The sequence below is a fragment of the Cucumis melo genome, chromosome 8 (genome assembly GCF_025177605.1).
Source record: "Cucumis melo cultivar AY chromosome 8, USDA_Cmelo_AY_1.0, whole genome shotgun sequence".
In the NCBI taxonomy this organism is placed as follows: Eukaryota; Viridiplantae; Streptophyta; class Magnoliopsida; order Cucurbitales; family Cucurbitaceae; genus Cucumis; species Cucumis melo.
The window spans coordinates 25,654,342-25,726,430 of NC_066864.1; the positions used below are offsets into that span (position 1 = coordinate 25,654,342).

A 72,089-nucleotide genomic window follows, 5' to 3' on the forward strand; every position below is an offset into this window, starting at 1 on the left:
CTACAAATCACAATCACAATATAGATACATTTTTTTACAAATAAAAAAAGAACAAATACAACATTTTTATCGGTAGAGACGACGAACTAACTGGACAACCATAGGAGAATAGTGGGCGACAAACGACAATGACGACGGACAGAGGCGACGGTCGATGGTGGGCAACTCTCTCTTTTTTTCTGTCTTTCTCTTTTATCTTTTCTTCTTCCTTTGGTTTTGTGTTTTGTGAACCATAGAACTAAAATGATAGAGGTTCTCTCGACGCATCCCAAAAACATCAGAGAACCCCTCAAATGGTGACGCCGTCACTTATGGCGTCATTGTTTCTCCATGTAATATCGATGCAGTCACTTATGGCATCGTGAAAACTCTTTTAAAATCAGCCTAACGTCATCATCTTGCAATGCTACCTACCTTCATGTTGACAAAGGTCGACCTATCACGATGCCATGCATTTTGGCATCGCGGAAAGGTTGTCATAATTATTTAAAGGTGCAACCTTTGACGACGCGGTCAACGCAATGTCGCCATAGACAAACCATGTGCCGACGCCAACCATGCAGACATTGCAATTTCTATCAGTTTTAATAATATTTTCAACTTTAATTAACCAACGTCGTGCTCTTCCACATCGACAGTTGTTGGGACAACGACGATGTGTACATGCATGGCATCATAAAAAAAAAATATTATTATTAAAATTTAATGTTTCTACAACATCTTCGTGCATGGTGTCATGGAAGGCGAATGAACACTCTATCAACATTATCTGTTCGACTTCGGTAAAGCTCCCCACTACCAACACATCCTACACTACATCGTGAAAAGGTTCTTCTTACGACGTCTTTTATCCCAATGCCTATTTCGGCTCAGGATAGCTTCAATTTTTTATAGTGTCATATCAGAACACACAGCAAGAGTGAGGCATCTCATCACGTACGGTACAAAAGATCATTTCACCACAACCATTCAAATTCATTTGTAAACAAGATCCATTTTAAGAGATTGAGAAACATAATAGCAAACATTGAGCTCCAGAAATTAAATAAGAAATATTCAAGGATTCAAATACAATATACATTCATTTAGTTTGAAAACGTTTTAAAGAAGAAATCACTCACAACAAGTTGACCTCTTTATTTACAAATTCTTGCGGAATTTTGACTTGTAATAACTTACTGAAAATCTTGGCAATTCATCCAACTCTTTCTTAAGAAAACACAAGGTAATTAAGCTCTCAAATTAGTCAAAATTCCCTTATTTATAAGCTTTTTCAATGAGATTATTCAAGATAAAATGATTACTTATGTTCGACGGTGAGCTTCACCCAATGCCAACTCGCCACGTAGCTTCTACCACCTTCTTTTTCTAAATTCAGTTTAGCGAAAAAGTCAAATCAACTCACTGACCTTATGATGCCAGCTACTTCTTGGTAAAGAAAGCTCACAATGCTTCTATCTCATCACATAACACTTTCTTTACGCGCAGCTAGAACGCCTTAAACAGCTTATATCGCAATCCTTCCAATCGTCAGTTCTTATCGCGTAGTTTAGAATGTGACCAAGGTTTCACAATTAAACCTCTATAACCACCTAAACAAGAAACAAAGAAAAGTAATCGATAATCGGTCAAACGATATCTTTCAGCATAACAATGCAATACTCTAATTTCAGCTCTGTGGGTATTGACAGGGATACTTCTATGTCTTCCACATTGCGAAAAATGATTTGCATAAGCTGCACCCTTTCTCGGCTACTTAGTTCAAGAATATCCTACAACTGTTTGATGACTTCTCCACAATGTTCATCCTCCATTGCAGGTTTCTCTTTTGGCCATCTGCAATCGCCTTCAATTGGTCATTCACAAATTCCATTGCGTTCCTAGTGGCCTCGAGCGTGTCAGATAATTGGTCACCGTGTTTCCTTTTTCTTCCACTCAAAGCATTTTTGGCTTTACTAGATCGATTGCCTGTGTGCCTATCAGCTCATCAAGTGACATATCCTGTAACACTCCAAATTAAGGTAATCTTGTTCTTAATTATCTTAAGTTTAATTTTTGACAATTGTTGAAATTATTTTGGGTGTTAGTTGTTTTAATTTATGAAATCTTTGATTTGTAGAAATTAGAATTTATTAGCTAACTTGGAAAAATATCTAATTATTTGAAAATTGGAATTTATGATTGAAATTGATTGTTTCAAGTGAATTGTATTTGAAGGAATTATGATTAACTATATATGTGATTATATAATTAATTGAATTTGTATTTGAAAGAAAAGATGATGATGATGATGATGATGATGATGATGATGATGATGATGATGATGATGATGATGATGATGATGATGATGATGTTGCTGTTGCTGTTGTTGTTGTTGTTGTTGTTGTTGTTGTTGTTGTTGTTGTTGTTGTTGTTGTTGTTGTTGCTGTTGCTGTTGCTGTTGCTGTTGCTGTTGCTGTTGCTGTTGCTGTTGCTGTTGCTGTTGCTGTTGCTGTTGCTGTTGCTGTTGCTGTTGCTGTTGCTGTTGCTGTTGCTGTTGCTGTTGCTGTTGCTGTTGCTGTTGCTGTTGCTGTTGCTGTTGCTGTTGCTGTTGCTGTTGCTGTTGCTGTTGCTGTTGCTGTTGCTGTTGCTGTTGCTGTTGCTGTTGCTGTTGCTGTTGCTGTTGCTGTTGCTGTTGCTGTTGCTGTTGCTGTTGCTGTTGCTGTTGCTGTTGCTGTTGCTGTTGCTGTTGCTGTTACTGTTGTTACTGTTACTACTGTTACTGTTACTACTGTTACTGTTACTACTGTTACTGTTACTACTGTTATTACTATTATTACTATTATTACTATTATTACTATTACTATTACTACTATTACTATTACTATTCTTAGTCTTAGTAGTCTTGTTATTATTCTTATTGTTGTTATTATTATTCTTATTATTGTTATTATTATTGTTATTCTTATTATTGTTATTGTTATTCTTATTATTGTTATTATTATTATTATTATTATTATTATTATTATTATTATTATTATTATTATTATTATTATTATTATTATTATTATTATTATTCTTATTATTATTATTATTCTTATTATTATTATTATAATAAATTGTTATTATTATTGTTATTATTATTATTATTATTGTTATTCTTATTATTGTTATTATTATTATTATTATTATTATTATTATTATTATTATTATTATTATTATTATTATTATTATTATTATTATTATTATTTTCTTTATTTAAAGAAGTCCTCGTAAAGCGTGAAAGGAAAAAAAATTTACTCATCTCCTTCCTCACAACCCTAGCCGCCATCAACGCTCACCTCCGCCACGCACCGTCCGTTTTCATCGTTTCTTCATGAGTCATCATTTCTGTCGACGAGTCGTTCGTTTAGTCGTTTCTCTATCGTTCGCAAACCACCACGAGCGTCGTCGCACGTCACTTACGTCGTCGGTCGTGCTACCTATTCTCCACTTCCTTCTGCCGTGCTGATCACCGCCAAGGAGCCGTCATCCATCACCGATCGGTGCATCTCATCCAATCCAACTGTCGTTGAAGAGTCATCGTCTACCCGAGTTGTCATCGAGGCTTGCAGCGTCTGAGCTGTCTTTCGCGTCAAGCCACCCGCCAATCGTATGTAAGTCGCGAGCTAATCCTTCCTTTAATCAAGTCTAGCCGTGAGCGCAGCCGTCGAGCCACATGCGCAAACTCCAACTTGCACAAGCCGCATCTGAGCCATTTCCAGCCTCAACCCCGAGCTACGTCCGAGTCGACCCCTGTTTTCCAAGCTGAGCCGCCTAGCCGGTTCCCCTCTAACCAAGCCATTTTGAGCCGTCAAGCTTATTTTTTTACCCTTTTTCATCTATTTTTGGTAAGTTTGATTGGGTTTTGGTTAATGCCCAACAAATATTAATTTTAGACCATAAATAATTTAATTTTGGATTATTTTGGTTAGATTTTAACTGGAAGATTGAGTCGTGGAATTTTTCCCAACCAAGAATAAGTTGGATTCAACCTCAACTTTGAGTAAGTTGAATTAAATGGATTTTGGGTCTTTAAGCAACCATTAAATTTATTATCTTAGTATTTTATCCTTACTGTTTAGAATTTTCTTGGGAAGTTTGACCTTGCTATTAGGATTGTATTTTTTGATTAAGCTAATCTTCAGGTAAAAGATTCTTCTACTAGACCTTCGAACTAAAGTAAGAGCTTGCTTGTAATTTTCTATTATGCATTGATGCAGCTAAGATGCATAATGAGTTTATGTTTATGATGACTGATAGTCATGACAGAGTTATGTTGATGATGATTGATGATCTTGATGTTAATGCATGAAATGTTAATCTTGATTAAGATGCTATGATTAACTTTCATGTCATGCTTATAATGTTATGTTATGCTACATGCTATGGATAGGGTGCACTGTTAGCTTTATATCTATTAGAGTCGTACTCATATGGGTGTCCCTCAAGATCACCACCTTTTTATGACTACGTAGTCCGACGAGATCACCAGTCCAGTATGAGTGGTCCGACGGCATCACTTACAGCCCGATTGTCTTAGTGTTTCTTTCGATTTCATTAAAGACCATTTTTGTCCTAGGTGTTCCTTGTGTTCACCAAAGAACAATTTTGTCCTAGGTGTTCCTTTGGGTTCATCGAAGACCAGAGATATTCCTACGGGATCACAAATTGTGCATGTTTGAGAATGTGCCAGTTTAGAGGTGCCAGTTTAGAGGTACCACTTTACAGGACTCTAATAGGAAGCTAACAGACACCTAGCGGGACAAGTAGTAGGTCCCTTACTGAGTATATTTTTAAACTCACTCTTTTATGTTTAATTTTTCAGGCAAAGGTAAAGGTAAGGACAGAGAAAAGCTGGCGAATGACAAGAAGTGACCATGGCGTGCCATAGGGAAACACTTTTGCAACTGCCTTATGTTATTAGTTTTTTTTATTTCAGTATTTATGTATTTTTATTTTTACTCTTTTAAAACTAGATAGCACCCGAGCTAGAATTTTATTTTGAGATTTATTTCTACTTACCTTTGTTTATTTATGATTTTAGTGAGTATTTGAGGTTTTTGATTATGAGCATTTATTAGTTTCCATTTTGATTTAAGAAGTTTTATTTTCCTTTTAAGTAGTAATGATCTCAGCTTAATATAAAGAGTTGGGTCATTACATATGTAGTCTCTGACTATACATTGGCGAAATCTCTTAATCATGAGAATCGGGAAAACCATCGAAGTCTCTTGGCACATTAGACCCTACATCAGTGAAGGTCTTTGATCGTGCTCCCGTAGCCCGATCTTTGCAAAAAAAACATAAAATTGGTCATCATAATAAGGAAACATTATGTTTCTGAGGTCCTTAATTGCAAGATGATTCTGTATAGACATTTGAATAAATTAATTGTTGATTAGGATTATAAACGTAAAACATTCTATATGAGATATATACCTTCACCCAATTGTCGAACACCTCCCTTTCTGCAATATTGCATTGGTATTCTTCGTTTCAACCAAATCCACTGCAGGATGCCCCTCACATTTCTATGATCACTTGGTAGGTTCTTTTTAGGGCTTTAATTCAACAGTCTATGGTCGACGATCCCTGGATGTTAGTCCTTAGCAACTTTTATACTATCATCTGCTACAGTTGTGCCAATACCTAGGTCTGAAAGTTTCGTGATTAGATCTTCACCCATTGGATGAGACCAACTCCATTAAGCACTCCACGGGTTTGGCTTCTTCCTCTTTAGTCTAAATGTGTTTGGGTGCATGTGAAGAACTTGTCATGCTAGTGTATATACCTACACAAGTTAAACAAGTGAGTAACATAAGGGTGACATATGTAACATAATAAACTGTATGCAATCAACTTTATCATTCAGTGTTCATCATAACATGCCAATGCATAATAAATCAAAACCAATGCATTTACAAGTAAATTGTATATCATTAACTACCATTTCAATCACATTCAAAAAATACCCTATGCATTTACAATAGTTAAATAACAGTAAGGGCATTACAGATTACGTAACTCCCATTCACTTAAACATTTCTTGCACTAATTCGTCCCTCCGTTGACTCCATTCTTTGGAGGTCTCAATGTAGTGAATGTCATCACCTCCAATTGTGGCATAGGTTAAATAACTTTCATCAAATTCCTCGAGGATTTCAGCGTTATTCATCTCTCTATTTATAAGGTTGTGCAAGAGACAAAAGCCATTATCGTTCGATATCAGACTTGGAGTCGGTAGTATAACTTTCCTCGTAAGATTGTCCATCGACCCTTCAATAGCTCGAAAGATCTTTCAATCACATTCCATGTAGAGGAATGTTCATGTTGAAGAACTCTCGTGTTGTTGTAGGTGCATTACCTCCACCACGCCACTCTGAAAGGTGGTATCTTTCTCATTTATATAGAGCCGGAAACTCTCAACATTTAGGTAACCAACATCACATAGGTAGTAATACCCTATTAAGAACTTGACTATTTCAAAGCTCATCCTACGAATATAAAACAAATATTTGAAGAGAAGATGTCTAGCTATTTACCCTTGGGAACCTTTAGTCCGTTAGGTCTTGAAATTGCATCACTAAGATTCGCAAACTAGTTGCCGATTCTTCTCAGCCAACTAAAACAAACACAAAATTTTCTTTTGCATCACAAACACCTAGGACGTTCGTCGCAACTTTGCCCTTCCGTGTCCTATACCTCGGATGATCGGTTGTGCTAACATTGACCTTTATGTATGTGTCATCTAACGCATCTGTGTAGTATAGTGAAATTGTAAATATTCATACGCTAACTGGGACACCTACAACTAACATCCAAATAATTGGTACTTACGTCAAACTACTTCTATCGGGGATTGTACATGTGTTTGGTACCGACTGTGGTTTTTTCAACAACTCATCATGCAAGCATAAAACCGCCAACAAGACTATATTGAAATGCCTAGAAGATGTCTCACCATATCGTACGAACTCTCTTTGAATCATTTGATTCTTGATGTTGTCCGCTTATATGTGGAGAAACATGACAACCCATCTCCTTGACATCGATAACTTTCATTCCCGCTAATCCACAAGTCGTCCTAAGTAGATGGCATAGAATGACAAAACATGCATCTTCTATCCATTCTAGTACTTCGACGACAAACTAGGTCGAACTCATGGATTAGGCGGAAGTACGCCAACTGCCTAATTCGATGTCTACTGTCAAAGGATGTATGCTCTAACCTCTTGTGGTCATTGAATAATAACTCCAACGTCATTAGTAATTGGTGTTGTGATGCTATAAATACAGTTAGTATTGTAGAAAGTTCTTGTAGATCCATTACAAGATCAGTACTAATAACCTGTTCAATTACATTTTTCGTAAGTGATTACATATTATAAAAATAATTTTAGAAGAAAGTTTAATTACTACTTTTTGTTTTAATTATTTAATTTCTATTCTTTTTCATTACTTTGTTTTTGTTTATTTTGTCGATATGATTTTTTTAAAAAAAAAAGTTATAAGTTTATTAATTTTGTAAAATAAAATTATAAAAAAAATTATACAAGTTTTTGCATAATTTTAACCACGACATAGTATCATTCTTTTGTAAATGCATTTGTCATACTACCATTGATTATTTATATTTATCTAAGTATGATACAAATTTCTTCTTTTTCTTCTATTTTATCATACTATTATTCTTTTTATGATACAAATTGTCTTCTTTAAAAATATGCATAATGAAAAATCTTTTCTTCTTCAAAATTATGATACAAATTTTTATATACAAGTTTTGTTTTATGCTAAATATTTTCGTAAAAAAAAATTTCAATGAAAAAGTTGAATTAGAATTTTTTTTAATAATTATTCCTTTGATTTATTTATTAATAAAAGCTAAAAGGAAGTTGATTGAATGAAAACACAAGTATAGTTTGATTTTATCAACCGCCAACCTAATTACCAATATTCATTTTTATTATATTTATTTATTTTTGTATCAAACATTGTCAAAAGTTGTTAATTGTCCTTTTTTTTTTCTTTTGAAAGCTTGAAATAATTTGATAAAAGTGTGAATTATCATTTTTCCTAAGTTTAACACAATTGGTTTTTTCTATTATGTTTAAGCAATAATCGTTTAACACAACTTTCCTAAGTTATTTTTGCAAAGAAATTTTCTTAAGATATTTTTGCAAATTAATTTTTCCTAATTTTGTTTTTCGTATGCTATTTTTGCAAAGTTATTGGTCCTAAGTTATTTTCCCTACTCTTTCTTTTACTAAGTTATTTTTGCAAAGTTATTTTTCCTAACATATTTTATCAAACACATTTTTGAAACTATGGCACATTTGACATTCAGTGGCACAAAAATAATGTTCACAGTTAGAATCGTCCATGAAAATTAGAGTAATATATTCAATGAAAAAATAATATAGTTGCACAAAAAAAATGTTCAAATAAATAGTTCAAGCACAAAGTTTGTTAAATCCATAAGTACTGCCTAATTCTTACAATATAGTAAAATTACAAAACATTGAAATGTAGCAAAGAAATATACTTCGCAGCCATATTACCTTGAAAAAAGAGTTATGAAATGAAGAATTCTGAAAAGATCAAAGAAAATTAAATTAGGACAAAATTGAAAGATATAAACAGGGACTAAATACAACATATGAATTCAACATAAAGTAAACGAATTTTGTAGCAATCATCATATATGAAGTTGAACCTAAACCTAAAGTTGAAAACATTTTTCTACCACTAAACAAAGAATTTAAGTAAAGGATGAAATTCATGGGCATCAGAACAGAGAAGATAAACCAAGAAAAGTGAAAAAAAATTATAAGACAAGACATCACAAAAAATTAAAGAAGATAAACCAAGAAAAGAGAAAAAGAAACCTATTAGAAGCTGGCCAAAGATGCTAAGGCTAATGAAAAAATGATTCAATCAATATCAATAATGTCACTAAGGCTCCCAAAATATCATGGACTACACAGAAGAGTTCCATAAACTAGGCGCTCACAACAACCTCCTTAAAAATGAACACCAATAAATTTCGAGACTTATTCACGGTTTGCGTGATGAAATTAAAGACATTGCCCACTTACATTCAATCACTTTTCTTTCAGATGCTATTTCTTTGGTGTCTAAGATTGAAGAGAGTGACGAGATCAAGAAAACCAAGACTTATCAACGAAAGAGCAATTGGGATAAACAGCAACAAAGGACGAATCCCACTGACTCATTTAGAAATTTTCAACAAGGGAGCTCATCTACATCTCCACGGTCCATCAAGAAGGATGACATTCCACCCAAAAATCTAACCACAAAATCAGATGAAAGCTCTAGTAAAAAGAAAATTAACAACATCTATACCCGTCCTACTTTAGGTAAATGTTTCAGGTGTGGTCAACAAGAACATCTCTCCAATGAGTGCCCTCAAAGAAGAGCTTTGACAATTGAAGAAAGGCAAGAAGATGATAATTCATATGATAATAACTATGCAGTTTCAACCTCGGATGAGGGAGATCAACTGTCTTGTGTTGTTCAAAGAGTCCTCACTCCAACAGCTAATCGCATACCTCATAGAAACTCACTTTTCAAAACAAGATGCACAATTAATGGTAAAGCATGTCAAGTTATTATTGCTAGTGGTAGTAGTGAAAATATATAGTGTCTAAAAAGCTTGTTACTACCCTAAATTTAAAAATTGAACCCCACCCAAACCCCTATAAAGTTAGTTGGATCAAAAAGGGGGAAGAAGCTATTGTTAGTGAGGTCTGCATTGTATCTTTATCCATAAGACAACACTATCAAGATCAAATTATATTTGATGTTCTAGAAATGGATGCTTGCCATATTCTTTTAGGACGTCCTTGGCAGTATGACACTGATTATGTACATAGGGGTAGAGCTAACACCATTAAGTTTGATTGGATGAGTTGACAAGTGGTTCTTTTACCTATAGGCAACTCAGCTAAAATAAAACTTAGCTTTAGTAAAGACAAGCAACTCTTCACAATTCTCGATGGTAAAGATTTCATACCAACGAATACCACACCTCTTTTAGCCTTGTCATTAAAGCAACCAACATTACATCCACATAAACCAACTTACCTATTTAGATTGCTCACCTTTTAGCGAAATTTCCAAAAATCACATAATCAAAAGAACATACAACACATAATAGACTTAATGCCCGAAATCACATTACCTAATCTACCAAACTACAAAATGAACCCTACGAAGTATCAAATTCTTCTCGAACAAATAGAAGAACTCCTTAGCAAATGCCATATTCAACCAAGCTTAAGTTCTTGTGCTGTCCCTGTAACGCCCCGAAAATTCGAGGTAAGATTTTCTCGTTTTATGTAAATGATTCGGAAATCTAAATGTGGGTGTAAGTTGATATAATGATAATATAATATTAATTATATTATTATTATTATTATTATTTATTTTATTTATTATAATATTAATATTATAATTATTATTATTATTAATATTTATTTTATTTATTATAATATTAATATTATAATAATTATTATTATTTAATATTATAGTAATATTACTATTTTAAAACAATAACATGTTTATTACATAATATTAATTTATTTTTTTTAATATTAATATTATTATATATTATTATTACTTTATAATATTATTATTAATATTATATAATTATTAAGGGTTATATATATATATATATATATAAAATAAAAATTATTATTATTTTTTTTAACCCTAAGTCGCGCGCCGCCCCCCCCCCCCCATCGAAATTTTTTTTCTTCATTTCCGCTTTCTTCTTCCTCACGCCGCGCCACAGCCACCCGAGCCCCATCCATCTTCTCTTCTTCCTCCATCTCTTTCTTCCTCGTTTCTGCATCGCCGCCGGCTCCTCCGTCTCCGTCCGTGTGGTAGTCGTCTGCCACGGCCACCGTCGTCCGCCGCGGCTCCCCATCCATTCGGATCTCCTCTCGACTTCAAATCGCCCGACGCCGCCGCACCTCTCCGGTTTTTTTTTCTCTTCCGCCTTCGTCTCCGCCACCATATCTCTCTTCCTCTCCGTCTCCGTCTCCTGTAACGCCTCCCAGCTGTCGTTCGCCACGGTCGTCGGACGCCGGAGAGCCACCGTTCGTGATTGCCCGTTTCGCGCTGCAAAAACCCGACCCGGTTCCAAGCTGACCCGACCCAAAACCGCTTCCAGTCCGAGCCGAGTGAGCCGCGCGAGCCGAGCCGAGCGAGCCGCGTGAGCCGAGTGAGCCGAGTGAGCCGAGCCGCGAGTCGAGTGAGCCGAGCCGCGAGCCGAGTGAGCCGAGCCGCGAGCCAAGTGAGCTGAGCCGCGAGCCGAGTTGAGCCGAGCCGAGCCGAGTTGAGCCGAGCCACAAGCCGAGCTGCGAGCCGAGAACCAAGCCGAGCCGAGCCGAGCCGAGAACCAAGCCGAGCCGAGCCGAGAACCAAGTCGAGTTAAGCCGAGCCGAGGCCAAGCCGAGCCGAGCCGAGCCACCTAAGCCTTCCTACCTCCACTTCGGTTCACGGTGAGTCTTCGGTAAGGATTGTTTTGATGAATTCCCTAATGTTACCACGTCCGATTCGAGTTTGAATGTTGGAATAAGATATGACCCTACTTTTCTTCCTTGAAGGTAGTACAGAGTTGACGCTTGGGTTCCCGGGTCTCGCGGTAGGCTTGTTTTGGAGGTAGTTCTCCTTTCCTTGGGTAAGTCAACGGATGACCTTTTAAAACAACTGCTACTAAAGTCATCAACTAAAACCCTTGTGTTATCGTTCAGGTTGATCCGTTGAGCGTGAATTCGATCGAGGGGCATAACCGAGTATCAGGTAAGGGTTTTCCTACTACTGGACCCAGAATCCAGGCTAAAAACGTAGAAGTCCACAGGGGATTACACGTTAGTGACTGTACTAAATAACTGCATGCGTGTTGACTGTTAAGTACTGTTATTGTATTTTGTCTGATGTAAATATATTGTGACTGCTAATTGTGGATTGAGATTTTATGTTGATGGACCTTGAAGTTACGGTTCAGTATGTAGTAAAACACTGGTCTGGATGTGGTTCATGGAGTTCGGACGGGGAAGGACAGTGAGTCCGGTTTTTGGTTGGTTAGTCGATTGGATCTAGGGTTTTCCCTAATGGTGTGCGAATTGGTAATGCATATAGCAACTGAGGGTGTAGATGTTTAAACCTATACTATCTGACTGACAAAGCTTATGGCGGAACTGTAATATGAATGCCGTTGGGATGTGACTGATGTAGACAGTTTAGTATGGACTGAGGGGTAACGGTTAGCTTCATCTATGGGGTAGTGTGCCTTACGGATATGTGCATCCTTCGGGAGCACTAGACTGATATGTGCATCCTTCGGGAGCACTAGACTGATATGTGCATCCTTCGGGAGCACTAGACTGATATGTGCATTCCTTCGGGAGCACTAGACTGATATGTGCATCCTTCGGGAGCACTAGACTGATATGTGCATCCTTCGGGAGCACTAGACTGATATGTGCGTTCTACGGAACCACTAGACTGTTATGTAGGGTACCCCCGAATAGGAAGTTAATTGTTGTCCCCTAACGGGCCCAGTAGTGGGTCCCTTACTGGGTATGTTTATACTCACCCTTTCTCTTCTTTAACTTTTCAGGTAGGGGCACAGTGAGGGGCAGGTTTTCTTATCGCTTCCGCTATGTATTTTGTCAGAATATTTTGACTTGTGATTTTGAACTGGTGACTTGATATTTTTATTTTGTGACTTTTTGAATTATTTAAAATAGGGCCCGAAACTGTCTTTTGTAAGGTTTCTAATGTTTTAATGAATCGTAACTGGTCCGTTTTAAATTTTATGTTGAATGGTCGAGTTTTGGTATTTGGTAGTGACCTCAGCTTAGTCCGGAAAGTTGGGTCGTTACAGTCCCAGTCTTACTTGCACCGAAAAAAGATGGCAGTTGGAGACTTTGTGTTGACAGTAGAGCCATAAAAAAAATCACAGTCAAATATAGGCTCTCGATTGATCTCTTGTTTATCCAATCTCCTCAACCAATTAGGTAATGCATCTACCACCACATTCAAATTAAACCAGATGATGAGTGGAAAACAACATTCAAGACCTCTTATCCATAGGTTCATACAAGTATCAGTTAAGTTAAGCTCATGTTGGCAGAAATTTATTAGGTTTTCCTTTCATAACTCTTTCTCCATATTGCTATTTTTAAACGTTGAATTTACTTAGTTACAACTTTGGTTTTATTATAATTGTCATTTTCATTTCATTTTATTATATTTATAATTAATTAATGCTTTTAACTGAAGAATTGAAAATTAAATATTACCTCCACATTTACTTTCTTTATACCCAACAAATAATTAATAGTTAATTGCTTTTATCTTTTTTCAAATATTTATTTTAAATAATTAATAGTTAATTGTTTTTTCATAAACTAAGCACAATTTTTCTTCTATTATTTAAGACTATTAACTACTAATTATTTACAATTTATTTTACTATTTCTATGAAAATGACAATGAAAATAACCGCATCCTAATGACTTTCTAAGTTGTTATTGTTTATTTATTATGGATTTACATAAATGGTGTAACGACCCGAAGTTTTAAATTAAGTTAAGGTCATTACTCAAAGGATAAACATCAAAAGACATTTTTTTTTTAAAAAAAAAGATGTTAACTAAAATCTTTATAAAATTAATATCAAAATGTTCACAAAAGTATAAGGTTATCAAAATTAACAAAAAAAATAATTTGAAAACATGACCCGCGGGTTCTAACAATTTTAAAGAACTAAAAACAAATAAATAGGACAAAATCTTAAGTAAAATGGCTAAAATTTAAAAAACTGAAAGACATATAAATAAGTGCAGAAGCTGAACTGTGTCCTCATATGGCATACCACGGATCCCTTGCTGTCCTCGCCAGCTTCTTAGGTTATTTACCTTAGCCTGAAATATTAAACATAAAAAAGAGTGAGTATATAAATATACTCAGTAAGGGACCCATTACTAGTCCCACTGGGTGATCTCTGTTAACTTTTCATTAGAAACATAAACGTAGCATCGTGTGTCCAACGGAGCACACCTAAGTGAGTGAGACCGTACGAACATCCCTAAATCGTGCGAGCAATCCTATGGGGACACCCTTAGCCGTGCGAGTGATCGCAGGTACACACTCCATAATATGTATTTAATACGTAGGTACACTCCTAATCGTGCTAGTGATCCCGTCGGAACACCCCTAGTTGTGCAAGCGACCCTGTATACATAATATAATTGTCCCCTAACCGTGCACGTGACCCGTAGGTACACCCCTATTCGTGCGAGTGATCCCGTAGAAACACCCCTAGTTGTGTGAGTGACCCCATAGATAGGATCATGATACAGGTGGGGTAAGAAACTTATCATTTAAAGTTAACAGACACACCATAAACCAAAAACATTTGACATCATCATAAGCATCATAACATAACATGAATATTAGTCGTAGCGTCCTTAAGCATGTGATTAACATATCATGTATCATAATAAGCATAAACATAACAAACATCATTAATAACATATCATCAGTCATCGCCATCAACTTAGCCTCAATCATAATCTATGGCATCGCATTATGCCTCTTAGCTACCATCAATTGCATAATCGTAAGTACATGCAGTCTATTAAATTTAGTTAGAAAGTCCAGTAGTAGAATCTCTTACCTCGAGATTTGTTAAACGTTTAATCCCTATCTAGCATCGTCGAAACTTTCCAATAGATAAAACCCAAGGTTGAGGTTGAAACCTTATTGGCAAAATTTCACATATTATTTTTTCAAAGTGTTATCCAACTGAACCTTAAGGGAAAAATATAAATTAAATCCAAATTAAATTAATTAGAGTCCAAAATTTCCATTTAATGGGTATTACCCACCCATTAAAACTTACCAAAATAGGTCCAAATAGGTGGAAAAAGGACAAAATTCTAGTCTGGCGGCTCAACAAGGGGAAGGTAGCTCACGTGTGCAGGTGAATTTGGCTCTGGTGGAAAACTCGACTCGAACAGACGGCTGAGGAAGATGCGGCTCACACACACGACTCGGCTCAGACAACTCGGCTGGAAGCGGCTCAGGTATACGACGGCGGAACACGACTGAACAAACGACTCATCGACGGCTCGACGTCACTTATGACGGTGAGACAGAATCGGTCAGCTGACGAAGAAGCGATGACGTCAAGGCACGAAACCAAACCGTGACGGATGGAGAAACCCGCTAGAAACGACGTGACGAAAGACGGCTCGCGTGAAGGGAACTTGGGCATTCGTCGGCCAAAAACTCGCAGAGGTGATCGGAGAGGGTGGTGGCGCGGCGTGAGTAAGGGGCTAGGATTTTTCCTTTAGGGTTTGTGAAGAGGATGAAGGCACGCAGAACGAATGGTTTATTTATAATAACAATAATAATAATATCATTATTATTATTCTTTCTCTTTCCTTTTCCAAATACAAACAAATCTTATCTCCATTTATTTAAAACTCCCATCTAATCAAACTTTTCTATCTCCTCCTAATTATCTCTTATTAAATAATAAATTTATTTTCCATTATATAAGTATTACTTTAAATTTCTTTTTCTTTCTCCCCAATATCTTTCTCCAAAATATCACTCTTCAAATAAATCTCTTTATCTTCTTTCAACAATACAATATATTTTCTAAAGTAATTATATTTCATCAAATATAATTGTCTTAATCTTTTGTTTTTCCAAATCTATAAAGAAACCACTTCTCCAATTTAATTAAATAAGCACCCAAAATTATTTAATTAAACTCCAATTTCTGTGACAGAACAAATAAATCTTTAAAATAACGTCCATTCTTTGGAACCTCATTAAACAAAACTAAGGTAAATATCTTCCAAAAATTATCTTAATTTTCGAGGCGTTACAAATAGATTCTTAAAAGTAAAAAAAAAAAAATCGTGCAAATGTATGCCTTAAAATTTTTATTTTAAGAAAATGATAATATTTATTTGTTTAATAAGTAAATTATATGTAATGAAATTTTCAAATAATACAACGTTTTCATGAATGATTAATATCTAAATTAATAAAAATAATATTTAAAATAAGTGGTATAAGGTTAATAGAAAAAAAAAGATAGAAAAAAGTGAAAGGATAGAAGATGAAATACTATAATTTAAAAAGTTTTGTTGGTTTGAATTTCCAAATATTAATTATATAATTAATAATTTTACATTTAATTATATTAATAATTGAATTTCAAGAGCCCGCTCCTAGCTATATAAAGAGCTATCCTCTACTATTTTTTTTTCAAAAATCTTAATTCATTTTTCTTAATTTGTTTGTTGCGTATTTTTTTCTCCATTCATTCTCTCAAATTTTTTCTCAATTCATTCTCTCAATTTTTTTCAAGAATGCATAGCAATCACTAGAAGAAATCTAGTCTTTAATGTCGGGTGAAAAAAGTGAAAAATGGGCTTTAATGTCGTTTTTCAAAAGGCAGATGTTTAATGTCGGTTTTAAACCGACATTAAAGATCTATCTTTAATGTCGGTTTAAAACCGACATTAAACACCCTGCTTTTTTTGAACTGACATTAAAGTCCATTTTTATTTTATTTTTATTTTTTAATTTTGTAAAAATTCAACTTTCTCTCTCTTACTTTACTCTTTTCTCAAACCCTCCTACACACTATTTTTCATCTTTCTCAAATTTCTTTCACCCTTCTCAATCATCTTTCTCAAATTTCTTTCACCCTTCTCAATCTCATCACTTTCTTCCCTCTCTCCTTCGACAGCTGCCGCCACTACCACCAGCATACATCAGATTCTTCCATCCCTTTTTAAATATGTAATGTGTTTGTTTGTGTTTCTTTTGCTTTGGATCTATTTGTCGTCCGCATCCCTAACCTCTTTTTAATGGGAAAACTGAAGTGCTCACAAACCAAGAGATTTGGGACCGATCTTGCACAAAAACCCGTCGGAACATCGCTACCTTGTCGGAACATCACTACCTTGTCGTAAGATCAGCCCCGACGCCAGTCGGGACATCTGTACCCCTTTATCGATTTATTCTCAATCTTGTAATTTATTGAAGTCGCACGCACCGTAAGCCTTCCTCGTGGCCTGCTCCACGACCAAGAGAAAGAAGCCTAACTTTTCATTCCTCCTCAAAGGTCATGTTCATGGGCGTGTCCTAGACATTGGTGGAGTTTTCATTTTTTATCGGTATTTTCTTTTCATTTCCTTCGTTTGGAACTAACTTGAATCATGTTTCGTTGATGTATTTGGAATAGATTTAATTCTTGTTGCTAATTGAAGTGTGGTTTCTGGGTTTTCGTTGAGGCATAACTTGATTGAAAAATGGATATTTCTGCAAGTTTTTTATACTCAGTTTATATTGAAGTCCTAATTTAAAGAGACTTTTGATGTTGTAAGAATCAAATGCGTGCAAGTATATACTCTCTTAACCGTTGCCTGTTGGTCTCTTATTCTTGGCACAGATCTTTAGGCATTTAGATTCTCTTGGAGTGGAGGATCAAAAGGATGTAAAGATGGGCTATTCCATCATGTTTGTAAGCTTCAGCTAACTTGGTTGATTTACTCATTTTCATCATTCATATGCTACTTTTTTGGCCTATTTGGTATCCTCCTTCAATTGCAGAATGTGATGATGATCTGTCACTGAACTCCTTAAATTTACAGAGTTTCAATGAGAATCCTTATTTTGAAGATAGAAAGCTAGAGAAGACATATACATTCTTTGAAGATGGAGCAATTAAAATTACTGGAACAACAATCAAGTGGAAGGATGGCTCGGTAACTGTTATTTCTATCAAAACAATAATTCCAAGTGTTCATTTGATCAGATTAATGACTGATGGTAATCTTTATAGGGTGCCTCAAACGGAGTTAATGGTGAGAAGAAAGGGAAGAAACGACCGCTGACTGAAGACAGGTGCTTCCTTACCCCTTCCTTTTTTATTCCATCCATCTTGAACAAAGTCATAGGACCTGAAGGTTTGACAATGACCTTGGTACTTCTAGGAAACCGTGCTTGAAATTCCCTTAATTGAAGTTGTAAACGTTTAACACATTTAAAACGTGCTGCCCTTTCAACTAATGCTTTACCTTCTTCAATTGTGTGGTAAAGATTTACTATGATGGTTAATAAGCCAACAATTACGATTAATTTTAAAAAATAATCTCTTCAGCTCAACCGCAGGGCTAAGCAGAAAGATGTGAAAAGAGTGGTGTACTATTTATTTTTCTCATACATTTCTGATTTAATGTTAACCTAAAAATTTCAAAACTTAGTTTCATTCAAGTCTTTAATCTACATTATTTAATAATTGATCATCTACCAATTCTATGTTTGAAGGGGTTCAATGGCTTACCTCTTCTGTAATGTCATTTACCATCTTTGGTTCGAGGACCCTGAGTGAGTTGTCTGCTCAAATTATCATCCATATATAATCAATACTAGATCTGACCAGTTGCCCACCCTACCTACTCTTGTTCTTATCGTACATATTTGCCTCTGCTCCGTAGAATCTTTCAGTGGCATATGTTTCGGTCTCCTTTCCCATTGCTTTGATAAAGTGAGCTATGATTCAAGTACAAGATTCTATCATTACCACCTCAACCATTAGACATCCAACCTAGATTGCAATGACCCAATTACAGGAGTGGAGATCCACCTATTGAGCTACATCTACTCAAGCCAAGTGGGGCTTGCATCAAGGAGTTTAGATTCGTCTTCTACTCTACTATTCTATTCCTTGATTGTTCTTTACCTAAGAAGGGGAGCTTGTGGGAGAGAGAATCTAAATTCAGTTCATTGATTTTATTTTTTGATGAACACAAAATGATTTAATATATTATTTTGCCTTTTTAGAAAAAAGTCATTAGAAATTTGTTTAATACATTGAGAGCCAAAAACCAATTAGGTACCAAATGAAGAGTTATTTTTTTAACTAGAAATTGATCCTTTGAAAAATATAATAATACCATGATAAATTTTAATGTATTGTTTTATTAAAATAATTTGTTTTATTCTTGACAGGTGCAATGATTTATTCAGTGTACCGAAAGAAAATTATTCAAAGCTACAATAGATGAATAGTCTTATGTGCACTAGTGTAGAATAATATCATTTAAAAGTTTTTAAATCCGTGTATTCAACATAAAGTTTAATTAGATATTAAAAGGTATTTAAGGAAGAAACTTCTGATTTTCCAATACGTGCTGATGTTATGCTTCACTGTTGAGCTCTTATCCTACTACAATGATTTATTCTTTCATATCCTCAATGAATTTTCTTTGTCAAATCGAAAAGTCAAAGTTAGTAACACCGTCCTCCACTTTTCTCTTCCTTTTGTGGTATCTGGTTTAATTTAAATTTAACATATTTGCTCGCTATTGTTCATCAATATTGATGTATGCAGCTTCTTCAGTTGGTTTGGTGAAACCGATCAAAAGGATATCACTGAGCTTCATGATGAAGTAAGTCTGAACATCTTTCTGCCCCATAATAATATAAACGCTTGGCTTGTAAATGCAACAACGTTTTATCTATTAGTTTTTTTGGTTTGTACTTACGTGCTTGGTTTTTTGGCTTAAATGCAGGTAGCTGAGATAATTAAAGAGGACCTATGGCCCAATCCTTTGAAATATTTCAACAATGTAATCTCCTTCGCCTTTGTTTTATATCTCTTTACCTATTCTTTGAGCCCATTCATTTTATTTTTCAATTGTTAAATAAGCTGGTTTCTATTTTTTACATTTTTGTTTTGTTTGTGATGTTTACTGAATTATGTAGGTTTCGGCTGCAAGGACTTGCAATTGTATATTTGTATATATTTTTTGCTTCAGCAAAGGCAGCGTGACATTGAGTTTAGGAAATCTAATAATGAACAGAGATAGAGGTAACAATATTTTCTAACGTTAATGTATTGTAGGACATTACCAAAGGCTTCAATTATGAGTAAATTCGTATGACTATGCTAAGAAATTTATGAAATTATGCTTTGTTTGGTTATCTTATGAATATTCAGCAAATGCAACGTGACATTGAGTTTAGGAGTATGCTTTGTTTGCTGTTTTGCTTTGTAATGTGGTTATGTTGTTCAAATCAGATTCTTGTTTTTGATGGCTCTATTGTAATAATTGTTGTTTAGCCATAAAAACAACCAAGAGATATATTGTTCACTTATCTATGTAATCAAGCAAATCACAAGCACCAAATAATATGTAGGAAATTGATGGTTCAAGTTCAAGCTTCAGTCAACTGTTTGGAATTGAAGGTATTATACAAAAAAGTTTATCTTAGCATGTTTCTCAATTTGTTTTTTAGGAAGACTTGAATGAACAAGTTACAATATTATCTTGGTAAGACGGTTATGTGGTTGCACTTGGTTTAACAATTTTTTTTTTGGTGGTGTTGTTTCAAATACTTAGTTTAACAAGGATCTACCTTCCGCATTGCGCAATAAAAGTTATGTTTGGTAACCAACCCTTTACTTTATTAATTAGTAATCAAATGTGAATATTTCTACTAGCAACTAAGTCATAACATTGTTACTTAATTGAACCTTCTTGATGTCTTTTACAGGGAGCTATCACTAAACAAATGACTGCAATAGAAGAAATAGTTGCAAGTGAGTACAATTAGCCAGACCCTCATCTTTGTGACAAGATCTTGAAGTTGGTCATTTGTGAAGCGTTCTAGTTTACTATTAGTTGCAGTTTTAGTTATTGCTCTCTCAATATATTCTTTTTCTTTCTTTCTTTCTTTTTTTCCCAAAGGATGATCAGTGTAATAATTAAACTTCATAATTTCTTTGTGTTTGGAGCAAGTTGTATATAAATGTACACATTATTAAGATTTTATTTTGTATGTGTGCAAGTAAAAGATTTCATTTTTAACTATTTGGTGTCATACAAAATGGACAATAATGCAAGGATTTAATAAAAATAAATTTGAAGAAACGACATTAAAGACATCGTTAATGTCAGTTTCAAAACGACATTAAAGACAGCTTTAATGTCGGTTAAAAAAAAATTAAAGACATCTTTAATGTCGGTGGAAAAACGACATTAAAGATGTATCATAAGCGACATTAAAGACATATTTAATGTCGGTTATCCACCGACATTAAAGGCCTTCAATAACACCTTCAAAAATGTCGGTTTATAACCGACATTGAAGGCCTTTAATGCCGGTTATAAACCGACATTAAAGCCCAACCGACATTAAAGCCCTTTAATAACGCTCGCAAAGATGTTGGTCGCCAAGTGACATTAAAGGCCTTTAATGTCGGTTTTAAACCGACATTAAAGGCCAGATTTCTTGTAGTGAATATTTTTGCATTAATAAGAGATATATATGCTTTAACAAATGTTGTCAAACTAGGGTATCTATCTTTTTAACTTTCATAGGTATTTAACAACAATAAAAGGTTCTATAATTCTTTTAACAAGCTCGTTATAACATTTTTCAATACAACTTCTAGCTATAACTATGTAAAGTCACATTTCTTTTTATTCAAAAAAATCTTTTTTTTTTTTGTAATTTGTTTCTTTTTCTTTCTTAACTCACCAACAATAAAGTTTCTTTGTTTGCACGAATGTAGAGTAGTGTTTTGCACCAACGAGAGAAAAATATATACTTTGATAAAATGTTTTCAAACGCATAATTTTGTTAGTTCATTTTACCTTTTGATTTTAAGTTTTCTCATAGTTCACTTGGTAGTAATTTTGTCATTCAATAATAAGTATGTGAAAAAGTTTCTCCCATAATTTTATTTCTAAACAATTAATAAAATAATTTCACGTAGTTTTCTAGATTTTTAAAGTAGTTAGAATGACTCTTAAATTTAATTGATAATTAATGTTATAACCATTCATTGTTGCATTTAAGTAAAGAAAATTAATGATTAAATTACGTTACTCAATAATGAAGTTACAAAATCATTTATTCATATTACAAGTAAAACAATAACCTAATCAAATTCCAACCTCCATTAAATCACATCTATAAATAGATCATTGGATTCATAAATCAAATAACATAAAAGAACAACATTGAACAATTAGGAATATACATGCATGAAATTAATGGAAGAATTCACACTAGAGCGTTCTTTTTAAGATTTCTTCTTTTTTAGCGTCTTATTAGCTTGCCACCATCAAATCGGTAGAAAACTACAAAGAAAAATACAAGCATGGAGGTGATGAAAAAGGAAAGTTTATGAGGTATACTCTCTTATTTCCTAACTTTTCTCCCTTTCATCACGAGGAAGGTAAACATTAAAATGATATTTTGTTAATTTATGTTTTTCAATTTCGGTTAGAACGAGGTGGAGAAGAGTTTAAGATCAAGAAGTGATCGATTATGACAAATTATGAATAGTTTCAATGGTGCCAAATTTGAAGAAAAGTGTCTTATGAGGTTGTAACAAATGGTGAGCCTGGAAGAGTTAGTAAGAAAAAAAAATTAAATGTTAATTAAGCTCTGAAATGAAGCAAATTTTCAATTTGGTTGTTGCTGAAAGTTTGTTATGATGAAATTATTCATTTTTGAGATGTGAAATATAGTGCATGATTTTAATTTACACATTTCCAAATTAACCACATTAGATTAGTTTTGTTGTTATATATGTTTTTTTAATTATTAACTTGGTGGCTAATATTATCTTGTATGTGCTTACTTTCATATTTATAGAAATTAGATATGTTCTAATAATATGAGATCACACAATACGAGATTCTACTATTACAAATTCATACTATGCTATTTATACAAATCTCACTTTTTTATATACTAAAATAAAATGACAAATTTCACGTGCAATGCATGTGTTGCAAACTAGTTGACCTTAAAAAGTGTGATTTTCTATGTTATAGCATTCATTTTCTTGGCTTTATTATAAGTTCTAATGGTGTTGTTGTTGATCCTAAAAAGATTGATTCTATTAGTTCTTGGCTTCAACCAAAAACTTCAAAAGATATTCAATGTTTTTTAGGCTTAGCTTCCTTTTATAAAAGGTTTATCAGAAATTTTAGCATTATTGCAACTTTCTTGCCAAATTGTTTAAAGAAAGATAATTTTCAATGGGGACAAATTGAAGAAGACAACTTCTTATAGTTGAAAAAAGTGTCAGCTAGTCCCTCTGTTTTAAAATTATCTAACTTTGATAAACCATTTGAGGTCAACGCCTCAGGTTTAGGTATAGGAGATATCCTTAGTGAAGAGGGCCACCTTTTAAAGTATTTTAGTGAAAAATTAAGTGCCTCAAGACAGAATGGAGTACCTAAGAACAAGAATTGTATGCCCTCAAGCAATGGGAACACTTTCTCCTTTGCTAATACTTTTATTTTGTTATTGATCATTTTTTTATGAAATTTTTGAATTCTCAGAAAAATATTAGTAGAATGCATGCTCGGTGACTCCAATTCTTATAACGCTTTAATTTTATGACTAAGCACACTTCAGGTAAGTGTAATAAGGTTGTTGATGCCTTCAACCGAAAAGGTATACTCCTTACCACCCTTAAATCTCAAATAATTACCTTTGATAAGCTTCCTACTCTGTATCCTACTAATAGCGATTTTGGAAATATTTGGGAGGCTTGTTCTAATCATAAACCTTGCAAAGATTACCACATTGTTAATGATTTTTTTTATTCAAATGTGATGTTTGGTGTATACCTCATACATCCCTAACAGAGATCATCATTAGGGAAGCCAACTCTAGTGGCTTTGCAGGCCATTTTGGTCGAGACAAAAACTTTTACTACAATTTCCTCTAAGTTTTTTTGGCCACAGCTTAATAGGGATGTCATTAACTTCATTAAAAGATTTTCTATTTGTCAATCTGCTAAAGGTAACTCTAAAAACACAGGTTTGTACACCCCTCTACCTATCCCTTCCACTATTTTGGAGGATTTAGATATGGACTTTATGTTAGGCTTACCAAGAACTTAGCAGAGTCATGATTCAGTTTTTGTAATTGTGGATCATTTTAGCAAAGTGGCTCATTTTATCCTTGTAAAAAAACTTCTGATGCTTTGAATATTGCTAATCTATTCTTTCGAGAAATTATTAGGTTACACGGAATTCCTAAAACAATAGTATCGGATCATGATGTCAAGCCCTTGAACCACTTTGGAGATCCTTATAGAATAAATTTGACACTAATTTGTTGTTTAGTACCACCAGCCACCTGAAACTAACAGCCAAACAGAGGTTACAAATCGTACTATTGGCGACTCGGTAATGGGACCTAGCATTGTCACAAGCTGAATTTGCCTTCGATCACATCGCAAACTGCTCAACAGGGAAGTTCCCATTTGAGGTAGTATACACTAGTCTCCCTCAGGTTACTTTTGATTTAGCTCATCTTCTGTAAGCTCTCATCTCATTCTCCTTTTATATTAATACTTCCTAAGTTGTGGAGAAAAACAAAACAAGTTTAAATCCATTTGGCAATTCCTTAAGGTTAAATTTGTTTTAATAAATTTGTTTTAATAAGGAAATTGGAACAAATTTAGTTGAAAATTTTATTAATTATTTGAAAAAAATGAAGTTAAGGGCATAAAGGGAAGTTATAATTGAAGTGAGGACAACGTGGTAATTTCACTTATCATTTATTTATTTATATATATATATATATATATATATTAAAAAATAAAGGAAAATAAAAAAAATTTGTCTTCTTCTTCTTCCTTCTTCAACATCAAACTCATCCTTCACTTTCTCTAGAAACTTCGTACACCAACACCCTTCCATCTTAATTGCATGTGGGTTGCGACACTAGCTGACGATGTAACTCACCAGCATCGACAAAGCTCCTCTGATGCTAATGACGACCAGCACACCACGTCGCCACTGTTCATGTTGTTTTGAAGCTGACGATCTTGATCAGTGTTGCTCTATCTATTTCCTCCATGGGTTTCGTCATCTACGAAGCTGTTCAACACCTAATTAACTTTTGTCGCCATTCCATGAGCTTAATCGCCGCTAACCTTGTTTCTTCCAACTCCTTCTCGTCGGATCTAAGATTTGGGATAATTTTTCTTTATTTTAGTTAGGTTTGTTGAAGATTTTCGTATACCCATTAAGTTTCAGCTTTGATTTTGCAATACCCATTACATTTTGTTGTTAGATGTACAGTATTGGGAGATTTTAGCCGTTTTTCGTATTCGTTCTTCATTCAAATCAACCATTTAGAGTAAGACCTTTATGGTATTTGGGTTGTATTTTTTGGTGATTTTGAATACCCATTAAGTTTAGACTTAGTTTAACATTACCCATTACTTTTCAATGCTAGATTCGAGTTTTAGAAGAGTTTGAGCCGCTGTCCAGCCATTTGAAAGGTCGAAATTAGGCGTTTTAGCACAACTTGGGTAAGATTCTAAGTTTATGGAGTGAGTCTTGAGCACCCATCTAATTTTGGTGATAATATTGAATAACCCATGGTGTTGGATGATAGATTTCGAAGTTTGATGGTAGTTATGGTATCGAACATTGAAGTTTAGATTACATTGTTATGTTCTTGGAAAGTTTGGAGTAATTTCGTTGAGTTTTCCTAGAATTCTTGAATGCCCATTAAGTTTATGTGTTAAAATTGAATTACTCATGATACTCGACCCTATAGTTGAATGTTAAGGGTTGAAAATGGACTTTCCATTAACTTTAGAGTTCGCTTGGGTATTACTTCTATAAGCTTTGAAACATAAAATGGTTTTAGGTACTAAATTGGAATTTAGAAAGCTGTTAATGTGCGATCAAGGCGATTTCAACAAGGTAGCAATAAGGTTTTAGGTAAATTTAATGAGTTATCTCATAGTCCTTAAATACCCATTTAGTTTTAGCATGAACTTGATATTGCCCATACTGTTTGAATGGAAAATTGGATACTTTAGAGAACTATGAAGCATTGTTCACCACAGTTAAGTGTGAGTAAACTCTTAAGTTATTGAATTGTTAGTTTGACGTTTGAGTTTGTTAAATGATCTAAATCTCTCACATTATTGATATTGCAACTAATAACATATTAATATAAAAGACCCATTAAGTATACACTAAGTTTGAATGCTCATCTTGTTAAGAGTTTGATGTGAAGTTTAAGGTCCAAGGATGGAATGTTTAGCCTAGACTAAAGCATGTAGGGTAAAATTCAATTTAAGACTTGGAAGAGATAAATTGAAGTTTTTGGAACATTAAATAGTTTGAGTTGACCTTATGGCGTGTTTTGGAAATAGTTGTGACGTCTTGATATGTGAAGATAATGATGTGACCTTGATCGTTGTTTCAGGCCAAATTGAAGTGGAAACAACGTATAATCCCGAGGGATTGAGTTATTGACTGTGAGTGGAATATTTTCTAGTATTTTCATTATAAATTTAGTATGATTGTTTCTAGTATGAAAATTTAGAATATGATTGCTTTATGAATTATATGTTAGAAAGGTTTTTAAATATGATTTTTAGTTTTCCATGACTCTTGTATTTCGTAACTATGGTTGAACCCAAACTTACTAAGTAAGTTTTAGATGACAACTGGTTTCTAAACATTCATTGATATATAACTAGGCTTGAAGGAGTTTAAAAGTAGTATTGATGGCTAAGGATTGAAAATGATTTGAAAATGTGTTTCTAACCATGTTTGGTTTTTAAACTTGAAATATGTGATTTTTATGAATGTTGATGATTACCTTTAAGACTACGTGAATGTGTTTCCATAGCGCCACCTATAGTTGTTAGGGGATTTCGAGGCTGAAAGAGGTCGTGACCAGAGATTCGAAAACCCGAACCTAGGTAAGGATGTGGATGGAGGATTGTAATATGGCTTCGGGCCTAGATTAACCCATGGTGGGTGGCTTTATGTGCACATAGGAGCGGATATGGAGGTTGTTACTGTGGTAGGTGCTAAGTATGTGTGAGCTCTGTTTGGCCGCATGTTTCCATGTGGTTATGGATCACGTGTGAGCTATTCCAGGCCATGCATTTAGTATGTTATCATGGTTGGACTAGATGGAGGTTGCTATTGTGGTAGGTGCTAAGTATGCGTGTGCTCCGTTTGGCAGTGTGTTTCTTTGTGGATATGGATCACGTGTGAGCTATTCCGGGTCGTGTATTTAGTATGCTATCATGGTCAAATTGGATGAAGGTTAATAACGTGGTAGGTACTAAATATACTTGAGCTAGTTTTGGTCGTATGATTTCTTGGTCATGTGCGAGCTATCCTTGGCCGTATATTTAGACGCCTTACCATGGTTAGATTGAGTATAGGTTTGTTGGTTTGATTGCTGACTATGTGATACTGATGTTTCAATTATTATTTCATCATTGATGTATATTTACAGATTTTCTTTTGAGCATGTTTTATGAGTTTTTACTTCTAAAAACCTGCCACTCACTTGAGTTTTTAGCTCACATTTTCAATGTTTTTCCTCCCCCCAGGTAGTGGTCAAGTTTCAAACTTTCGTTGAGCATCTCGCCACTGATTGTGCATTTCTTTTTGTTTTGTATGTCTGCATATTTATGTTTTGTATCTATCATGAGATTAGTGAGGAACAATGACGATTGTGTTAAGGAACCCACTTTTGAGAAAATTGTCATTGGGTGTAATCCTTGTAACTATCCTTAAGATTGTATTTAAACTTTGTTTGGGACTCTGGTTTATTTTGAATGAGTGTGTGGTGAGACACACTCGATGTTATTTGAGTATGAAAAGTATACAAGTGTGATTTTCTTCTGTTTTTTCAGGTGTGGTTAGTCCAATTTTTAAGGAAGCCTCTGTCGAAATTTTTATAGAACTTCATGAAAAGTGTTTTACTAACCTTGCATTGGAAAAGAAATATTTTTAAAGAGTAGAATCACGCCACGATCTAGGTTAAAGGAGAAAACCTAGAACGGGGTGTGACATCTTCCTTCTGTTGTTGATGTCAATATGGAGGCAGAAGTTATAGCTCTCATATTTCCAAGTTGCACCAAGAGGTGAAAGATCATCTAAAGCTCGCTAATGATTTTTACAAAACGGTCGCCAACTCTCACAAAGGAGTATCAAGTGAGTGACCTTGTTATGGTATATTTTTGCAAATCATGTTTTCCTAATGGTCATCTTTCTAAAATGAGCAACAAGTGCATTGGTAAGTTTCAAGTTTCAGAGAGACTCGACCCCAATGCATATCGTTTAGATCTTCCAGCTACCATGAGGATCAGTCCTTCATTCAAAGTTTTTGATCTTTCTCCTTACCATACTCCTGATTCTTTTCTTTGGCCCCCTAGCGTGCACTCCAGGACGAGTTTTTTTGCTTAGGGAGGGGTCTGATGTAGAACATTCTAGGTTCTTAGGTTCTTGATGTTTCTTTAACTGTTTCCTAGATTTCTTGATTTTAGTTAAGGTTTATTATTCTTGTTTCTTGTTCAAAAGAAAGTTATTTCAAAAAATAACTAACTTATAACTAGCTCTTGTTTAGCTTTCAGTCTATAAAAGGCTCCCATAATCATTAATAAAATCATCTTGAGGTATTATTATATATAAAAAAAAAATCTTCTTACTTTGCATCAGAAAGAGAGATGAGAAAGATGTATCAGGGAGCTCAGAGTAAGGAACTGTGGCGAAGAGGAGTGGAGAAGGGTTATTGAAGGAGTGAGGAACAGTGAGGAAGAGAAAGTGAGAAGACTGTGGCAAAGAGGAGTGGAGAAGGGTTATTGAAGGAGTGAGGAACAGTGAGGAAGAGAAAGTGAGAAGACTTCGCCGCCGACTAAGAGGGAGAGAAAAGTTAGGAAAACCTAATCCTAGATTTATCCAAGTTTGGGCCCTAAATGTGGAGTGGGCTAAAATCCACTCCACTCCCCTCGAGGCAAACATGCCCTAGTATGCGTGCGTGCATGTGTGCGTGTGTGTAAATGGTTCTAGGTTATGACACCACTCAGATTGTAAGCATATATAGTTAAAAAAAAACACATGAATAATGTATACTAAGACAAATGAGACAATTAGAGACAAGCCAATGAATGTGAGCATCTATTTTGTTATATAATAAACTAAAGTTGTCACTTCTTTAGTGATAAAATAACCAAAATAAACATTTTGGAGGAAGAAAATAATATAAAGTTGAAATTAAGCTCAATTGGCATATATATTAGCAATCAGTAAAATTTGTGGTCTAAAATCTCCCACCCAATATTGCACTAGAAATAATATACATACATACATATATATAAATCACTATTTTATTAATATCCTAAAGAAGAAAGAAAAAGAAAAGACACCAACAGTCAATTCAGTTCGAAACGCCACATAGCATAAATGGATCTGAACGGGTTATAAATTTCCCTCCATTTCTTATAAATTTGAAAAAAAGTACAAACCAAAGAGAGAGAGAGAGAGAGGAGAGAAGGAGCGGCTTCGAAATTTGAATCCCCATTTTAGGGTTCATTCATTGCTTTTCTCAAATTATCAGTTTCACGATCCAATCACCAACAGACCATTCCACCATTTTCAATCAATCGATCTTCACAAAGAAGAAAAAGAAACAGATTCTGAATCAGCAGCCATGGAGAAGTACGAGAAGCTCGAAAAAGTCGGTGAAGGAACTTACGGTAAGGTCTACAAGGCCAAAGACAAAGAAACTGGCCAACTCGTTGCTCTCAAGAAAACTCGCCTCGAAATGGACGAAGAAGGCGTTCCACCAACCGCACTTCGTGAGGTTTCTCTTCTTCAATTGCTTTCTCAATCTCTCTATGTCGTTCGTCTTCTCTGTGTTGAGCATGTTCATCACCATAAGAGTGGTAAACCTCTTCTTTACCTTGTGTTTGAGTATCTCGACACTGATCTCAAGAAGTACATTGATTCGCATCGGAAAGGTCCCAATCCTAGGCCTCTTCCTTCCTCTCTTGTTCAGAGTTTCCTGTTTCAGCTCTGTAAGGGTGTTGCGCATTGTCATAGTCATGGTGTTCTTCACCGTGATCTCAAACCTCAAAATCTACTTCTCGATCAGGGTAAAGGTGTTTTGAAGATTGCTGATCTTGGCCTTGGTCGTGCTTTTACTGTCCCTCTTAAGAGCTACACTCATGAAATTGTTACTCTCTGGTATCGTGCTCCTGAGGTTCTCCTTGGATCTACACATTACTCCACTGCTGTCGATATGTGGTCTGTTGGCTGCATCTTCGGTAATTTCTAACGCTTTGATGGTGAACTTTTTGTTATGAATCGATCAATTTGCTCATTGGTTTTTATCTATTGTTTCGGAAATGCCAGCTGAAATGGTGAGAAGGCAGGCACTGTTCCCCGGAGATTCTGAGTTCCAGCAATTGCTTCACATTTTTAGGTGCTTACTTTTCTTGGACCTTGTTCCACTTCCGAGTGTGCAGTTTTCATAATCATGTTCGTGTTTGACGTTTTGTCTCATAGGCTGCTAGGTACACCCAGTGAGAAACAATGGCCTGGAGTTAGCTCTTTGAGGGATTGGCATGTCTATCCTCAATGGGAACCTCAAAATCTTACACGTGCAGTTCCATCCTTGGAACCCGAGGGTGTTGACCTTCTCTCGGTAATGTTGCTTTGTTCATTTTACTTTATATTGTTCAAACTAATTTTTTACATTGTTCAAATCAATAACATAGTTTCCGTCAGAGAACCAACGCTATCTGGAAAACTTCTTAGTCCAGCGACAAAAAAAAAAAAAAGAAAAATTGTTGCAGATTTTTGGGTACTGATTAGCAGGTTATATAGTTGTAGATGGAATAGAATCAGGCTAATCAGCTCAAGATAATGAAACTAGGAGTCAATTTATTCAGTTGCCTTTCGACTTTTAAGAGCAAAGAAAACCACTTCGGTGAGATAATCAACAGGATGGTCGCTTTTTTACTTGATTTCTTGGGAATATAATAGGCCACTGCCAAAGATCAATCCCCTGCTGATCATACATTGTATCAAGACTCACTTAGTCACTGACTACCTTGTCGGCAATTTTCATACAAATACTTTAGTAGTTGCTCATGGTTCATGAGGGAGCTATCGCAGTTGCTACATAGTTTCCGGTTGGATTGCAGTTGATGCTACCAAGCCATAACTCTATCTCACTGGCCACCATTTGCATCATTTGGTTTCAGGTGTAAGGTTTATATGTTATGTGTTTATATATATATATCTTATCTTGTCGTCCTTAGTCAGCCTCTTCTAGTGCTAGAAAATCTCTTTTCATCGATCATGAGAAACCTTACCTGATGAAATTGCTCTCTTCTGTCAACATCTTTCGTAATCATATATAGGAGGGTATGCCAGCTTGTGCATTCATGCTTCAAGGTTCCTATCTGTCTTTGGATCTGTTCCACTGCCAATTGTTATGTTCTTCATTAGTTGGTACTCCGAAAAATATAACATTATAACCTCTTTTCTTCCAAGCCCCAGTTCAAGTGCTTTGTGATCTTTAAAGTTTAATCTTGCCAATAATTAACCATCGTGGTTGTACCAGTAGTAAAAGAGAAACAAAGTCTTAGTAAATGGCTAAGAGTACATGGTTTCAATCCGTGGAGGCCACCACCTAAAAATTGATTTTTTACAAGTTTCCTTTACACCTAAATGTTGTAGGATTAGGTGGGTAGTCTTCTGAGATTAGTCAAGGTATACATAAGTTGGTCCGGATATTGCTGATATAAAAAATAATAATAATGTTGGCAATAATTAACATCACTATCAAAATGACCGATTCACATATTCTTGAACAAGCTTGCCAATCTGCTAGACAACGAATAAGGTCAACAATTACTAGTCATTCCAACATCAGGAATGTAGGGGGTGGAAATGCTATTATCATCATTTTCCATTTTTATTAAACCATACTTCCTGAACTTGCATGTAGTTTATATGTTCAATGAAATATAAGAGAAAATAGAACACACATTTTTTTTCCGTTTGTTCCTCGAATATTATTTGAAGTAGGAATCTTTATCTATGTCCAATTTACCTTCGTAGCTGAGTTATTCTTCTGCATTCTTTTGGGTTATAAGTACATGTAATTTCTTTCACTAAAGGTCTATTTGGATTAACCCAAAAGAAAAAGTGTTTTCCAAAAAACTATTTTCAATTAAACTTTTTTTAAGATTTAAAATATATTTTTAAAATGTTTCAAAAACTATTTTAAGTGGCGGTCAAACACTTCAAAATGCAATAGCTTTATAGAATTTAGTCCGTATAAAGATTCAATAGCCACGGCTCTGGAATTAAGCATCGATCATGATAAAGTTGCAAGAGAACAACATGAGTCTAATGATCACGCCAATTGATGTAATGCTTTTTATATGTATTAATTTGCTGTTTTTTGTGGACATTGCAGAAAATGCTTCAATATAATCCAGCAGACAGAATCTCAGCTAAAGCAGCTCTTGACCATCCATATTTTGATAGCCTCGACAAGTCTCAGTATTAAGAGAAGATCATAGCAAATGGTAATGTGATATTATGTGATTTGATGATATGTATTGCAAAATTAATTGTTGTTTCGTGTGGTTTTCTGAAAGAAAAAAGAAAAGGTCAAGTTGTGTCATCATCTTGGTGAATCTACTCTAAAATTTGTATTTGTGAATTTAAATTAAGAATTTTATTGTTGGCTCATCTTGATGATCTATATGAATAAGCTCATGTTTGGCTGCCGATTCATAGATGAAAGAATTGGAAGATAGTTATGGAGATTTGAGGACAAGTTTGAGGGAATGTAAAGGTCATTCCAATACAAAAGGTTTGATTCAAATATTGTACCTAAAAGATATGTTTTCGTTAAGTGACAATATAAAGTTAAATGTTTTCAAGGTAAAGTTTGAATTGTTTTAGTTTAATGAGGAAAAAGTGAATTGGGAATGTGATTGATTAATGAAAAGAAATGGAGTGGAATTGCCATGTAATTGTCTTGATATACATTAAAATAGAAACGAGATGTTATTTAAAAATTATTTTAAATAACAAAATTGTTGAAATTGTTTATCAAATGATAGATTTCTATTCTTAATATTTGGTTGCATTTATAAATATTTTAGTTCATATATTAAAAAAAATTCTTATTTCATTGATGTTTTTTTTCTTTTAATTTAGAGAAGGTATGATTTGAAATTGAAAGGGAAGATGAGGAGGGAATGTTTTCTTTTCTTTTCTTTTTTATTTTTTTTTATTAAATGTATCTCGATATTTAAAGCTATCACAATAGTAATGAAGGTAGTAAATGAGAACAGATGATATGAATCAAGTGATGTCATACCTGTGGTCATGTTCTAAGAATTAACATTAAATGTTGTCCAAGTTTATTACTAGCTGCATCAAATGAAGTAAAAAATTATGCATCAATTCGGGAATAAATACTTCAACTTGGACTTTATAATTCTTAGATTTCAAAATTATGGTGGACTAATTTTTTGCACATATTAGTTGTATTAATATATTTTTATTAGTTGAGTTAAGCTTCCGTATGTTATAATTGAAAATTAATAAGAAAAAGATTTTAGATTTAAAAAAAATAATTGATGGAATTTTTTTACTTTTTTTTAATTATTTCTTTGTCATAAATTATAAGAATTATATTATGGTTTTAGTTTTTGGGCTATATAAGAATATGTAATCTGTACTCAGTATAGGAGAATGGTAATGGAAAATTCCTAGAGGATTTTGGTATGAGAGCTAACCTTGAAACCATCCAAAAATCTGGAGGGTTGTTTGGCCCTATATTTGCAAGCGAGTGGAGGGGACTAAAAAGTTCACTCCTTGTTTGGAGTTCAGATTATAAAAATTCTAGTATTATGGTTTCCATAATCCTTCCCATCCCTCCTCAATTTGGCGTAATCCTCCCCCAAAAATCCCTGTAATCCCTTGCCTTCTCTATAATACTTATCCTCTTCGCATAATCCCTTTCATCTCCTTCCTCTTTTTCCATCTTTGTTTTCCTTTTCCTCTTTGAATCATAGCAAATCGTCATTTTTTTTCCTCTAAATATCAAATCTTTGGCGTGAAAAACATTTTCGTTTTCCTCTCTAAATCTTAGATCTCCGTTGTGCACCGTTTTGTTTTCCTCTTCGAATCTCAGTTCTCCATCATGGAAAGTTTTTTTGTTTTTCTCTTCGAATCTCAGACTTTCGTCCTTGGTTTCGTTGACGGTTTCGTTTCCACACGTTGCCTCTGAAACCCTTTTCCTTCTCCTCTTTGGTTTCATTGAATGGCTATGATTCCACCTTGCCTTTGAAACCCTTCATTGCATGTTCGAAGAGGCTTCTCGGTGAACATGCAAGGATATCTTCCTTGCCACTCCTACATGTGTATCGAAATGCCTTTGAACAGAGAGATGCTACATTCGGATAATGGTAGGGGCATCGACGGTCTGAGCACGGTAGGGGTGGTCGGCCCTTAAAGCCGATGAAAAGGTCGTCTTCTATTTTTCCTTGTTCGTTTTTTTGTGTTGTCTTTTCAATCTCGTGTGTTCCTTTTTCATGTATTGCTTATCTATTCTTTGGTTTTTTTCTGATTTCTATTCTCATATACTCTTGTTCATATTGTCTCTAAATTTTTCACTTCTCGTTGACGATGCTATGTTCTTGTTCATTTTCCTCATACAATTATAATATCCAAACTATTACGATCACCAAGTTAAGTCACTCCTCACTCCAAACGTCCCCTTTAGAGTCCAACTTGATTTCTTCGCTGAAATTTAGTTACAACTACTTATGCTTGTAAACTTGAACAACATTTTGATGCTAATTTTCAGCACCCGATCTTCAAGTTCATATGACAGAGAATGAGAGTCATTGATTTGTATCTATAGAGACCTTCAATTCTTATTTTTCAAAACTAAGACCAAAATTATCAAAGTGAGGGGCACAAATAATGGAACATATTTGATAAACAACTCAGATTATGATATCAAATCAACAGATATGTTTTTGGTAGGCCATTTGAATTCTCTATATGGTAAGCAATCTAAAGTCTAATTCAACCGGTGTAAATTAAAAAAAAAAAAAAACAAAAACATTTGTATGTTTCTAATTTTAGAAATTTTAAAATACAAAATTATATTAAAAGAAAAGTATATAAAAACATAAAGTATAGTCTTTGGTCCTATAAACTAAATTGTTTTTATCCTTTAAACATGTATTATATACTATATTATAAATTAATATGATATTACAGGATAATAATTATACAGAAATTTAAACATGAAACAATTTAATTCTAATCTTTTATTTTCAACTATAACTACAACTATAATATGCTATAATAGCTATCACTTGTGACGGTAATATATTCTTATGATTTTGGTGCCTATGTACTTAGAAAACAGTGAGTTTGGATGTTTGTTGGAGCTTAGAAAAGTTTTCTTTTATCAATTTAAGAAGTGAGTTATTAATTTGGAATGATTTGGAATTTATAAATTCCTCGATTTGATTGGAAGTTGTATGTTTTAAACGTCTGAAATTATTGAGAAACCTTGATCATGTTTTGTTATTTTGCCTATATTTCTAAGATTATAATTTGTTTTCATATGTTTCTAAGAGTTGTTATGATTTAAAAGTATATTAGTTATTTAAAAATCTATTTACTATATTGATTTTGATTTGTAAAATGTTTTCTGAAAAAAAGTAATATGTTATTTCGCTTCCAACTCACTCTTTTTGTTTTGTTTCTCTCTCCCCTTCAGCTAATCTCTCAAGTAGCAAAAGAAGGTTTTGGTTGTCGTTCGAGGTCGGTATCTGCCACGAGATTGGTCTTGTATAGTTTAATAACTAATTGTTGAATTCTACACCGTAAACTGCACATTGAATCTTGTAATGGCTTGTATTTTTTAATTAGGATTTGAGTGGAGGATAATTTGCGATATGTGTTGGTTTTCAAAATATGGTTTTTTTGAAAGCGAATCTTAGTTTAATGAAGTTCTAATTGTTGAATTAGTTTGGTTATAGGAAGATAATAAATATCACGAAATGATGGTATTTGCTATCCACACATCTTCTTTTGAGTTCAAAAGGTAACTTGGGGTAGCGTCAATTTTTTATGGTAAAATTATTCGTTTTCGATTATTGAAAAATATATTTATTAATAGTTTTCCCCAACTTAGCTTCTTTTCAACTTCTACCTCTCTCTCTCTTAGTATATTTTGTTAAATACTCCCCCTCCATTCTCTAAAGTATCAAGAAGGTTGAAAATAGGAGATGAGGAACATAAAAGTAATAAAAAAGGAGAAAAGAAGAAGGAAAGAAGAAGGATTTGAAGGACATACCTTTGATGTACGTTATATTGGATAGTCAAGTAGCGAGTGGATAACCAACCAATGTCAAAAGCATCTAAGCAGTAAGGTTACTACAAGATGAATATTCACTCCCCTATTCCGATTTCTCCAAAGCCTTCAGTAGCATTGTTGAAACAATGTTGGATCCTTTGTCCCTGTCAAAAGTTTTTGAGAATTCAAACAAAATAGTTTGGTGGTTGGTGGTTGATTTAGGATTGACTTTGTGAAAACAACATTCATATGACTTAAGATTTGAATTTTGAAAACAACATTTGTGTGTTTCTAATTTATCCCTATTTTGGTATGGAAATTCTAAAATACAAAATTATATTAAAAGAAAAGTGTATAAGAAAAAACATAACTTATAGTGTTTGGACCTATAAACTAAATTGAAAAATTTAGAGAGAACACATGATCTAGCTACAATTTTACACAAATATCTTAAATTCACTATAAATTTCAATAATATGATTTGACTAATTTGATGAACACATTTGACTTTATCATCAATTTTAAATATTTCTTATAAACAAAAATTGATATAATTTTTTGTCACAAATAATTTATACTACATTTATTACTTATATTAAAACTTACGTATTTATACTATTAATTATTTCTAGATTTTTTTTTTCATTGAATGTACTTGTAATCATTACTATTGATCTTTTGTAAATATGGAATTTTTTTTTAAAATAATGTAGTTTATAAAACTATTATCAAAAATAGGGCCAATCGAAAAGAAATGTCAAAAATAGGGTAGTGAAGTCGTGTACCCGGTACACGACTTCACCAAAATCGTGGGTCGCCTACACGATTTGAGTCGGCGTCGTGAACGGGGGCCACGACAAATGACTGGAGTCGTGTACGTGGTACACGACTTCTGACTGGAGTCGTATACCACGTACACGTTTTTCTGAGACGTGACAGTCAACAGTCAGGTTGACTGCCAGTTTGTCGGGTAGCGGGGAAATCGTGTACCACGTACACGATTTCCGTACTGCAAACTGACAAATGGCAGTCAACAGTAACGTTGACTGCCAATTTGTCTGTTAGTGCGGAAGTCGTGTACACCGTACACGACTTCCATCACGTGAACTTCCACGTGTCGTTCATGCAGGAAGTCGTGTCCCACTTACACGACTTCCCCGCCTATAAACCCCCCCCCCCCCCACCCGATTTCATTTCTTCATCCTTCAATCCATTTCTCAACAAATTTCCCTCTCCTCTCTTCCTTTTCTTCACTATCTTCCCAAACTTTGCTCCATTTTCCTCTTCTCCTTTACTCCTCAACTATCTTCTCTACCTTTCTTCTCCATCCAACTCCATTGAGGTAAGTTTTATTATGTTTTATATATTTATTTATTAGTTTTATATTATTTTTTGATATTTATATATTTGTATTTATTAGTTTTATATTGATTTTAGGTTGTTGTATATTTTTAGAATATTATTGGAATAATTATTATTAATTATGTATTGTTATTAGGTTGTTATATATATATTTTTCTTTATTAGTTGTATATTAGTTTTAGGTTGTTATATATTTTAGGAATATTATTGAAATAGTTATGTATTGTTTTTAGTTTGTTATATATTAAATATTTATTATTATGTTGTTTTTATGTTGTTATAATAATAATAATAGTAATATATTAATAATAATAATAATAACAACAATAATTAGAATAATAATAATAATAATAATAATAATAATAATAATAATAATAATAATAATAATAATAATAATAATAATAATAATAATAATAATAATAATAATAATAATAATAATTACAGTAGTTGTAATAATAATAATATATACTAATAATAATAATACTTTTCAATAATAATAATAATATAAATAATAATAATAATAATAATAATAATAATAATAATAATAATAATAATAATAATAATAATGTATAATAATAATCATAATAATAATATATATAATTATAATAATAATAATTATTATTATTACGGTAATATTAATAATAATAATATTAATAAAAATAAATAATAATCATAATAATAATATATATAATTATAATAATAATTATTATTATTATTACGGTAATATTAATAATAATAATATTAATAAAAATAAATAAGAATAATAATAATAATAATATATAATATATAATAATAAAAATAAATAATAATAATAATAATATATAATAATAATAATAATGATAATGATAAAGATAATGATAATAATAATAATAATGATAATAATAATAATAATTTGCTTGATCTCCGACAGGCATAGGGGCATTCTTTCTGCCATTAATAATGAGGAGATAGGTTGGAGTGAACCACGAGCATTCCATCGATATTGTCTTCATCATGTTGCTAGCAACTTCAATAATAAATACAAATCGAAGCAACTAAAAGATTTGGTGTTTAGGGCAGGTAATCAACACCAAAGGCGCAAATTTATAAGAAACATGAAAGAAATAAAACAACTGAACCCAGAGTGTCTTGAATTCTTTGAAGATATTGATCTACAAAAATGGACACAGTCTCACGATAATGGGTATCGATATGGGTGGATGACAAGCAACGCAGCTGAATGTATGAATGGGGTATTTAAAGGAGCTCGTATGTTACCCATGACATCTTTGGTTAGATTAACATTTTATCGTACAATTCTGTATTTTGAACGCCGAAGAGCTGAGATAAGTGAAGCAGTTGACCGTGGCGAAGTTTATACAGAATATGCGATGAAAAAGCTAAAAAGATGGGAAACACGGGCTTCTGCACATTCAGTGACATCCATTGATAGAGAAACCCAGACGTTTGAGGTTCACACGGGTATGAGTATGATTTCTCCATATAAAGGCCAGCACACACAGGTAGTGAGTTTGATGGAAGGGACCTGTTCGTGCAACAAGTGGCAATCTTTTAAGATACCATGCTCCCATGTAATTGCAGTTTGTAATTACATGCACTTGACATATGCAGCATACATTGATGAATGCTACTTGTTGTCGAACTTCAAACAATGTTATGCCGGTCGATTCCATCCAATCCAACACCCAGATTATTGGCCTGAGTTGTCATTCACCGAAGTTCGCCCAAATGCAGACTTACTTAAAGGACCCGGTCGACCGAGAACAAGGATCCATAATGAAATGGATTGGAAAGAGTCTGGTCAATCACTCAGATGCACTATCTGTAAAGTCGAAGGACATAACAGACGTACCTGTCCTCAACGTGCATCTTCTTCTTCAAGACACTAATTTTAGGATGTATTATAGGATTTTATGATGTAATTGTTTGATGATGCAATTGTTTGATGTAAATGCTTCTATGTAATTTCAGAAAGCTTTAATGAACTACTTCTGTATTTTTATATATACATTTGGGTATACTTTCATAATAAATGTAAATTAGGGTTTAATGTATACTTTTGTTTTACTGCAATTACATAATGGTCTTGCTTTTCTTCTTCGTGTAATTAATGACATTATTTTTTATATTATTTGCAGAATGGATCCTGGTCCAGTTGATGATAGCCATCTATATCTACAGGCGACCCATAGATCACAGAGCATATGGGATACCTCCTCCACCGTCGTGTTGAGTTGTCGGAGGAGAGAGGCAGCGTCTCAGCGCACCATCCCCTTCGACCAGCGTATTGCACCCTACTTAGAGGCTGCTGGATTCCTCGGGGTTTCCCAGGTTGGGTTCATGCAGTTAGATTGGCATTTAATTACTGCATTGGTCGAGCGTTGGAGACCAGAGACCCACACATTTCATATGCCATGTGGGGAGTGCACGATCACCCTGCAGGATGTTGCAGTATAGTTGGGGTTGCCAGTGGATGGGGAGCCTCTAACAGGATCATTAAGGTATAATTGGATGCTTATCTGCAATGATTACTTGGGAGTCGTACCGCCTGACATAAAAGGTCAGCGACTGAGTCTTCCGTGGTTGGCAGAACAGTTCGAAAAATTGCCACCAGATGCTGATATTGTGAGCGTTCAAAGATATGCTCGTGCCTACATCATGCAGTTGATTGGGGGCTTTCTTTTCGCTGATAAGTCAAACACCTTGGTCCACTGTATGTTTCTTCAATTCTTATTTGATTTTGACCAGGCCGGTACGTATGCGTGGGGCGCTGCGACTCTCGCATGGTTATATAGGGAACTCTGTCGAGCGAGTAATGCACAGTCCTTAGAGATCGCTGGCCCATTGATGTTGCTACAAGTATGGGCATACAACAGATTCTCCATTATAGCTCCATAAAGAACATTGCAGCATTCAGATGGTCGACCTTTGAGTTTCAGGTACTATTTAATATATATGTTGTTTTTTTAATAGAATTTGCACTATCTATAATTTATTAATTGTTTATTTCACAAATTAGATGGAGCGGTGTTCAAGCTGCATCTGAACAGTCAGGGAACATGTTGCTCATATATCGATGGACATTTGATCGGCTGAGTCGGTCTCAGGTTAAATATTAACCAAATGTTCTATAATTTTATTTTTTGTTGACTACTGACGTTTGTTTTTTGAATAGATTAATTGGACACCATACACGCCCGACATTATGGCATCGCTTCCTGTTAGATGTCAGAGTGGTCAAGCGGTTTGGACTTACGTGGGTCCATTGATTTGTTTCCATCTGGTCGAGAAACATCAACCAGATCGCGTATTGCGACAGTTTAATATGTTGCAAACGCCACCAGCGATTAGCTACACAGATCAGAGGTTGCATCAAATAGATTTAAGGGGTAAACATGATCAAGATTGGCGTCGGATTCATGCGGAACATATCGGAGTGTGGAATTCGCGATATGATTTTCGGGTTGAAGCACCTACTACAAGCGAACCGACGGTATCAGAGAACTATTTTGTTTGGTATAGGTCGATTACCAGACGCTTTATCACCCAAGAGGGAGCTTTCTATCATTGCATGGTAAGGATTTAATATGCTTTGTTTTATACATTTAATCAAAATAAAACAATAATTTGGTTTGTATTACTTGCAATCTTTCAGTATGATTTTGTTGACGAAGTACAAACTTTCTCCGTGGAACACGATATAGAAGCTTTAGGGCAAATATGTGATAGAACCACAGAGCGCGTAGATCACATTATTCAACAGACTCGACGACTTACTGTTGCTGACACAGATCGTAGACGCATGCGACGTAGACGACGACGGCAAGGCGATGATGTCGTAGAGGGTGATGAGGATAATTAAAAGTTTGTAAATTAATTTTGAATTCTTGTTAATTTCAATTAAAAATGTATAAGACATTGTTAATTAATTTTTTAAATGTCTAACCTTTTTATAAGTATGGTAGTTTTTTACTAAGAAATTTGACTATAAACTCTTGAAAACTTACACATTTAGTACACAAACAATTTATCTCGATTCAATTGAAATTTATAACATATCGTTTACACCGAAATTATATTAAAATCTTCATAAAGGAAACTAACACATGTATTTGCTAAACATAATTTGAGTTGTCATCCAATAATAATTCTAATAATAATAATAATAATAATATTGATAAAAATAATAATAACATAATAATACTAATAATAATAATAATAATAATAATAATAATAATAATAATTACAATAATAATAATAATAATATATACTAATAATAATAATAATAATAATAACAACACTAAACATAATAATAGTAGTAATAATAATAATACTAATAATAATAATAATAATAAAAATAACAACATAATATTAAATTAAAACAAAGAAGTCGTGTACCCGGTACACGACTTCTTGCCACGTTGGACGGGACTTGGACGGTCAACAAGTCCAAGCTGATGTGGAAGTCGTGTACCCCGTACACGACTTCCATGCAAGTCGTGTATGAGGTACACGAATTCATGGTAAATCGTGTACCTCATACACGATTTCCTTCCAAAAATTCCAAATTCACTCTATTTTTGACAATATTTTGCCCCATCACCCTATTTTTGCAATTTCTTTTCACCTCACCCTATTTTTGTCAATAATTTCAAAAAAGACCATATTTCTTAAAATAACCCGTAAATATGGTATATATTGAATATAATTATAGTAATATTTTCAATCTTCTTTCTTTGCCCTCTTCTCTTATCCTTCCAGTGAATTAATGTACGTTAACATTTCCAATCATTTGTCTCTCTTTCCATTTTTCATTCTTCCAGAGAATATAATGAATAATTCTTTCCAATCATCCAATTGATCTCTCTCTCCATCTATTCTTTTCTATTCTGTTCATGTCTTTCAATTTTTTCGGTAATTGCATGTTTGTTTCATCTTATTTATGTTTTTTCGGTGAGGTAAATTATAATATATCGATGAAGTTTTCCATTGAAGTAAATTTGTATCGTCTTATTCATCTTATTCATATTTTTTTCTAGGTATTTCAATTTTTTCTTACATTAGTAATAAGTATTTTTGTTGAATTTGATAGTAACGTATTTCAAATTTTGTATCTATTATATTACATCTAATTGACAATATTTTTCATATATTGAGTTTAATTTCGGAATTTCTTATAGTGTCTAATTTTTTCTTCGGCTTACATGGATCATTATATACCAGGATATATTGTCGATAATACTATATAGCCACCAGCACATCAGATATTTAGAGAAGGAGCGCAACAGCTCGACTGAGTTTATGCCCATTTCTGACAATGTTTCTCTTTCCGGACATGATTTGGAGCGACTTCCAAAGGAAGAGAAGACTCGAGGTTCAAGCACTTCTGACTTAGTCTTGCTACACGAAACGAGTGAGGGCTCCAGCTCTCGCAAGAATTGTATGGCAGTCGTCCTCGGAGGGACTTCTCGAATGACCGTACTAGGGAATTCTACTGTACTCCATTCAGCTATTGTTCTTCTTCCTGCAAAGCCTACCTATCCGAACGTAGAAAGCCTCGTAGGTTGACTTAGATGGAGGAAGAGGGCCAGGCCCAGGAGGAAAGCGCGAGATGGTCCAGTAAGCAAAAATAAAGGTCTGATCTCTTATCCTAGAAAACATCTTCTTCGCTCTCCCTTCTGTCTTTTTCTTCTTCACTCACGCAATATTGCTGGATCGGCAAGGTGAGAGCCGAAGGCGCCTCGAAGACAAACTTTTTGTGAATATCTCATCATTGACTCCTTCAGTCGAGCTCCTTCGCACCTTTCAGTCGAGTTATTTCATAACCTTCGGACCTCTTCCATCTTTGATACATCTACATTGTTCAAAGAAAGCTAATATTCCATTTAATATTCTTTGAACCCTGAATTTGCAAATTCTTGGATTTGAATGTGAATGAATGGGTTTACTTGTTTTTCGTGCAGGTCGCTACTTATGCGACAAGGAATTTCGCTACCTTCGGACAGTTAGAGTTACTGTCGCTGTTTACCGAGGAAGAAAGCTTTGAGTGAAAATAGCCTTTCTTTGAACGAGAAATCCCGAAGGACACGTTCATTTCCCTAAAACTTATATATATATATTATATATATATATATATATATATATATATATATATATATATATATATATATATATATATATATATATATATATATATATATATATATATTTCTTTTCTCATGTATGACCAACATTGAAATATATTATGATGGTTTTTTCAATGATTCGGATAAACTATATTAGTTATAGTGTATCAGAAATTTTAGCTTATGAACATATGTTTTTTCAAGAGTTACACAATAGTCTTCTATCCAAGTTAGAAGTTTTGTTGATATGGGTAAACTAAATATATACCTCTACTTAGGTCCTATAGAATGTATGGAGAAGGATTTGCCTATTATCAATGATAGCTATGTTAAATGGGTTTACCACAAATAACATAAAATGTGGAGTAACACATTGCTCTCCTTGTAGAATTTTTTTTATAGTATATGAAGTTGTTTCAGTTGACATGTTTGTTTATTATATACCATGGCATATTGTGTATAATATGTTACAATGATATATATTATTTCTTTTTTCAGGTATAACCAACATTGCAGTATATTTTTGTCACACCCCCTTCCAAACTACCTGCTAGCTTAGACCGAAAGACGACATGAAGCCGACTGACATCGCTCTCCTTTAACAATATTTGTAAACTCTACTGAACTCTTGAACCTAATAAACATGCTAATCTTATATATAAACTATTTTACATGCAACATAACACAGAGGAACCTAGACCAATCATAGACATTCATGAAATGAAGCCCTGAAATAACTAATTTAGCAAGTAAACCTATGAAGACACCATAACCAAAAACATAACCAACAAAGACATATACAACGTAACAAAACAGACTCTATGTACAACTCCAATCACCTACTAGCAATCGATATAGGAGCTTCAGTAGACTAAGACAGTCTATCAGGCACCGGGAGCTCGATCTCTACCTAGAAAATGAAAAAAACATTTTGGAAGGGTAAGTTATAAAACTTAGTGAGTGACTCAATTTAAAACTGTAAATCAAGCTTTTAAAAATGTTTAATAGCAATAAGATATTAGAGCACGTAAAAACTTTACGCATATAAAAATGTTTAATCAAGCCATAAATATAAATGTATAATAATAATAATAATAATAGCTTTCTCAAATATTCTGCATGTACGTCACTGAAATCTAGCAAGGCATATCAAGTATATCAAAACATTTTAACTAACATGACAAATCTATGTTGTGTAGGGAATGCCCAGTACAACTAATGTTTACTAGCTCTAAGATGTAGTGGGGTCCATCCAGCACTTCCATCATCTTTGTCGTAACGGGGTCCGTCCAACACTCAGGACAGCATCGTTGTTACGAAGTACACTCAACGTCAACAACGAAATTTAACTTGTGTGCACACGGTACCATATAGCATCGGACTCAATATCTCAGTCATGTAGTTAACAAAAATCTTGAGATGTCATATGAAAACATTAAAACATGTCTGTTATCTTTATTTTTCGTAAAACTCATGCTTACTCAAATTGTTTGTGGAAAACTGAAAATTTAAAAACAATACTTGCTTAAAATGATATTGTTTCAACTACATTTCAGAAAAATGGTAATAATGTGCTCATATATAAATGTCATCATAAAACCTAAGCTTGAAACTTATACTTGAAACCATTCGTAGAAGTCATGTGCTATTCATAAAATCATATTCAAACATAGTAACACAATCATAAATATCAGTTTTGAAATCGGTTTATCACTCACAGCCTTAGGCTAGTTCCCTAGTATGTAGACTCGACTTATTTCCTCTTGGCCTGTCAAACAAACCAAAATCGAGAGTCAAAACCTTATATAGTCTTATATCGTTATACTAAATTTTGATGACGTACAAAACATAACATTCAATTATTTTAAACTTAGACATAAAAGAATATTTCACCTATTTCCCCATAATTTTCCAGATTCAACAACTTAACTTTAAACATTCATAATTTTCTCAATACTTCATTAAAATTAATGTAATTTATATCAAATTCTTCCTTAGGAACTCCTCTACAACTTAATGGAAAGAAAACAAGATCCTCAATAGATTGCTACAAAAATGGCCTGAAATAGAGGTAGTCCAAAATCAAGTCTTCTGCTAACCCCTGACTTGCTCTTGAAATTAAGCTTACTTCCAGTAATTTTTGGCTCACAACTTCTTCATAAATATTGTAGGAAATTTCATAAGCTTTTCAACCATACCTAATAGAGCTTCTAACTCCCTCTGTATGATCTGGAAAACTTGAAAAACCAAAGGCTCCACAAATTCACACGTCAAACTTGTGACCTAAATGCCTCTTAGAAAAACACCATTCTAACATCAGAATTTGCTCATGTTTCTTCATAAAACTTGTTAGAAATTAAATAATTTCCAACAAAATAAATCTTACATTTTAATTCCTCTTGAGCAGTACAAACTAACTCAAAAATTAGAGGATGTCTGTGTGAATTCAACCTGTGCTAAATATGAATTAAGCTTGTTGTTTCCCATCTTCTTCAACCTCCAAACTATAGAATTTTTGCTTCCAATCTTCTCAATTCCTCCCTAAACGCGGCTCTGAAGTTGAAGAACCCAAATGAGATGAGAAATGGGAGAAGAATAATGAGAGAAAACAAAAAAATGAATACCCGAAAGACTTAATTTCCCTTTTTTTCCTCCTTATTTTCTTTAAAGCCATTTTAAATTACACTATATATATATATATGCAAAAAATTATATAATGTTATTTCCATTTCCTTTTTCCTTTCTTTTCTTTCCTTTTTCCTTTTCTTTTTCTTTCTTTTTTAAAAAAATCCAAAATGATTAACTCAAAACATTGCCATTTTTTCTTCAACAACTTAAATTCAACTTCCTATATTATATGACAATAGTAAAGAATCCAAAGAGAATCTCGGGTTTACAACTTTAGTCTATAAACAAATGTCGTTTCAAGAGTTACACGATAGTTCATAAAAATTCTGTTTTATAAATCAATTATGTATATTGTTCATAATTTTTGTTGAATTGCAGCTTTTTATATACATAGGACAATATTATTCTTATATTTAAAGTTTTATTTCAAAATTAACACATTATATTTTTCATATTATTCATTGAAGTCAATCCAAAACTACACATTTCAATATACGTTAGCATACGAAAAACTCAATAAGTACAGTATGTGAAAAGAATATATTACAGTCATTAACAACTAACTTTATTATATGATATATTATTGGATCGGTATAATTGGGTCTTCAAAATATACCAGGTTTTATATAGAACATTACTACAGTTGTTTATTATATAATACGAGATAAATATATGTGAAATAATTATATGTACATATGAGAAAGTACGTAAAATATATATCTTACTATTATTTAACTTACTAAAAATCTATAATTGTTATAATTATATTTGAAATTAATACTAAACAAAATAAGTACACGGATATAGCAATTTTACAATGTATCATCTTATGTATCAAATAATATATGAGATGTACATTTTCATTTTTAAATATATTTATCAATAGAGAAACTCAAGCAACATAAAAAAACGTAGGAACGAAAAAATAATATGTAAAAATACATATAACAATGAAAATAAATAGAATTTATATGAGAAAAAAATAAACCAAATATTAAAATAAATACGTGATATCCTACATTAAATAAACCGAATCTCATACAGTTAAAAAAATATATGTATATTAGCTCAATACGAAAAATATTTTTTTCCATGTTTGTGTTATTACGTAGTTCTTCTATTTTTTAATAATATTAATCTTAATGATAGATAATGTTATTATTTAGGTCTTGCTTTTGTGTAAGTTTGAAACTTAAATGTGTTTTATAAAAAGAAAAAACTGGTAATTTTAAGCTTTTTATGTAACCGAGTCTCTATATTTAGGTTATATAAGTTAAAACTCCTTGTTTTTATAAAATAAAAACATGTATTATAAACTATGTTATAAGTTAATATGATAGTATCATATAATAATTATACAGAAATTTTAGCACAAAATAATTTAATTCTGATTTTTTTATATCTAACAACTATAACTATAATGAGTGACAATGATATATACTAAATATAATGTTTGGAAGGTATGTACTAGGAGTGATCATCAGCATTAATGAGTAAGTATCGATCGGTTCTTGATGGATCAGTTTGATACTTACAAATACTTTTAAAAAATTCTTGATTTGAAACTTTCTGCAATCGATCCCTCTTGTTTTATGACCGACTGACTTTGATTTGTTCGATCGATTTGATTTTTCTATCATCATGTTCACCCCTAATATATAATTGAAAAACAGTGGGTTAATTTGGATATTTGTTGGAGCTTAGGAAGGGTTTTTTTTTTATATCAATTTAAGAAAGAAGACAGATGAGGTATTAATATGGTAATGGAAAAAGCTAAAGAAGACACCACCAGAGTGTTGAAGTCTCGAAAAATGTAATGTCACGGTAGATTAATTCAAAACAAGGATCCATCTCTTTTCGCTTTCTATTTTTTTCCTTCTAGCTTAGATCGCGACCCTTCTCCCTCCCTCCCCCTCTTCACAATATGCTTCTTGTCGCTGCTCTCCATTCTCCTACCTTCAACCAACATTATGAAACAAATTAACAAAGATAGAGAATGGTAGGGTAAAATAAACTTGAGAAGACCATTCAGAAATACTTCTCACCTTAGAAATTGAACCTTAAAAGCAAAAATAGAGACCAAAACTCAATGATCAAATTTAGCACACATTACAAGAGTCAATCATAAATTGTTAACTGATCTCATAAAAGCGAAGGTGGATTTTTACAATCAGTATACATAACACATTAAAATCTATTTAATGTTACAATGCAACCAAAGCTTTCTCTATTCCACTAAACTGACACAACCTATTATTCTACCATCAACTTTTCGGCATTGGAGCTCTACATATGAACTGCCTTTCATCTTCATCATCAAATCATCAGTTTGATCAATGTCAAAGCAAACTTCAGAAAAGAGAAAAAAATAACAAAAAAACAAATTTAAAAAGAAAAAATGTGGTCTTCAGTTAGACCACACATGTACTAGACCATTCTTGTTGCCAGTGTATATCTCATTACGCTCTTCATCATAGAAAAGTGCGGTAATATCTTCCAAAGCCTCTGCAACCGTGTTTCTCATCTGTGAAGAGTTGCAAACCTTTCTCGAGCTGCCAGCACCGCTGCTGCTGCTGCTGCTGTCGTTGACCTTGGGTTTTCCGTTGCTTGCATTAATCTTGGCTAGACATTTTCCAGTCAAGATGTTGCTGATGTTGATAGAACCAGCTGCATTTAAATGTAAATATCATCAAGTCAATTTCTATCCCAATGCTTAACATATTCCAGACACACACAAAACAGAAAAATTCCATTCTCCATATTCCTGATCCGACAAAGGCCAGCAAAAGCTGAAGTTCAAACAGAGAGCATCCCTTGAAATAACAGGGAAAAAGGCTACTAAAAGTGTAACCTTTGGTGAGGACTGGTAACGAACATAGGGAAAGAAACAGTAAAAGGAACTTTTTTTTTCATCTGACAAGGAACAAAGCTCGAAGAAGAAAATCAACAACCCATTCCTGACAAGGAACCATACATGGGAGGAAAATTTAGTGCATATCCATAGCAAATGATTTTCACAAGATCCTAAAAGGGACTTTGATACTACTATTAGAGACCCACTTGATGGATAAATAACCAAGGATGCATGCCAGAATGTGAGAGGAAGCCTGGCCTTCCAGGGGAAATGTCATAGCCAAGCAATTTTACAAGGCCTCATTCCTAAGAAGCACAGATACAGATGATACAGATATAAGATATGGATACAACACGGCACATACACAGCAAAACGCCATATTTTAAAAATCTAAGACACAACACGGCAAGGACACACTTATTAAAATATACAGTTTCCAAAATAGATAACATTTATTTTAAAAATCTAGGACACGACGCGGCAAGGACACATTTATTAAAATATACAGTTTTCAAAATAGAGAACATTTTTATACAAAATGAAAATCCAAAGTAAATGGGTTGATGCAATTATATGCTTGAAAAACTTAGCTTGATGTATTTTTGCTCAAAAGTTATTATTATTGTCATATAGTCTTTTAAACTACTTCACAAGTATTCTTGCATTTCTAACACATTTACTGTCCAAACAAGTGTTCAATACGTGTTCAACAAGTGTTGGAGTGTCAAAGTGTCCGACACATGATCAACACGGACACGCTACGCTAGCCAAACTAAAGTGTCTGTGCTTATTAACTCATTCCAAAGAAGCAAATCAGCAGGTGGCTCAATGAAGTAGGCTTGGAAACAATCCCCCATCTGACAAAATGGGGAATCCCCCACCCTTTCCCATATGTAATCCACTTATTCTCAATCCAGGCACTCATCGAGCAGGGGATCCTAAATAATGACTAGTACAGCAGAATCTACTCAAAACTAATTGGATAAGAGATAAAGAAACTCTCCAAAGACACACACCATATCTCTTAAATTCATAACATTTCTAATCCACAATTCCATTATCATCATACCACAAAACTGACTGCCCTAACAGAAATTCGTATAGCTTTATTCTCAGTGAAGTGACTTGGAAAAAGCACTAAAGCATTCAAGAAAATAAACAGAATAATCAGAAGGGTTCTTTTATGAGAGACCTACAATTGTAAAAATATATTTTAGGAGTAAAAATTTGCACCGTGCAGAAGAAAAGTCATATGAAAGAGCAATGGTACCTTGCACAAGAAAGAATGAAAGAGTATGCAAATGGAATTTTCAATGTTAGGAGTAAAATGAAACATTTGAACCTCACAGGACACAAATATATAAAAAAAGACAATCTCAAGTTAACCAATGGCAACAAATCTACAGCCCTTCAGATAACCACATAAGTTATTTATTGATCAATGGTGGAATCGAAGATTTATTCTGATGCAGAGTAGGCTTAAGAATTACCATTTCCTACCATCCAATGATCATCAGAATCAGCCTTGCAGTAAGATATAATGAGATCCTGATCACTAGTGATGTAAATGTTGTTGGTATTGCAGTCTGGATGCCATAAAAGGTGATCCTCAAACGAAGTTACAAGCTCCCCACGGAAGTTCCAGACAGCCACAGTTCGGTCTCTAAATGTCAGGAACAATTGGTTTTCATACAGAAAGATAAATGCTGATGGGGTCATAAATTCAGTTCTGCTAACTTCCATCAATTCAGCATTGCGAACCTATAAAAAGTGACAACATTTCTACAATTAAAATTACTTCACAAATCGGGTCGAGAAGTTTTTCATAAAGTTACCCTTACACATAAGAATTTTTACTTACATCAAGTATTTGAAGATTTTCATTTTCTTGCTTCACAAGAAGTTTTTCATTAAATTGTTCTATGAAGTCAACTTTCTTGTTCCGATGAAGCAGATGGTTGAAAGCTTTGAGAACTGTGCCATCTTCTATCGACAGAATCTTAAGAGGAACATGGCTACTAGCTCTATTGAAGATCAACAACATGATTCCAGGGCTACAACAATAAAAGGTAGAACAACATAGTTTAATCAACACATAAAGACAATCTCCAACTATCACACAGCCCAAAGGTTTCCGGAAAATTTAAAATTCAACAGTCTGGCTTCTGCAATCAAATCAATTATGCAACAAAATCAACCAAAATTGTTTTAACAATCAGCTGCCACAACCCAATGCATATGAGGAAGGGAGAAAGAGGGAAAAGGAAAAACTTAATTAGTCTTCTGTTTTCTTCTAAGAACAATTTATAATTTATCGTGATTACTTTCTACCACCTATGTATCCTCTAAGTTCACATACAATTCTGCAAAGAGTTGCATACTGCAACAAACCATGCCAAAAAGTTCTATGAATCATTTTCTTCTGCATTTAACATACACTGCGCCTCCCCCACAAGTTCTATACATCACACAAAGTTCTTTAGCCCACAATGTGTATAGCTGGAACCTGGATGGTTATCCCTTTTACACAATTCGCACTAAGAGTACCAAAACGCTTTGACTTATGTAGAAAGATGAAGCCTGAAGGTCTTAAGAATAAAATTTTATCTTAATGGGGGAAGACAGACGTCAATGCTAAAAAAAATGGAGAACATTGCTATTTTGGCACTGAATTCATCAAAGTTTCAAAAGAAAAGGAACCTGCATGAGATCTAATAAATAGTAGAATGTAAAGGTATGTGCATAGTACAACATTATAACAAGAAGCCTACAGTAGCGTTAATCTTAATCTTTATATTTCACATGGAATGGAATTAAAAATGTATTTGATGCTTGAAGCATCTAGGTAGACTCAGAAGTCAGAACAATCCCTTCCCTAGAACCAAAATGAAGTTAAAAAGTCGTGATGCTAACCCCTCTTAAAAAGTAGGACACAAACATGGGGAACACATATTTTTCCCTCGTACAGATATATGTTTACATAATTATTTCAAACACATAATAAAAGGAGGGAATAGAAAACCTCACTAGTCATAGTAGATTAAACATGCAGATTTAACATGAAAGTTCTTTTTCAAAAGAAAAAAAAAACAAATTTTACTAAGAAAAAAATGAAAGAAAACATAGGCGTACAAAATACCAATCCCACAAAAAGAGATGCCCCTCTACAGGAAGGGATTCCAGTTACGCAAGATAATGCCTGTAGACCAAATCGAAGCTTACAAAGAAACATGACATCAAACAAGAGACCAAACCTCATTAGGTCCCCTATCCACCACTCTAAAAGTAATAATATTCCATTCAACCCTCAAAGTCCATAAGATTGCAAACACTCCAAGCCATAAAAAGCAACCCTTCTTCCCACCAGCAAATTGAGAACGGATGTCTTTGGTCAAACCCGTAGTGTCCCTCTGATGAGTGTACGAAATGCCAAACGTCTGGGAAATAACTCCCAAACAGAAATTGCAAACTCACACTGCCAAAGGATGTGATCCAAATCTTCCTCCGCCTTCTAACAAAGAATACAACAGAGCAGACCAACAAGCAAAGTAACTTCCTCACATGCCGATCCATCTTGTTAGCACAGCCATGTAAAATTTGTCAGGTAAAGAACCTCAATTTCCTAGGAATCTTAATCCTCCAAAGAAACCAAAAAGATTGTGTTAGTTGATGGCAAAGTTTCTACTACAACAAGCTATGAAGTTCCCATTCCATGATGAAATTGCAATGCATAGTAGTGAATTGGGCAGTAGTAGGCAGGTAGAGGTCAGATTCAGACCTGAAATGGAAGAAAAACAAGAGGAGCGATGAATAGTGGACTCAGCATAGGTAGCACCTTAATGACACTTCCACAACATGGAGTGGCCTTTTCTTTTCTCACATTGTTGATTATAGATGTAAGACATTCAGGGTTCTTTAGGAAAATTTATTTTAATAGTTCCAAGTTACACCCAAAAACTCTAAGCTCCAGTCTCCCAAACTAAGCTCATGTCAGTCCCTCCAACAATGACTTTCAAAAGATCGATCTCCTCATCCTTTTAAATTCTCAACGGAAATGCCAAAAGAGAATTCTTATACCAAAATGAGAGAAGCAAAAGAATCCACTTTCTTTCATACTTCAGAAAACCTAAACCAGATATTTGTAGGACTAAATTGCTTCACCAAGCAGCGTGCAGATCATACAAACTTGGCCCAAGAATACATGCCATCACCTCTCTCCAAATAGAATGATGCTCACTAGAATATCTCCAATCCAATTTAATAATGAGAGCAATATATCTCTGCTTTAGACCCCTAAAACCCAAGCCACCATCAATTCAACATCTTTGGAACTCCAGATCGATTGAAAATGCATCAAGACAAGGTTGTTTGGATAGTAAACCAAAATGAGTACAATTTCATAAAACTAATGTATTCTGTATCATACGACACTGTTTTCATTTAATATTATATATATGAATTATACGTAAAAAAATATTGCTACACAATAACTTAAACCTTATTATAAGTGCCAAAAACAAATTAACGAACAATTAATTTTTTTTATTAGTATTATAAGAGCCATATAAAATTAATTTCCTTCGAATAACTTCATATTATTAAAAACTTCAGTATAAAAAAAGGATTTTAATTTAAAAGATTTTTTATTCAAACAACGGAATTTGAAATCTGGACACTGATGCTACTTTTTAAAACCCATCAATGCTGTAGTCAGCTGGCCCATTACAAAATCAGTTATGCTCACCAATTGATGGTCAACTTTCTAGTTGCTCCCTTGCTTTATCTTCAACCTTCCATCTTCTTTCAAAAGTGACAACTCTACTTAATCACCTCTTCTCAAGTTCCTAATTCATCACGTTTCTACTCATCTTCTTCCAACCTACTTTTCTTATCTCCCTTATTATTTCAACTACCTATGTGATCACGACTGCTTTTCATCAAACTCTGGAATCATGCGTTTTTGATGATTTCTAATTCAGAAGAGCATTTTGAATCATACAGCTTTTGTTCCATTTGAACTCACATGACCCGTATGGTCAATCATACAATTCTGAACCCTTACGTTCTATTTTAACTCAAGATCCTTCGCCAATCATACGACTCTGGTAACCTTGATCCAAAATTGTCATCAGAGCATATCGTACTACTCTGATGACCTTGGCCACATATTTTCGGTCCTCCAAGTGTGTCAACAAATTTATGTCCAACATGGACACTCAACCTAAATTAGAGTACTCCTATTCACCACCTAAAAACAACATAGTTGGAATCCCTTCTTGTAGGGGGAGCTTCCCCATTTTATGGGCTCCTTCACCACTCACCATTCGTCTTGCACCGCCATCATTCGTTCTCTGTTGCCCTGCTGTTCACCTTTAATTGCACCTTTTTTCATCTCATTGAGTGTCCATCAACTACGTATCATTAGTTTTACATGAACAACAATGGTACTAAAGTCTACACCACAAAGAAGGAATCTCCTCTAGGTTTGACCACACAATCTGCTTATCCAGCTTGTTCCCCCAATGACAAATATTCGAAACAAAGAGTTCTTAAGAAGCGATTTGGCTTGCTACCTACACATCAGCCACCTCCCAAGTACTGAAATAAATGCATTCTCAGTTCACAACTCTATGCCAGTTCTCAAGTGTTGTTTCCCAAACCGCCATCAATAGTTAGAGAGTGAGTTGGTTAAACTTTGATAGATAGTTTGCATTTTCTCTCTATTGCATTGCTTGTAATTGAGCTGTAAAGTACAATTCACTGTTGAACCTTTCTTTAAGCTTGTCAATGGCTTTATGTTGTATTGAACTTTATTTTAGTGAAAGCAAATTTATCTACTTTGAAGATCTGGTTTTAATGCAAAAAAAAAAAAAAAAAGTTGTTCACTTTTAAAAAGCCCCTAGAAAGCACATACAAAGAATGTACACATGAATGACCCAATGCAAAAACATAATGGCGCCCTCTTAAATTCAAATGAAGAAGGAAAAGAAGAACATACACAACAAAGGTAAGTTGATAATCTAAGTTCTATCATATGCATCCACAAGGAGTTGCATAATATAGGTGATACATTATCTTCTAAAAAATAAGACAAATTAATCAGGAGAGTAGCCTTAAGTCTAGATATTAATCTCCACACTCTAATATATGTTCAATTTTCTATCATTCTCACTTGCGATGATCATGAAGAGTCATCTCAAGACAAATTTGTTCACTGAATTTTCTTCGTTCCATTACATAACACCAAGGAAGAGAAAAGTAGATAGAATTACCTGATCTTGATTTCTTGAACATGCTTATCTGATATAGAGTAAAGCATGGTATAGTTTTTCAGGTCAAACACCTTGTATATACTGGTAACAAAAGAGTGGGAAAATGAAAAAAGTTACAGAAACTAATAGAATGAAACAAAAAAAAATAAAAAGGGAAACAAGTACCTATCCTGTGCAGAGTAGGTTAAAACTTTCCCATTAACATCATCAAACTCAACAAATCCAGGCCACTTCAACGATTCAGACTCAAAAAGTGCAAAACCTGCATCAGGTTTGCCCCTTCGAATGTATCTAATGGATTTCGGGAGGAAATATCAGTTAGAGATAAATATAAGCATTGAATCGAAGAAATCGAACAGTCTAAACATAAGCAATGGAATTTGACGCACTCAATCCTTGTAGATCTGCATTTCAAAGAACTGAAGTTATCAGAAGCATAAACTGAAACTGTGATAAGTGAATCATTGTTCTTATTGTAAAACAAACTCCTAATGACCTCGTCAGGACTGACATTCAAGAAGCATATTCTTTCATTTGTCTCTGCACAAAATAACCAACAATGTCATTTTGGAATTTTCATTTAAGAAGAATATTTTTTTCACGTGCATTAAAGAAAAATCATTGGGAATAAATACTGCATTTACCCCTGCTAAAAGCTGCACAAACACCAGAATGTGCTAGAGCAAAAACAATATCACGTGCAGCGACAATTTCAATTACTTTTGTCCTCTTCATCAGAAAAGGTAAAACGGGTGAACAATGCCCCTTTGGATCATGAGTATCATATTCCTCCTGATACATTTAAATAATTAAATAGAAAGCGCAGATAAATTTTACAAAAAAACAACATTCAAGTTGATTCCAAGCATAAAAAACTCAACGCCAATTACTAGGAAAGTATCATATCAGCCCTCAAACTAACATTTTATAAATATAATCTCAGCAGCTGCTTGGAAAGGTGTCATATTAGTCCAATGTTATACACTAATCTCAAACAACATAAGCTTTTTTTCCTTTGAAGAAAAATATATATTTATCATAGATCAAAAGGAGGAGGAAAATGTGAGGTGCCTACATAAGTATATTAGTATGGTATTGGTAAGAGGTATATGAGAAATTAAATAGGAAGTTAGGAAATTTAGTTATAAATAGAAGGAGAGTCTAAATCTCTTTGTTGGAGAAAGGTGTGAAGAATTTTGTGGTATTTACTAATTTGGGATTTTGGGAGAGTCCAGCTCTCTAGCAAGGCTAGTGGTTATCTTTTGACTTCTACTTTTCCATGATATTATAGCACATTTCAGTACAATTCCATAATTGACTGTTCTTGAGTTTATTTCTGGTTCTTGAGTAACTTCTTGTTAGGAGGTTTTCTAACAGAAAACTACCAAAAAAAAAAAGTTTCCAACCACGTAAAACAAGACCTAACGAGTCATTACAAAAAGGTTCTCATATTGGAGCCCATAAAGAGAAGTAGAACTCAATGATGACATTACTCAAAAGCCTCTCAAGCCCCCTCAAAACTCCTTCATCCTCCCCCCATAGGTCCAAAAGAATAACATACCCCCTGGCATGCCACAAAATATTTCATTATCACAAGGGAAATTCAAACTAAGGAAACGAGATATCCCTAAACACCAAATAGTTACAATAAGATGGCCCAACAAGTGAAAATTTGAGTTCAACTGCAATTACAAAACAATTTAGAAGTTGATCAAACAAAAAGCAAATAAAGAAACCAAATCCCAAAAAGATCGTGGACTCTCGATAATGAAAGCCTACACCCCATTGGACCAAATGATCTTAGCTTGACCCTTCAAAGAAGTTCCAAAGATGGGTTGAAGTAGTGATCCAAGCTCTGCAAGGCCCACACCTCAAAAAGCATAAGGTCAGTTATGATTTATGACAGATCCTTCCTGCTGTTACATATTTTCTACACAATTTTGCCATCAATCATTTGCCAAAACCCAAAGTCATGTTAATGCAGTGAATTATAGCCAGTCACTTCCAGTGCTTGACCTGAAGCAAGTATGATACATGATAACTTACAGACTCTGTCGGCATTCCAACAATAACAAAGACAAACTCACAGAAATCCACCCCAAATCAAGATATACGGTCCACCTTCTACGTGAAGTAGGAATTCTTGGTGCAGAATAAGTAAATTAGTAAACAAAATAGCCAACCGAAATGTATTTAATAGTTAATAATGCAAACACAATTCCCTTAAGGTGACCGCCTATATTTCCCCAGCAACAAATAATATCGCCAAAAATCAGATTCACATTCAGTTCTGTTGGTCATTTGTTTACTATTTTACTCATTCACCACCAAGAATTCCTACTTTATATAGAATTTGATAATGCAAACGCAATTCCCTTAAGGTGAGGAACTATATTTCCCCAGCAACAAATAATATGGCCAGGAAAAAACTAGATTCGCATTCAGTTCGTCTGTAATAAAAGATTCCTTAAAAAGAAGAAAAAAGAAAGCATTAGCAACATATAACCTCCAGGAAATTTCATATTTTTTTCTATTTAATCTTTTAGGGTTTATTGTTAAAACTATGAAGATCAAGAAACTACACTAAGAATTCCTTTAATAGGTTCTGTTGTCGTATGAGGAAGGACACTAGGTAAACCCCTTATGACCAGAGATAACCTATGTAACACTGAGACATCCTATAAGCAGTCGATAAGTACGTAAAGTGACATTTTGTCTAATATACAGAAATGGAAATGGAGAAACAAGCATCGGCCAAACGCTCATCAGTCGAGATGGATAAAGACAAAGGACGAGACATCCCACGATGTATAAGATGAGCTAGGGTTTAGAGAGGGAAAAAAACATCATCGAGTAGCCAAACGAAACGAATCAGCAATGGGAGAAACGAGTATGTAATGTAGGAAAAAACAGTCAAAAATCACAAAATACAAAATTAAAAACAACGAACCATCAAACGCATGTTGCGAAATCTCTCTTGAGCATTACTCATACTAAAAGCACGATCACGCTTCGAACATATCTCCCGTCTCTGCAGCTTCTTAACACTATTAACAAACCCATCCACCCGAGGTCGTTTCTTAGCCAAAATACGCCGACCAGAACAAGGCCGAGGACTAGCAGAAATCCTCCTCCCTTCCATGAGTAATACTTTCCCCCAAACAAACAAGAAGCTCTCCTACTTCTCTTTGTTCCAAGCAGGAACGAATTTCACATAACCCTTGAAAGAAACCCCCAATTACCGAAAGAAATTGGGGAAAGCAGAAGGTTTAAACCCCAGGAAGGAACTCAATTGGAAAGAAAAGTTTGAATACGCGAGGCGATTGAGGAAGAATAGAAGAGGTGGAAATTGTGAAATTTAGAAACCCTAGAGCAGAAAAAAGCTTACCGGGAAGCAAAAGAAAAGGGAAGATGAAGCGGGGGTGGGTGGTTCCCGTAAGGCGGCGAGTGAGGCCGCCGGCGCCGGGAGTTGGAGAGTGTCAGTGGAGTCCAAGTGAAGTCAGATGGGATTGAACAACAAGCATTGTTCTAAGAAGAGATAAGAATGAGCAGAAAATGAAGAAGAAGAAGGGGGAAAAAGAATTACGAAGAACAGAATTTAAAATTCTAAATTAATATAAAACATCTTTCTCCACATGACCTCCACGTGACCCTCCTCTTTCCTTGTTTGATTTGGAAATTGTCATGGTGTGACTGTTTGTCCAGGAAATTCAACTTCACCACCATGAGTGATTTATTCCTCCAGTATTATATTAGTGTCAGTATTATGATTGTGTATTTTGGTTCTAAAATATATATGATTTTATCATGATATTCATTCTATAAATTTAACAATGTTCCATAGAATTAAGTAAGCTTCTGATTACAACGTTCCTAGTAATAATTTAAGCTTTCATCCTTTGTTTTCACAAATCTTTTTTCCGTGTACATATTTGTCATAAAATACAACATTTTTCTTAAAAGCATTTTCTTTGATCTTTTTAATTAGGACTTTCATTTCATAAATTAAAATAGTTATTATTAAATCCTTACTTTTCACCATTTTTTCATACATATATGGTACATCAAATGAAAAAAAAGCTTTTTAATTGTGATGTTCATATCATAAATTAAGTTTTGATTTCCTTTTACAATAATCTTTTTTTTTTAATCCAACATCTTCAAGTAGGCGTAATGCCTAGCCTAGTATCTTTGTGATAAAAAAAAAAGGACCAGTGAGGATCGGGCTAGTTCAAGTCTAAGGAAGAATTTTAGAGATCCTAAGTCTTTGAGTAAGAACTTGTCATTGAGCAGGTTTTGTAGGCATCAAATGAGAGTAGTATTTGCTTCTATGATTATTATATCATCAACATAGACAAGTAATGCTAAAAAGTTGTCACCTTGGCCTTTTATAAACAGTGAGTAATTTGCCTTTAATTGTAGGAAGCCTAGTGAAATGATGAACTATGAGAATTTGGCAAACCATTGACGAGAAGCCTGTTTTAGGCCATATATGGACTTGTGGAGTTTGCACACCATTTTCTCCCCCTAAATGGTGAGGTTTGGTTTGTAACCAAAAGGCAAATCCATGTATACTTCTTCAAACAAATCTCCGTGAAGAAAAGCATTGTTCACATCTAGTTGCACTAGGGGCCAGTTCTTTGAGACTGCTATGGTTAATAGGGTTTTAACAATAACCATTTTGACTACTAGTGAGAAAGTTTCAAAATAATCAAGGCCTTCTTGTTGTGTATACCTTTTGGCAACAAGTCTTGCTTTGTAGCGTTCAACAGCCCCATTAGCTTTGTGCTTGCTTTTGTAGATCCAACAGCATCCTACAGTGTTCTTACCAGTTGGTAGTGGAACTACGCTCCACGTGTGGTGGCCTCCATGGCTTTTAGTTCAACTTCCATGGCCTTTCTCCAATTTTTATGAATGACAGCTTCATAGTAAAAGGTTGGTTTATGTAGGGTGGAGACTTGGAGTATGGAATGTTTGAAAGAAGGGGAGACTGTTTAGTATGATATGTATTGGTTTAGGGGATGTTTTGTGAAGGTTTGGGTAAAGGTTGTGATGTAAGGAGGCTGTAGTGATAGGCGTGTAGGTAAGATGGTTGTTTGGTGGTTCGGGTGGATCTTCTCACTGGAAGATTTCTGAAAATTTCAGTGGTTCTTTCTTTAGGTGCAGGTTGTTATGTTGGTGAAGGTAAGTCATTTGAGGTTGAATGGTAGCTTTTGTAGTGTTATCATGATTTGTGGTTATGGGAGAGGGAGGAGTTGGTGTATTTGGTGGGGATTTGGAGGGGATATTTGGAAGGTCATGAGAGGCCTTTAGTAGTGAAAAACCTAGTAGGGGATCTTCCATGTGTTGAGGGGTAGGTAAGTTCTTGAAGGGAAAAATATCTTCATGGAATGTGACATCTCTTGAGATAAAAAAATTTTCTTGGTCAATGTTATATAACTTGTATGCTTTCATGCCTTGAGGATAGCTTATAAAGACAGCTGTTGTTGCTCTTGGTTGAAAATTGGATCGGTTGTATGGAAGAGTGAAGGCATAGCATAGGGAGTCGAAGACCTTCAGGTTCTTATAGTCAGGGAGGCTATTGTTAAGTAGTTGGAATGGAGATTTCCGTTGTAATAGCCTTGATGGAACTCTATTGATCAAATAGACAGTAGTTAATATACATTCTCCCCAAAAAGTTAGGGGAATACCTGACTGAAAGAATAGTGCTCGGGCTATGTTGAGTATGTGTTAATGCTTTCCTTCTACCACATATTTTTGTTGAGGGCAATTGGTGCACGAAAATTGGTGTAAGACTCATTTTCTTTAAAGAAATCACTGAACTTCAATTCTAGGGCATTATTACAACATATTTGTTTGATTGTTTTGCCATGTTAGGTTTCAATTAGTTTAAAGAATTGGGGAATAAGAAGCTTTATATTAGATTTTTATTTGAGCATAAAGACCCAGGTAAAACGAGTAGCAACATCTACTATAGTGAGAAAGTAATTATATCAAGCATGAGTAGATGTAGACAAAGGGCCCCAAATATCAACTTGAATAAGATCAAAGGGGTTAGGGGATAGATAATTATTTGAGACAAAGGAAAGTTTTCTTTGTTTTGCTAAAGGACAAGTAATACAATGATGAGAAGTAACGGGCTTCAAATGCAACACATCTTGTAAGGACTTTAAGGTATCAGTAGATGATGTCCAAGTCTTTGATCCACAAAGAGTTATTATTGGTGACAACACATATTGATGAATGTACAACAGAGGTGTTTGGCAAGTTGAACACATATAGGACGTATAGTAGATCAACATTGCCAATCTTCTTCAAAGTGGACAAGGAGAAAAGAACATTAATAGGTAGAGATCTTTTGTTAATGCACTTACTGATATTAGATTGAACGAAAATTCAGGAATATATAGCACATTTTTCAACTCTATGAACTCGGACAGTTTGATGGTACCAGCACTTATGACTTCAAAGTTTGTTTGTTATGTAAGCAAATGGATATGAAGCAAGGTTGTATGAAAGTAAAAGAGGTTTTGCAGCAAGAAATATAGGTGGATGCTCCACAATCAATTATCCATAGAGGAAATGAGTAAGTAGTACCTGCTATCTGTGAGGTAGTTCCTTGGTTAGAAGCATTAATCTAGGATTGAAGTTGGTTGAGAAGATTTTAGCATTGAATTAATGCTTATGTGGTGCTGGTAGTATTTAACATATGGTTGGGTTGAGTAATGGCAGTGCTCTGAGGTGTATTTTCACAGTTTTGAGTTGGGTTGTACTGTTGTCTTGTTTTGTACCTAGGGGGATATCCATGGATTTTATAGCATTTGTCTACTGTGTGTTCGAAAATGTTATAATGAATGCAAACAGGTTTGTCTCTCCTTTGCTGATTTGTGGAATTATTTTTGGAGTAATTTGAGGCAAATGCAGGGACCATTGCCGGTGTTGTGGAAGAAAAAGATCCAATTGATCTTTGTTGTTCTTCTTGGAGAATGAGGGAGAAAGCTCGACTTATTGATGGAAGAGGATCCATGATAAGGAGTTGAGCTTTTATTTGAGAGAAATTTTCATTGAGTCCCATGAGGAAGTCCATGAGGTACTCAACTTGAAGAAAATCTATTATTTCATGTATGCCACCACAGCTACAAGCTCTACATGTGCATGTAGGTCTGTATGTATTTAACTCATCGATTAGAGTTTTGTATTTGGTAAAATACATACTAATGGAGTCTTGATTTTGTGCTAAGGTTGCAAGGGAACACTTTATTTGAAAGATCCTCAGTGCATTTTTATTCTAGAATCTTTCTTTAAGATCAACCTAATGGTTCTTTCTAAATCTGCGAACAAAATGCTTGCTGAAATGGGTTTGGGTAAATAATTAAGTATCCAAGAAATAACAATGTTATTATTTCTGATCCAGGCTGAAAGAAGGTCATCAGTTGGGCGGGTAATGGATCCATCAATGAATCCAATCTTGTTCTTCACTAAAAGGTTAATAACCGTTGCTCTACTCTAAGAAACGTAATTTTCTTCAGCCAGTTGCTCTATGACTAACACTAGATTTTTATTGTCGTTATAGTGTAGAAAATAGGGATTTAGGTATCCTTGATTTTGATCAAAGGAGTTTGGAGGAGAGGCTTCAGTGATTGGGGGTAGGATTTTCTTAGGTTTCTGAAGTGGTCTATAGAGGGTTAGTGAGAGGAGTGGTCATGGTGGTTATGAGTTTGGCGGAAATGATGGAGATGATGGCCGAAGAAAGAAGAAGAATTAGGAGGAAAGGTATTGCTCTGATACCATATTGAACAGAGTGAAATTTTTAGTAATATTTACAATGGTGGTTGTAACCGTAAAAGGAATTGATTTGTAACTAATTAAGAATAGAAACTAACAATTAATAGCAACAAATTTACTTCTAATAAAACTAATTGCGGTGAGAATTACATCAACAATAAAATTTATATGTTTTGAGGAAGAATGACCCCCAAAATCTGCAAAATAAGTAATTTTGTAGTCGAACCATATACTTCATGTACTAAATTAGGCATCATAGTGTGTTAGGATTATGATCACACTGAAGCTAGGATATTGTCATACCATTAACTATTCACTATATAATAAACCAACCAACTGTTAATATCCTATTTAGTAACTACTCAATATTTTATTAACAATTAGAGTGGCATAGCGGAAGCGTGGTGGGCTCATAACCCACAGGTTCCAAGATTTGATCTTTGATATTTATCTTGGATTCTCTTTTTAAATTTGAAGACTTAAATTTGTCTTTCTTATGTTCAAAGAACCCAATCTTCACGATTCATTAAATCTTTAGAAACTGAAAGTCTTTTTATCTTCTTCTTTTCTTGGACAAATAAAGAGTTGGGGTTTTAACTCAATAACCTAAATATATAGGCTTAATTACAAAAGAAACTTAAAATGACCATTTTTCTTAAAAGGCACGTTGAGCTTTAAATTTACACAAAAGTAAGGCCCAAAAGACCAACACTACCCATCACTATGATTAATATTATTTTAAAAAATGGAAGAAGTTCATAACGACAAAAATATAGAAAAAATGAAAATAGTTTCCTTATTGAGTTAATTTCAAATTTAACTTTGGGTGTTTATTATTCATTTTAGTGTGGGTAAGATAATACATATTTCTTATTGTGTGAGATTTGATTTATTTAATATGGGATATTACATAGTTATTATATTAATTGTTAATATTTTGTTCATTTTTTTCATATAAATTATATTTATTTTCATTTTTTATTGTCATTTTTATTAGGAAATAAATCAAATCTCTCAAATCTCCTTCCATAATTTAAGCCCCTAATTATAAATTAATTATAATTAATTGTCATTATTTTCTATCATATTTATCTCATTATAATCATATAAATGTTCACATCTATCAATGAAATTAATCATTCAGTATAATTTCTTTTACAATTCTTATATGGTATCAAAGCTTCTCTTAAACTAGATTTTTTTCTACATACCACTTCTCAATGGCCACCTCCAAATCCCAAAATGATCAAATCACCACTGAAATTCCTACCAATTCCATTCCCACAAAGCCATCACCACAAAAGCAAATTGTTACTACTTCCATTCTCTTCTTGCTCTGCAATATTTGCAACCTCGTACCCCTTTGTCTAGACTCCACGAACTTTATTCTATGGAAGTACCAAGTTTCTTCCATTCTCAAAGCCCATTCCCTTTTCAGCCACATTGATGATTCTCTTCCTGCCCTCCAAAATTCTTACCTTCATCAGCTGCTAAAACCAATCCAGAATATCTTCAATGGATCTTACATGACCAAGCCCTCATCACCCTCATAAACGCAACCTTATCACCCTCTACCCTTGCTCATGTCGTTGGCTCAACCTTTTCAAAATCATTGTGATTCTCTCTAGAAAAGAGATATTCTTCCAATATCATAGCCAATATCCTCGACCTCAGATCTACACTTTACACCATGAAAAAATGCATCTGAAATGATTGAACAATATACTTCTTGAATCAAAGCACTTGTTGACAAGCTTGTCGTCGCCTCTGTTTCTCTAAAAGAAGAAGAAATCTTAGTTCACACCTTAAATGGTCTTCCTGTAGCTTTCAATGTCTTTCGCACATCAATTAGAACTCAAAGTGGTATTATCATCTCCCTTAAAGAGCTTCACACCTTACTCATCTCAAAAGAATCCACCATAGCAAAATCATCTGCCATTGAAGCTTTTCCCACTGCCATTCCCGTCGTACATAATTTTCACACATCTCATAGAAGCTGTAAAAGAGGAAGAAAGAATGGTAACCCTAATTTTTATTCCCAAAATAACTCTCAATTTCGTGGGTCTTCAAGCAATGGATCGAGCAGATTAAATAATTATGGATCGCGTGGAGCCAACATCTCATAGCCCAATTACCATCATTCAAGGCCCAATTATTCCAGCCCAAATCGCAGGCCATCAAATTTCTCTCCATCTCCCTATTCTAATTTCCCAATTCCAAGTAACTCTCACTGTGGGCTCATTGGGCCTATTCCTACACATGGGCTCAATTTTGGCAATGATAATAATTCTGGAGCTAGACGCATATTTTGTCAAATATACCAAAAACGAGGACATTGAGCTCTTGATTGCTACAATCACATGAATTTCTCCTATCAAGACCGTCATCCACCCTCTCAATTGTGGCAAGGACGATAAACTCTATGAATTCTCAATCTTCTGAAAATACTAATAATTTCTTGTTATCTAACAGTAGATGTAATGTTCATATGACGAATGAGTTGACAAATCTCAACCTATCCAACAACTATAATGGTGAGGAAATTGTCACAATGGAAAATGACCAACCTTTAAATATTCAAAATACCAGCAATTGTAAACCTCAACTCCTTCTCATACCTTTAATATTTCCAAAATACTCCATTCTCCACAACTTGCTACAAATCTCTTATCTGTTCATAAATTTTGTCTTGATAATAATTGTATTTTCACTTTTGATGCTGACTGGTTCCTCATTCAGGATAGTCACTGGCCGCATTTTATATACTGGTAAAAGCATCAATGGTCTCTACCATATTTCCAGTATGTCTACTCTACCCACACCTACCATGCATTCAAAAATTTTAAATTTTCATGCAAGAGAATTCATCATTATGGCATTTTCGTTTGGGTCATCTTGCTCCAAGGATCCTGTTTCAATTTTATCTCGCATTGGTTTATCTCCATCTTCTTCTATTTCTACTTGCAATTGCATTAGTTGTCTAAAAGCAAAAATGAAAAAATTACCTTTTCCTATGTCTTTATCTACTTCTCTTACACCACTTGCACTTGTTCACAGTGATGTATGGGGACCATCTTTAATAATCTCTTCTAATGGAAATCGATATTATATCAGTTTTATTGACAATTTTAGCAAATTTACTTGGCTCTTTCCTATTGCTTATAAATCGGATTTTTCTTTTATTGTTCAAAAATTTGTTTCCTTTACTAAAAATCAACTATTCCAGAAAATGAAACTTTTTCGATCCGATGGTGTTGGCACATTCTGCAACAATTCTTTGCAATCCTTTTTTAAATCCAAAGGTATTTCTCACCAAAAACCATGTCCTTATACTCCTGAACAAAATGACATTGCAGAACGTAAACATCATCACATTGTTGAAACTGCAATGTTTTTAATTTTTCAATCCTCTGTTCCTTTTGAATTTTGGCCTTTAACATCTATCAATGAAAATAATCAAGCAATTCAATATAATTTCTTTTACAATTCTTATAATTGTTATATGGTTTTTTACATATTTTTCCTTTTTTTCATTCATTTTGTAAAAATGTATGTAAGTTTTTTTCATTTTTATTTTTTTATTCTACAAGTTCTATAGGTTTTTGAAAATATATCATAATTTATTTTGTATGTTGATAAACATATTGAAAAATGAAAATATACATCTTATATATTATTTGTATATAAGATGATATGTTGTAAAATTGTTATATTTGTGCACTTATTTAATTTAGTTATTAATTTCAAATATATACCTCATATTATATAATAATGTTCTATATAAAACCTGGTATATCTGTAATAGCCAAGAATTGGAAGCTCTAGAATCCAAAATAATAGTGCAACAGACCAACCGAATCAACAATAAGAGCAACGTGTTGCTCCACATTTGATGTTATTATGTAGTAAAAGACATTTAACATCATTATAATTGGTAATAGGCAAGTCCTTCTTCAGACATTCTATAGAATCTAAGAAGAAATATATATCCATATTATCCATATCAACAAAACTGTCTAATTTGGATAAAAGACTATTGTGTAACTCTTGAAAAGACATGTGTTCATAAACTAAAATTTATAATGCGCTATAACTAATATAGTTGTTTGAATCGTTGAACAAAACCATCATAATATACTCCAATGTTGGTCATACCAGATAAAAGAAATTAAAAATATACATGGTGTAAATATATAAATCATTGTACAGTATTATGTATAATACATTATGGTATATAACGATCCATGTAAACAAAAAAAAAATTAGACACTATAAGAAATTATGAAATTAAACTTTTAATATATGAAAAAGATTGCAAATTGGATGCAGTATGATAAGTATAAATTTGAAATACATTACTCTCAAATTCAACAAAAATACTTATTACTATTGTAAGAAGAAAAATGAAAAACCTAGAAACAAACATGAACAAATGAAACAAATTTATTTCACCAGAAAACTTCACTGGAAAAACATGAATAAGATGAAATAAATATACACTCATCGGAAAACTTGAAAGAGATGAATGGAATAAGAAAAAATGGACGAAGAGAGAGATTAGTTGGATGATTGGAGATAAATATCCACTTCCCCAAAGAATAAAATATGAACGGAGATAGATGATTGGAAATATTAAAACGTTAATTCATATGTAATGAGAGAAGAGAAAGATGATTGAAAATATAATTAGCATAATTATATTCGGTATATACCATATTTACATATGATTGCTAATAAATGGCTGCAATTACATTAAATAGAAAGAAGTCTATCAAATAATTAATAGTATAAGTTTGTAAGTTTTAATATAAATAATAAATGTAATATAAAATATTTATGGTAAAAATTATATCAATTTAAAATTAATGGTAAAGTTAAATTCGTCCATAAAATTAATCAAATCTAAATTAAGCCTTTTCCCTAAATTTTTTAAAGGGGATCCGTGAAAATGACAAATATAAGAATATAAAATAGAAAAATAGCAAACTTTTATTTTTTTTTTATTTATGGGAAAACTAACTGCATTAAATATTTTTTCACTTCTTTAGGCCGAAATTACCCCTCCACGGATGAGAACTATCCAGATACAAATACAATGTATTTCATGAGATCGAAAAATCAAATAAAATATCACATATCCGATTACAGTGTATTTGTAAACACACCCACTTATGATAATTATTAACTAAATCAAAAAAAATATTATATTCTTTCAGAGATCCCTAAACATATTCAATTGGTTTCAATATCCCCTAATTATTCCGATTTTTACCTTCAAATTAATGAAAAATAACTTCGAATATTTAATTTTTTAATGCAATAATTATAGGTTCAAACTATTATAGATTCAAAACTATATAATGCAGTAATTATTTATTATCATAAAAAAACAATAAATTGACGAAAAAGATATTCAAATCTTCATTTTTGAAATTCTGGAATTATACATTCGAAAGTGAATACGTCCTAAAATAATGGCTAAGATAATGCAATAATTAACTATTAACAAAAACATTAAAAAAAGTAATGAAAAATCATCTAAAAGATTCAAATTTCAAAGCGCACCTAAACACCAATCATTTCCTAAAATTATGGCAAATATAATAGTTAACTTTAGATTCAAATCTCAACTCTCCCTAAAATCATGTCAAATACAATGCAAATATTAATTATCTAGAGAAAAAATGTGGAATTAACGGAAACGAAATTAAAAGATTCACCGAAAGACCATATTGACAATCAATCGGAACGCTCATGGCCGCATAAACGTAAATTTGAATGAAGAACGTAGCAAAGGAATTGTTTTTGAAATTTTAACTGCAGAAACCCAGCAGAAGGTTGAAGAACGACCAAAATGGTACAAACGATCAGAAGGTTGAAGATCGGTGGAAAGAGATCTGGGAACGGTTCCGGTGAAAAGCAATCGATGGTGCAAAGAGATTAAGTAGGGAGCGATTTTAAAAGTTTCGGTGAAAAGAAATCGGTGGTGCAAACCGATTAAAAAGGGAAGGTCACACGTATCTAGAGAAATGGAGTGGTTGCATGCTGTGATGTTTTACAGAAGATGATTTCTTTTTTTGAGGGGGGAAATTAGAAGATTGAAGGGAGTGCATAGTATGTATTAATTATAGGGTATTTGTGGTTTTTCTTACTATTGTATTTAGAAATCTATATTATCAATTAGGTAGGGACATTTAAGGCATAGTTGGCCCATTTATTATGTGAAAATTAATTGTTTTGCTATTTTGACAATTTAAAAATAAAATTGTCATTTATCTAAAGTAAACCTAATATTTTGCTATTCTTCTTGTTACTCTTTTTTTTTTTTTAAACGGTTTTTTAATAGTCGGTGGATTCTTTATTAAGTTCACTGATTGGGGCAATCAATTGAATTTTGAACCGAATGGTTTTCTAACAAAAGAGGCCCATTTGTTGATAAACGAGCCCAACATATCATCATCCAATTAAACTAAACTAACTTGTCAACCTTAGCTATTGCGACAAAGGCATAGACATTATAAGGATTCCTCGATTTTGTTCTTAATTCAAATTTAATATTCTTTATTTATTTCAATTTAAATAATCTCACTAATTTAACGTTTTTGCATTTATTTTGAAATATAACATAACTTGTAATATGTTGAAATTTCTTATTCTAATATGTTTCTTATTTGATTATTTTCACACCCGTATATTCTTAGACGGATCAAATTTTGACTTTTTTAAGTCGGATTTTGACTCAATACTGTTGATCAATAAATTTTGGCCAATTAAATTCCGCCACGTCATCACAATATACATTGTGATAATCATAATTTTATTGGGTTTGGATAATTAAGTGTTCTTGTAACCGATCTAATTAAGCCCCAAATATAAATTAGGGCAAGAAATAATGGACCAAGCCCATCAAACAAGTGGACCCGGACACGAACCCAACAAGAAAATGGGCCCAAGCCCAGAGCGCCAGGTGGGCTCAAGCTCAAGCCCAACAAGCAAATGGGCCAAGCCTAAGTCCAACAGACAGATAAGCCCAAGCCTAAGCCCAACAAGCAAACAGGCCCAAGCCCACCTAAAGCTCATAAAATTTCTCTATAAATAGAGACATCTACCATTCATTTGACGGACCTTTGACTGAGGAGAAGAATCGAAGCTCTGAAGAATTGAAGACAAAAACTTCTGAAGACTCTCAAGACGTGCAAGTTATCATCAACCTCGAAATCATCCTTCTGAAAGATCGAGGACTTGGAAGATCAAACTTTCCTTGAATTCCAGAAGATTGAAGCTCGAATTGATTTGTAGTTACAACTTCTTGAAGATCGAAGACCACGAAGTTCTAAATTTTACTTTTTGTATTCGAGAGAAAGAACCAAAGGAGTAAATATTAGAGATTGTATCCATAATACATAAATCAATACAAAGTTCGATTCCACAAATTAAATTTCTCCCGAAATCTCGTGTGAACAATTTGACACGCCCAGTGTGACCATCTCTACTTTTCATCTTTTTCTCTTTTTGAAGAACATCCAAAGAAAATTATGACATATCAAGGCAACACTTCCAAAGCTCTCAGTGACATCAGCAAGCGGCCAAACACTCGCAGCCGCTCAAGGGAGATTCAGTCATCTGAAGATATGCCTCCTTTTGAAGTTGCAAAGAATATTTGGGAGCAAATCTCTAAGCCACCAAAAGGTGGAGTTGTAATAAAAAAGAATCCTACGATTGACGAACACAACTCGTTATCTGAGCGCTCAAACGAGGAGGCGCCACAGCCAAATATAATGTCAGTTATGGTAACTGATGTGGATACAAGCGAAGACAGAATGACAGAGCTAAAAAAAAGGTTAATATGCTCATGAAGGCAGTTGAAGAAAGGGATTTTGAGATCGCATTGTTGAAGAATCACATCAAAAGTCGTGACGCTGCTGAATCAAGTCACACACACACTATAAAAAATGTTAACAAAGGGAAAGCGATTATGCAAGAAAGTCAACCACAAAATTCTACCTCGATTGCATCGTTGTCTGTCCAGCAGCTGCAAGAGATGATTGCAAACTCCATCAAAACTCAATACGGTGGACTTGCTCAAACGTTCTCTTTATATTCCAAGCCATATACGAAAAGGATTGACAATATGAGAATACCACATGGATACCAGCCACCTAAGTTTCAACAGTTCAATAGAAAGGACAATCCAAAACAACATGTTGCTCATTTCATCGAAACTTGTGAACCTGCTGGTACACGAGGAGATTTGTTAGTCAAGCAGTTCGTTCGAACTCTCAAAGGAAACGCCTTCGACTGGTACATCGACTTGGAGCCTGAATCCATTAATAGTTGGGAGCAGCTTGAAAGGAACTTTCTCAACCGTTTCTACAGCACCAGACGTATTGTTAGCATGATAGAGTTAACTGCAACCAAGTAGCGAAAAGGTGAGCCAGTCATTGCCTATATTAATCGCTCGAGAGCATTAAGCCTTGACTGTAAAGATAGATTAACTGAATTATCAGCTGTTGAAATGTGCACTCAAGGAATGCATTGGGGACTCCTGTACATCTTGCAGGGAATAAAACCCCGTACCTTTGAAGAGTTAGCAACCAGAGCTCATGATATGGAGCTAAGTATTGCTAATAGAGGAAACGATGATCTTTTAGTCCCAGAAGTTAGAAAATAAAAAAAAGAAATGAAGAGCACCCATAAGGTATTGAAGAGTGCTACCAAGGAGACTATGGTCGTCAGTACGACCCCTTTGAAGCTTGTCTCAAAGGA

General features: G+C 33.9%; 5 protein-coding genes and 2 long non-coding RNA genes across 9 annotated transcripts; 4 read left to right on the top strand and 3 right to left on the bottom strand.

Annotated features, from left to right (window-relative positions):
* Positions 1–1,756: 1,756 nt before the first annotated feature.
* LOC127150714 (uncharacterized) lies at positions 1,757–7,285 on the bottom strand. Its single transcript, XM_051089217.1, has 5 exons — positions 7,159–7,285; positions 6,724–6,778; positions 6,386–6,515; positions 2,427–2,731; positions 1,757–1,976 (listed from the first exon to the last, which is right to left on the bottom strand). Exons 1-5 carry the CDS (start codon positions 7,283–7,285, stop codon positions 1,757–1,759), a joined length of 837 nt encoding a protein of 278 aa, XP_050945174.1.
* Positions 7,286–13,799: 6,514 nt separating this feature from the next.
* Positions 13,800–15,405, bottom strand: LOC127150481 (uncharacterized). The gene is made up of 3 exons (XR_007822838.1): positions 14,960–15,405; positions 14,735–14,816; positions 13,800–13,979 (listed from the first exon to the last, which is right to left on the bottom strand). It is a non-coding gene; the product is annotated as an uncharacterized LOC127150481 (long non-coding RNA).
* Positions 15,406–17,393: 1,988 nt separating this feature from the next.
* Positions 17,394–19,790, top strand: LOC127150715 (NAP1-related protein 2-like). Its single transcript, XM_051089218.1, has 6 exons — positions 17,394–17,405; positions 17,534–17,605; positions 17,736–17,849; positions 17,927–17,988; positions 19,478–19,535; positions 19,659–19,790. Exons 1-6 carry the CDS (start codon positions 17,394–17,396, stop codon positions 19,788–19,790), a joined length of 450 nt encoding a protein of 149 aa, XP_050945175.1.
* A 78-nt stretch (positions 19,791–19,868) lies between these two features.
* On the top strand, positions 19,869–20,921 carry LOC127150482 (uncharacterized). Its single transcript, XR_007822839.1, has 3 exons — positions 19,869–19,957; positions 20,287–20,335; positions 20,490–20,921. It is a non-coding gene; the product is annotated as an uncharacterized LOC127150482 (long non-coding RNA).
* An 8,386-nt stretch (positions 20,922–29,307) lies between these two features.
* On the top strand, positions 29,308–32,657 carry LOC103501499 (cell division control protein 2 homolog C). Its single transcript, XM_008465090.3, has 4 exons — positions 29,308–30,214; positions 30,303–30,372; positions 30,456–30,594; positions 32,380–32,657. Exons 1-4 carry the CDS (start codon positions 29,599–29,601, stop codon positions 32,470–32,472), a joined length of 918 nt encoding a protein of 305 aa, XP_008463312.1. The 5' UTR covers positions 29,308–29,598; the 3' UTR covers positions 32,473–32,657.
* A 7,988-nt stretch (positions 32,658–40,645) lies between these two features.
* LOC127150483 (serine/threonine-protein phosphatase 7 long form homolog) lies at positions 40,646–41,584 on the top strand. Its single transcript, XM_051088285.1, has 2 exons — positions 40,646–41,233; positions 41,315–41,584. The coding sequence occupies exons 1-2, from the start codon at positions 40,865–40,867 to the stop codon at positions 41,519–41,521; spliced, it is 576 nt and encodes a 191-aa protein (XP_050944242.1). The 5' UTR covers positions 40,646–40,864; the 3' UTR covers positions 41,522–41,584.
* Positions 41,585–48,526: 6,942 nt separating this feature from the next.
* LOC103501498 (uncharacterized) lies at positions 48,527–59,141 on the bottom strand. Of its 3 annotated transcripts, XM_008465089.3 has the most exons (9): positions 58,927–59,126; positions 58,489–58,758; positions 56,183–56,330; positions 55,928–56,078; positions 55,704–55,829; positions 55,539–55,619; positions 51,128–51,320; positions 50,757–51,027; positions 48,527–49,079 (listed from the first exon to the last, which is right to left on the bottom strand). In XM_008465089.3, exons 2-9 carry the CDS (start codon positions 58,678–58,680, stop codon positions 48,820–48,822), a joined length of 1,422 nt encoding a protein of 473 aa, XP_008463311.1. In that variant the 5' UTR covers positions 58,681–58,758; positions 58,927–59,126; the 3' UTR covers positions 48,527–48,819. The 3 variants fall into 3 exon arrangements, with proteins under 3 accessions (XP_008463311.1, XP_008463310.1, XP_050944243.1); XM_008465088.3 differs by having other exon boundaries at positions 58,489–59,141; XM_051088286.1 differs by lacking the exon at positions 58,489–58,758.
* Between the last annotated feature and the right edge of the window lie 12,948 nt (positions 59,142–72,089).

What these genes read in the sequence shown, in the direction of transcription:
- LOC127150714 (XM_051089217.1), bottom strand. Translation starts at nt 7,285, where the DNA reads ATGACGTTGGAGTTATTATTCAATGACCACAAGAGGTTAGAGCATACA. An exon ending in CGACCTAGTTTGTCGTCGAA is followed by an intron (nt 6,779 to 7,158) that starts GTACTAGAATGG and finishes TATACTACACAG; the next exon opens with ATGCGTTAGATGACACATAC. An exon ending in CAGCAACAGCAACAGCAACA is followed by an intron (nt 1,977 to 2,426) that starts GCAACAACAACA and finishes ATGAGCTGATAG; the next exon opens with GCACACAGGCAATCGATCTA.
- LOC127150715 (XM_051089218.1), top strand. An exon ending in CGACCGCTGACTGAAGACAG is followed by an intron (nt 17,989 to 19,477) that starts GTGCTTCCTTAC and finishes TGATGTATGCAG; the next exon opens with CTTCTTCAGTTGGTTTGGTG. An exon ending in TCACTGAGCTTCATGATGAA is followed by an intron (nt 19,536 to 19,658) that starts GTAAGTCTGAAC and finishes GCTTAAATGCAG; the next exon opens with GTAGCTGAGATAATTAAAGA.
- LOC103501499 (XM_008465090.3), top strand. Translation starts at nt 29,599, where the DNA reads ATGGAGAAGTACGAGAAGCTCGAAAAAGTCGGTGAAGGAACTTACGGT. An exon ending in CAATTGCTTCACATTTTTAG is followed by an intron (nt 30,373 to 30,455) that starts GTGCTTACTTTT and finishes TTTGTCTCATAG; the next exon opens with GCTGCTAGGTACACCCAGTG. An exon ending in AGGGTGTTGACCTTCTCTCG is followed by an intron (nt 30,595 to 32,379) that starts GTAATGTTGCTT and finishes TGGACATTGCAG; the next exon opens with AAAATGCTTCAATATAATCC.
- LOC127150483 (XM_051088285.1), top strand. Translation starts at nt 40,865, where the DNA reads ATGGCATCGCTTCCTGTTAGATGTCAGAGTGGTCAAGCGGTTTGGACT. An exon ending in GAGCTTTCTATCATTGCATG is followed by an intron (nt 41,234 to 41,314) that starts GTAAGGATTTAA and finishes GCAATCTTTCAG; the next exon opens with TATGATTTTGTTGACGAAGT.
- LOC103501498 (XM_008465088.3), bottom strand. Translation starts at nt 58,680, where the DNA reads ATGGAAGGGAGGAGGATTTCTGCTAGTCCTCGGCCTTGTTCTGGTCGG. An exon ending in TTCGCAACATGCGTTTGATG is followed by an intron (nt 56,331 to 58,488) that starts GTTCGTTGTTTT and finishes TAAATGTATCAG; the next exon opens with GAGGAATATGATACTCATGA. An exon ending in TGCAGATCTACAAGGATTGA is followed by an intron (nt 55,830 to 55,927) that starts GTGCGTCAAATT and finishes GAAATCCATTAG; the next exon opens with ATACATTCGAAGGGGCAAAC.